The sequence below is a fragment of the Marmota marmota genome, unplaced genomic scaffold (assembly GCF_001458135.2).
Source record: "Marmota marmota marmota unplaced genomic scaffold, marMar, whole genome shotgun sequence".
NCBI lineage: Eukaryota > Metazoa > Chordata > Mammalia > Rodentia > Sciuridae > Marmota > Marmota marmota.
In genome coordinates this window covers 16,086,645-16,158,733 of record NW_026000222.1, presented here as the reverse complement: position 1 = coordinate 16,158,733, position 72,089 = coordinate 16,086,645, and the positions used below count along the sequence as shown (strand labels likewise).

General features: G+C 42.2%; 1 protein-coding gene across 6 annotated transcripts; it reads left to right on the top strand.

The window, feature by feature from the left end:
* Positions 1–16,474: 16,474 nt before the first annotated feature.
* On the top strand, positions 16,475–58,102 carry Zfp90 (ZFP90 zinc finger protein). 6 transcript variants are annotated; one of them, XM_048792340.1, is made up of 6 exons: positions 16,477–16,689; positions 16,956–17,022; positions 23,882–24,008; positions 24,348–24,443; positions 32,638–32,704; positions 57,294–58,102. In XM_048792340.1, exons 2-5 carry the CDS (start codon positions 16,990–16,992, stop codon positions 32,646–32,648), a joined length of 267 nt encoding a protein of 88 aa, XP_048648297.1. In that variant the 5' UTR covers positions 16,477–16,689; positions 16,956–16,989; the 3' UTR covers positions 32,649–32,704; positions 57,294–58,102. The 6 variants fall into 6 exon arrangements, with proteins under 6 accessions (XP_015351646.1, XP_048648296.1, XP_048648297.1 ...); XM_048792341.1 differs by lacking the exon at positions 57,294–58,102 and adding an exon at positions 37,482–37,827; XM_015496160.2 differs by lacking the exons at positions 32,638–32,704; positions 57,294–58,102 and adding an exon at positions 28,786–32,606 and having other exon boundaries at positions 16,475–16,632.
* The last annotated feature ends 13,987 nt before the right edge of the window (positions 58,103–72,089 follow it).

Below are 72,089 nucleotides of genomic sequence, written 5' to 3'. Positions count from 1 at the left end.
CCAGAGTTATAGTAAAAGACAAAATGCAAGACCCCTGCTTCAGTACCAGTGCACCACCAGCTGCATCTGATTCCTACCAGTTGTCTCCCCTAACTATCAGATAGATATGGCTGGGCTGGCAAAAATCCCTGAGAATTCATTCTCTCCCTACAGCAAAGAGCAGCCATGTATCTGTACCAGGGTCAGACTTTTAGGCCAGACTCCCCATTTTTCTCCATCTGCTTCAGACTAAGCAGACTAAGTCTGTTTTCTGTTGGTATAACAGAATACCTGAGACTGTGTATTTGTAAAGAATAAAGGTTTATTCAACTCATGGTTCCGGAGGCTTGGCTGTCCAAGGTTGAGGGACTACATCTGGTGAAGGCCTTGCTTGTGGGGACTCTGCAGAGTCCCAAGGCAGCACAGGGCATCACATGGCAAGGGTTTGTTGATTAGGTTCTAAGGTGACTCCACGATGGTTGTCTTGTCAGTGACCATCTCTTGTCCATCTGACACATACAAGGGTCAGAGCCAAACAAACTTTTACAGTGGGCCCACTCTTGAAATAACTTATTAACTCATAAATCCTACTAATCTAGGAATGGATTAGTCCATTGATAAGGCAGAGCCCTAATCATCTCTTAAAGGCCCCACCTGGTCCCATATCTTAATATCATAGCACAAGGAAGCAAAATAACAAGAAGGAGGATGGGGGCACAAACCAGGGCCTGTGGGCTTCTTGGGGTCACCTTGTATTCTTGGAGTACCCATAAGTAAGTGGCATTAAGAAATTTAAAGCTGGGTGTGGTGGCACACACCTGTAATCACAGCACTTGGGAGGCTGAGGCAGGAGGATCAAAACTTCAAAGCAATTTAGTAAGGCCCTCAGCAACTTAGGGAGACCCTGTCTCAAAATAAAAAATAAAAAGAGTTGGGGATGTGGCTCAGTGGTTAAGCACCCCTGAGTTCAATCCATGGTACCAAAAAGAAAAAAGAAAGAAGAGGAAAAAAATAAGAAATATCAAGGACAAAGGGAGATAATGAGGAATGGTGATGGAGATCTGGGGGAGAGCTGCTGAAGTCCATCAACCTCACTGGCACCCTCACTACCCATCCCCCACTCTACTCCAGGCCTGATTTTTCCTGTAACCTTGACTTTGCCACTTACCCCCGTGTACCCTTGGGTCTCTTTCTTAATTTCTGATCTTTATATGTGGGACAGGGAGAACAAAAGCCCTTCCCTCCCAGGGTTGTTGTGAAAATTGAATGAGGTAAGTATTCGAGAACATAAACTACTTGGGGAAATAAGAATAATAAATCCTCTGACCTAGATGCAATTGGAGATCATAGAAAATCTAGATGAGTGTAGGCTGAAGATATGATCTTATGCTAGAAAGATGAATATGTCTTGAGTTGACACAGAATAGAGTGCATTGCATTAAAGAAAAAATTAAAGGAGATCATGTATGCGTAACTCCATAAATATGACTCATAAAATATAGCCATAAAGCAATTTATCTTTGTCTCTCTTTGTCCTTTAAACTCACCCTACAGAGCTACTTTCCCCCTTGCTTCTTGATGCAATTTAAACCAATTGCCCCTTAAGATCCCTCTTCACCCTCCCCATCCCCTGCAGGCAGCGATCTCTAGCACTTTTTGCTCTGCAGGAAGTTTCTTGATTGGGTTCTGAGGTGACTCCATGCTGGCAATCTCATGTCCATGGCCACCTCTTGTCCACCTGAGACAAACTCATCCTTTGCCCTCATGATCTTGGCATGGAGGCAGATACCAAAGTGGCTACCCTCCTTGCTGTACCACAGAATCCCCTGTCCCCTGCCATTGAGATCCTTTGGCCTGAGTCACCCTGGTGCACTGTGTTCCTGAAGCCCCAAAGGACATAGGTTGACCTTCCCAAGTGGTCCCACAAAAGCCTCTTTCCCTAAGCTTGAGGTGGGAGGCAAGCTGTCCTCACCTTCACCCTGGGGAGGGGGGATACACAGCACAACTCTTCAAATATGCCCACAGAGCCCAATGTGCTGCACATGCCCAGTAAATACAGCCGCGCCAGTCTTTTGGTCCTCCTGGTGCCCAGGCAGAGAGGAACTGTGACTGCTGGACCTTGAATACCCCTGTCCCAAACAGTCCCTAAGTCAGTCAAAGTCCCCACGTGACATAGCTAATGAGAGACTGCTCATGGAAAATTATGCTTTTCTGGTCTTTTCCAATAGCCTCCAGGAAGAATAAAGTTCTCTATGTGCGATCTAATGCTGGGTACACAAAATCTGACTATTTCAATAACTTAAGAAAATGACAAAGAAAGCACGCACACACACAGAAGTAACTTTTCAAAATCTGAGATGGCTCTCCGACCTTAAGGGTTCGTGGAAAGAGAGAAAGCCACTGGAATTCTTTATTCTTACATAGGGGACATACAAGGAGAGGTTCCATGGAACATTCTATCCCCCAAAGAGCAAAGGGGTAGTATTACAAAGGAACAGGTGAGTGTAACTCAGCCCCAGCAGCTGACGCCTACTGCTGGAGCCACGCCCTGTTATCTGAGCTGGGGTAATGCCCAAGTTACTGCGACTTGGCGCTACCTGGCCAGACTGAACGCAATAATTGTTCAGAGCCTCGTGCATCAGGACTTAAAGGCTCCTACATCCAGGGCAGCTCCCAACAATCAAACCTCATGACAGAAGAATTATGAGGTCCTTTTGTCGGTGTGACTTAAAAGGGTCCCAGAAGTGCCAGGTCTGAAGGCAAAATGAAAACTGCTTCTGAAAGCAGAGGGTCGGGGGGCTGGAGAGAATGGGGTGATGGGAATGTAAAGGAAATCAATAAGAGCTGCCTGGGAGAAAAACCTGGGGTCCAAAGGTAGCCCAGAATTCCTGTCCTCTTGGGGAGAAGTCTGGGTTCTGTTCTCAGAGTGGCCCAGGAGGAGACAGATGGTATGAGCAGGGAAATCAGTGCCCTAGGAAAGTCCACATTGGCAAGCCTCTCTCTGATGATTAAATGGCAGCAGATAAATTTAACTAAACGTGAGTAATGGGGACACAAAGGGGAAGTGAAGAGAAATAGAATATTTTAGCAACATAAGGAAATGAGAAGAAAATGACTTTGCAACAAAATGTCAAACTTCTGTGCCTGGAGGAGATGTAATCTGGTCATTGCAGGCTCAGGAGAGCGGGGGAGTCTGTGGTTATTCCAAGCAAATTCTTATTCACTTTAATTTAATAACATATGACCAAATACCTTTGGGACAGTGTCAGGAGACAGATCTAGAAGTCAGAGAGTACTGTCCCTGCTAACTGGGGTGTTTCTTGTTTGTTGTTTTGCAAGGAGCATCTGTACCTATATCCATGTGTCTATCCATTCATCCATCCATTCAAGGAATGAATGTTAAAAGCCAAAAGATTAAGAAAAGACACAGATTATCCTTAGACAGACTGCAAGAGATCCTGGATGGCTGGGGAGACAGACAAGGGAGCAAAAAGTTATAATGTAGGGCTACATCAGGCCTAACACTCGATGGTTTATAGAATGGACACACCATTAAAAATGTAATTCTGGGAAGGCACCATAAAGGGACAAATATCAAACTGGGTCCTGAAGGATGAAAATTTCAACAGTTAGGCAAGTAAGTCAAGAGCAGTCAGGGAGAAGGGACTCTAAGTGACAAGATAGAAGGAAACACCAGTAACAAGGGGATGCTTGTTATAATCATGGGGGCTGGGGAAGATTGGCCAGGGAAAGATGAGAGGAGGCAAAGAGCAGATTGGTGGAGCTCTGATGAGGAAAAACACCCCCAAGAAGGCAGACCCCAAGGAGACTCCATCTAATACCCATCGTCAGCCCAAAGGCCTATTTATCTTTCAAGCCTCAACTCCGGCACCACTTCTTCCAGGAAGATTTGCTTCCTGACTCAGGCTAGTGGGTCCCCCTCCCTCTTTGTGGTGGTCCCAGTCTACCTGCAGCGATATATTAGATTGGCTGGTCTTCATACCTGTCCATCTCCCAACTGAAGCTATTGTTGTGGTGTGAACTGATAAATACAATCAATAAGAGTGTAAATTATAGTTTATAGATTAGTAAAAAATATAGATTATAGATATAAGATTTTGATAAGTGAGATAAGACAATTATAAAGCCAAAACTGTCATAGGCAGGCCTAAGCCTCCATTTTGCTGCCTCCTATAAAAAACAGTTACAAGAGCTGTTTCTGAGAAACTGAAATGAAAACTGTTTTCTTATAAAAATTGTTTTTCTGTACTATGAACCCCACAAATTGTGCCCTACTCAGGATGCAGCGGTGGTCGTAGTGAGCTACATCCTGGGTTTGAGTGCCCTTCTGGATCTACATGACTTTGAAGTAGATTTTCGCCCCCCTGACCCCTGCCCAAATTCAGGATGCGACTGTCTGGCACCTGCTTGAACCCAGGACTATGGTCAACTGAACTGCAAAGCTAAGGCTTTTTTAGCTTCTGTTTATCTCTTGCTTGCTGACTGGAAAATTCCAGCTTGCCTAGAGCCCACAGGTCCCACTTATTAATGTTTTAATTTCTATAATTGGCTAGCTTACGTGACAATAAGCAAGTCACTGAGTGGTGGTTTTTGTTCTTATATTTCTTATATTCTCTTTCGATGGACCAGGAAGCTGCTGTCCTCCCACAGAGCTTGAGTCTCTGTGGTGGGTGACAGTCCCTGGCCAGGTAAATAAAGCTCTCTTTTGATTCGAAATTTGGACTTAGAGCGCTTTCTGGAGCGACTCCCCAAGACACTATGACACCCAGCTCTAATGATGATCCCCTGCCCACACACAAATAGACCCCTGGATTTGGCCACTGTGTCCTATGGTATCTTAGGGAATACCACCCCAAGGATGAATAAGGTTCATCCAGAGAAGTGGCTCTGGAAGCTAAAATCTGGATCAAGGGTTGCTAGGAAGGGTGTTTTATTCCATAAGACATCGGATTTTTGTGCTTTATAGAGGGACTCTGGAAGTGACTTGGGTGACAGCCCTTCTTAAGTCCCCAGGACCCTGGATGGAAGGGGTGGATACTTAGGGTTACTGGGCCTGGGTGACAAAGCCAGAGGAACCTAGCCCGGGGTAGAGAAGCCAGAATAGCTGAGAGGTGAGACGGGAGAGCTCGAAGCTAAGGCTCAGGGCAGTGGCAAATGGAACAGAGACCCCGTAAGTCAGCCACCTCTTTGCATAGAGCTGTGAGTGTAACACTCTAGGGGGAAGGACAGAGCAGCGGGTTCCTCGGATGTCCGCTAGAGGGAAACCTAGGCTACATCAGCTGGAGGGTCGCCATGGAAACAGCAGAACTGATGCTGCCTTAGAGCTGGACAAAGGCGCAAAGGTGAGGAGAACGCCCCAGGCTCGCTGAAAGGACTGTGGCTGTCAGTTCCAGGCAGGCCGTGAGTCCAGAACAAGGCCCAGGCAGAGGCAAAGGACCCAAATGACCTTCACCTTCGTGTTTCCTCACCTCCTTAGAGGTCACACCTTCACCAACTGAGTGAGGCCTAGCAGTTGTGGAAGAAAAATAAAATGAGATTTTGAATCAGCTAAATCAACTCCTTCATTATGCAGATGAAATGGAAACTCAGAAAGGGAAAGACACGTGTTGAAACCATACAGCAGCAAGAAAAGAAAGGGAATAAGCCTTGTAAATGATCAAAGCCCATTTTGAAGTAACGCTCAACCATAATATATAATGTTTATATGAATGCTTATTTGTTTTATATGTTTCTGTGATAAAGAATTGTTATGTATTTGTAAAAAAAAAAATCTAAACCCAGCCTAGCAATGTGTTTTGTTTCTAATGACAGTTTTTAGATTTTTTAAAAAATTTTTAGTTGTCGATGGAACTTTAATTTTTTATATGTGGTGCTGAGAATTGTACCCAGTGCCTTACACATGCAAGGCAAGTACTCTACTACTGAGCTACAACCCCAGCCCCTGTTTTTGAATTTAAATTGATTTAATTGTCAGCTTTCACTTAATAAGAGTTTATAACATGATGCTATAATGTAACTTAAGAAGCTCCTTTGCTGATAACCTTAATCTCTCTTCCTGTACCATATCCTTCTTCCTCCCCCAACTAGTGACCTTTACCTATCTGTGCTCTTATTTCCTCTATAAAACGAAGGTGTGGGCCTAACTGCTCTCAAAATTCATTACTCTTTATAATAAAGGAAAGCCTTCATTTCATAAACTCAGCCCACATTTACAGGGCACACTAGTGGGTAAAATCCTTTTGGAATTGGAGCCTGCTTGTTTCTGTACTGGGGTCCTGGCAGGCTCAGCCTCAGGACAAGTTCTCCTGGGTCCCTTGGGTTCATATATCTGGTTGTAATATAGGATAATATTATCCACAACCAAAAACTACCTAAATTAGAATATTCACAAATTCATTCATTTGAAAGTTTATTTTTAAACTCAGATACAATAACCAGGCAGTGGCACATACTTTGGAGACTAAGGTGGAAGAATCACTTGAGCCCACAAGTTCAAGCAAGACTAACCTGGGGTTGGGACTGTGGCTCAGCGGTAGAGCACTTGCCTCATATGTGCAAGGCCCTGGGTTCGATCCTCAGCACCACGTAAAAATAAGTAAATAAAAAAAAAGGTATTGTGTCCAACTACAACTAAAAAATAAATATTAAAAAAAAAAAGACTAACCTGGGCAACATAGTTAGACCCTGTCTCAAAAATAAAAAATAAACAAAATCCCAGTTAATTCAATAATTATAACATGAAAATAATCTTGTTGAATTTCAAGTCTCTCGTTCTTTCTCTGCTTTTCTTTTTTGTCCCCAACCAGAGTCCTTTGCTTGGCTGCAACTGAGATGTCATTTGCATGTTAGAGGGCCTGGTGAGATCAATTTCCATACACAACCAACCATATTCAGGGTCATTGAAAATACTTGTCTTCGGGGTTCCAGAGGTATATAGAGAAAGCCTTCCTTGGATAAATACTGTTCATGACTCCAAACCCACTTGGAGAACCTGAGATAAAGCAGACCAGACCACAGGGTCAAGACAAAGATGGAATACTAGGGTGCTCCTGAGACCCATCCTATCAACTGACATACAAAGAGATCTGATAAACCAAGGGGCAAGAGACTGACTCAGGAAGGCCTCCCTGGGAGAGACAAGTGGCTCAGTTAGAACCCAAAGTGAGCTTCTGATCTCTGGCCCTTGTTATCTGCAGGGACTGCATTGACCCTGAGGTGACACCACCTGGCTGGACCTGAGTTACCACAGCTGGGATGGAGCAAGGGTGTTCAGAGCCCTTCAGCTTGGCCCAGAAAAACACGAGAAAAGTTTTGTGAGGCTATCTGGGGCAGCAGGGATCCAGAAAGCCTAGGCTAATTAGCTATAAATTTTGTTGAACTGAAAAATATTTTCTGGGACTTTAGGAGCTTTTGGAGAAATACAGTTGAATTCAAGGGTGGATGGCAGGGTTATAGTGGTCAGGAAACTTTCAAAAAGCAAACTTTCTCCAATGCAATTTTGGAGGTCTGTGACAAGGTCAGAAGCTTGCTACTCAGTGGGTCTGGGAGTCTGAATGTTCATTTTTTTTTCCCCAGTATCTACTCCATTCATATATCCAACTAAGGGACTTTCATTAGACTAAACTAACGACAAACTGTAGTACTGTTTTCAAACAACACAATTGCACTCGATGAAATAGAATAGTACTCAGCAATAAAAAAGGAATCAACTATTGAGACACACAATGACTTGGATGATTTCCAGGGCATTATTCTGAGTGGGAAAAAACTTCAATCTCTAAAGTTCACATATTGTATGATTTCATTTATTTAACATTTGAAAAATGGCAAAAATATACAGATAAATAGATCAATGGTTGTCATGGATCAGAGAAGGGGGCAGGGAAGGTATCACTATAAAAGGGCCTGGAGGATGGGCTCCTGTTTATGTGTTGCCCTCAATTCTCACAAATCTGTTACAACCCAGGAGAAAATGCTCTTCTTTCCTAGTATTTACATAAAACATTCCAGAAAAAAAGATCTAATTGGTCTACTTTGAGTCATATGGGAGGCTATGATTGTCATTTCACCAGAACTTCCCAGAAGAAGGGAAAATACCTTCCTCCAAAGGAGGGATTGCTGTTGTACAGATGAGGAATGGGATGTTGAGCAGAGGTAGGGGGAAAAAGATGGCCATTATAACATATAAAATAGGTAAATATATATGTTAATTAATGAAACCTGATCCTGGAATCTATTTGGAATGAATGAATAATTCACTAGTATAGTTTAAGATTTCATCATGGTGGTCCCCACACCCGGTGTCACAATCATCAGATTGGTCTCAGGGCCAGCTAGGCTCTTGAGTGAAGACTGATAGGTGGTCCACAGAGGTCATGAGAGCCATGAAGAAGAACTGTGCTAAGCCTACAGGGTCAGAGGCAGCCCAGAACGGCTCTCAAGGAGGGGTCATCAGGGACTCATCTATGACATGAAAGAGTGCACAACACAGGAGAGAGAAGCCACTTGGATCCTAGATCTGACACTTGATAGTTGAGTGACCTTGACATGATTCTTAAATCTTCTGAACCTGTTTCCTCACGTATAAAATGGGGATGAGAATCTCTATCTCATAGATTGTTAAATTCGGTTGAGATGATGTACATAAAATGCCAGGTCTATCCCTGGCAGACAGAAACTGCCAAATTCTCATTATTGTTATGCGAAAGATTTTAGAGCAGTAATGAATCGCAGTGGCCAACAGGGGACACTCGAGCCCAGCGGTCTGGAGACCCACGCTCTGGAGAGGCTCGTCAAAATAGATGCTAGAGGTAGAATACGGAAGGGCTGAGACTCGCTCCCCGGGGTCCACGTGGGGTGGACTCGCAGTTCGGCTTCAGAGCAGGCAAAGGAGTGCCAAAGTGTGGGAGGCCAACCTTACCCGTGACTGAGTTACACTCCCCAGCTGGGTGCTGAGGCGCTCAGTCACAGAAATGGGTGTGTCTTGCTACAGCCCCATGGGTGAAGCTATGCTCACCTGTTCCTTTGTAATATAACCCCTTGCCCTGTTTAGGATAGAATCTTCCATGGAAGTGCCTTTTGTATGTCCCCTCCTCTTACTGTGCCCTTGGGTGTGGCCTACCCAGGTGTCAGTCAACCTACTGACAGTGGACATCATGAAGATAGACTCAGCCCCCTGAAACCTGACCCCTTGCCTCATTTAAATAGCTTCTCCTCAATAAAAGGGGTCAGGGCGTGCTCTCTCTCTCTCTCTCTCTCTCTCTTTCTGCGGACCCTTAAGGTCAGAGGAGCCGTCACAGCAACCCCAAAGAAAAAGGTATTTGTGTCTCTTGTGGTTATTTCGTGCAGCCCAGTTAGCCCAGTTTAACTAGAGTGACTCCTGAGCCTTTTAGTCGTGAGAACAGAAACCCGGCACCAAAGCTATGAGGCCCCCAGTCAATGGCCTACTGGTGCCTTTCTGGACCCGGGTTCCCTGTGGCTCCAGGAATTGCATTTTCTCTGGTGTTAACAGGATCAGATTTGAGCGGGTTACGTACGCCATTGCATCTCCTCTCATGGGTTTTCATGGAAACCGGAGGATGGGACGTTTTTATGAACGTTTTAAGTGACTGTAACTTGGATGTTCTTATGTTAGGGAGGAGGCCTCAGCCAGAAGCAGGGCCCACTGCGCATTGCAGGCCGAGCGTGGAATTGAAGGTCCAATTCTCGTGGGTGTTAAAGATAGAGCAGGCGGGGGTGGGGCTGGGGCTCAGTGGTAGAGCGCTTGCCTGGCATGTGTGAGGCACTGGGTTCGATTCTCAGCACCACATATAAATAAATAAACAAAATAAAGGTCCATCGAATATATATATATATCATGCGATAAGGAAGGAATTGGACAAGGTTCCACTGAATCTTATTGTCCTCCTTACCCCAGGAGAAGTGTGGCCTCTTGTCCACCAGGGCTGGGGCGGGGAGGGGGGGGTGGTGAAGAAGCTTTTCAGAGCACCACTATAGGGACCTGGAGGTCTCCGCCCGCGTCTCTGGCGGTTCCCCCGCCCGCCTAGCCTGGACTGTTCGGGGAAGAGGATCGTTTCATAGGTTGTTAAACTCGGATGAAAAAATGTACTTAAAAAGACTGGCCTGGCTCTGGCATTCGCATTATTGTTATGAGAGTAGATCACAGCGTCCGGCAGGACGCCCGAAGCCGTTGTCATAGAGACGGCGCAGCTAAGTGTGTGGCTTTTGATTGGCTGCGAGCTCGTTTAGCGCCCCGCTCACACCCGCCCCGTGGATTTGGGCTAGTAAGGTTGATCCTCCGGGAGGAAACCGGGCGCTGGGCTGTGGGCGCTTACAGAGCCCTGCACTTGAGAAAACTGTCCAAACGAATTCTGGCTGGTTTCTACCCCTATCCGCCAGCCGCAGGGCCGCGCTTCCCCCAGACGCCCTCTCCCGCCCATCAGAGCCTGGACAGCCAGCCGAGCGGAGGGCCTGCCTGGAACGGGACTCACTGCGGGCTGTCCTCTCTTTCCTCAAGCTTGGCTCTTGTTCAGGGCCCAGATCCCGCAGGGGCCTAGCGCCAGAACAGCCATCTGTGAACCACACCCCCGACTCACACCCCCACTTCTGGTGCCCGGGGCTGAGTGTGATGGTCTGGCCTCCGGGGCGAGGGGTGGCTTGGGGAGCGTGTAGTTGTGGTTTAGGGTGCCATTTCGGAACTGGGAGGAGAAGCCTGTGAATCCCCCTGAGGATGTGCGACCATATGTGTGTTCATCGGTGCAGAAAGCCAAGCCAACCACCAGAGCACTAAGAATGAGGGACCTCAGCCTCTAAAACTTCCCCTTGGTCCATCTCCCACTAAGACCTCGGGTTTTAAAAATATTATTTGAAACGGTCAATTTGAAGGGTTTTTTTTTTTCGATTTTATATTTTTAAAAAAAACGAATAAAAAGTACCTTTCACATCATTTTATTCTTTTATTGCTACTGAGTGCTAAAAGCTTGTGCACACTCAGCTCCAATCCCTCAGGTCACCCTCAGGTCTCACCAGGTTCTTTCTGAACCCTGACTTTATGTTAAGGCCCCTGGGAGGTGCTCTGGCTCCCAGACATGGCCTTAAATGAGGGCTGTGGTCCTGCCAGTGCCCAGGGAGAGAGCTTTGGTCCTTGGGGTCCAGAAAGAGGCAGTGGCTTTGCCCTGCATCTTCCAGCCCAGTAAGAATGAGGCAGGGTCTGGAGGGAGGACTCTGCACAGGGTCACGTTGTTCTGTACCAGGATGTAACTGGGAGCCAACTGATGGAAGGATGTGGCCCCATAGGGTAGATCCTGAGTGCCCCATGTTAGTACAGTCCCTACCTCTACTTCCTAAGAAGAGAAGGGTGAAAGTAGCATTTAGCAGCCACAAACCATCAGGGAATCTGTGTCCTTGGTGTAGCAATTAGCCCTGAAGCTCAGTGCAAACATAAAGTTAGATACCATCAGGGTCAGAAAAGATGAAGAGAAGACAGTACTTGAAAGACATTGAGTGCCCCAGGTTCTGGTTGAGGATGGTTTTGGATTATGGAGTCTGCAAACAACATGGACCCTTTCCACTGTCTTTAATTGACAGTGCTCCATACTCCCGATGCCCTCTTACCTTCCTGGCCACTGCATCTCAGCTTCTAGACTATTGAGTGCCAATTTTTCTTCCCCTCATCCAGTCCCTTAGCTTTGTCATCTGTATTCTGTCAATTCCCAAATTTTCATCTTCTCTGAACTCCAGGCTTATATATTGAAACGGTCAATTTGAACTCCCAGTGGAATTTGTCCACTTAGAATCCAACATGGCCAAAACACAGCTCTTAATTCCACATATGCCTTACCCCAAATAAACCTGTTCTCCCTTAGTTTTTCCCATCTCAGTAAGTGACACAATTATCCTCCTCATGCAACTGGCTGCAAAACTGAGGTTATGCATCTTTTTACCCTCCCTGCAGCCCACAGTAAGTGAAGAAATGGAACGTTGCCCAAACCCCTGAATTCCCCATGGGCTGCTTCTTGTTCAGACTCTTCTCCCTCTCCCCAGAGGAAACCTGGTTTGCCTTTTATGATAAACATTTCCTTGGTTTTCTTTATAAATTTTCTAAAGAGTATGCATCTCATAACTTTATATGTAAATGTTGCCTGTTTTTTTTAACTTCATGTACACAAAATCATTCTATTTTAACTTCTTGCATTTCCTTCACTCAATACTATGTTTGTGAGATTCATCATGCTTAGAATGGAGCTCTAGTTCATTCATTTCCTGCCTTCCTTTCATTATATTTGGTGTTTGAACACATCACAACTTACTTATTACTAGTATCAATCTATGTCTTTAAATACCCAAATACAGTCCTTAAACTCAGATTTCATAAGGCATGGTAGCACATGTAATTCCAGTGATAAGAGAGGCTAAGAAAGGAGGCTCACAAGTTCGAGGCCAGTCTTGGCATCTTAGTGAGATCCTGTCTCAAAGAGTAAAGACTACCGGGTGTGGGCCGGGGATGTAGCTCAGTGGTAGAGTGCTTGCTTAGCAAGTATGGGACCTTGAGTTCAATTCCCAGGACCTCAGAAAAGGAGTAGTTGAGGATGTAGCTTAGTAGTAAAGCACCCCTGGGTTCAATTCCTAGTACCCCTTCAAAAAATTAAACTCAGATTGCATTGATTCTATATCATATTTTGGGTCATAATGACCATAATTTAAGCAAAAATTCATAAATTGTCACGATAAACCCAGAGTCATATGATGTTGGGCTGATGTCAAGCCCTAATATTTTTTAAAATAAATGACAGAAAAATGCATTACAATTCATATTACACATATAGAACACAGTTTTTCATACCTCTGGCTGTATATAAAGTATGTTTATACCATTTGTGTCTTCATATATGTACTTTGATAATGATGTCCATCACATTCCACCATCATTTCTAACCCCATGCCCCCTCCCTTCTCCTCCCACCCCTAAGCTTTAATATTGATAGGGCTATATTTCTGGAGGTACTACAAGGAAGTCTGTTTCTTTTTTCAACTTCTTGGCTTCCCACCCTCTTCCTCCATCCTCAAAGTCAACAACATTATATCTCTTTGATCATTTTTCCATAGTCACATCTCCCTCTGACCACAGCCAAAAAAGAAGTTCTCCACCTTTAAGGATCTATGTGATTAGATTGATCCATCTGGATAATCCAGAATACCTTTTCCATTTCAAGATGATAAATTTAATTGCATCTGCAAAGTCCCTTTAGCCATGTTAGGAAACATATTCACAGGTTCTGGGAATTTGGACATAGACTGGTGGGAGTGGGGGGGCATTATCCTGCCCACTGCAGGATCCAATCAGACCAGACAGCCTGAGTTAGAGATTTTATGAAGTAAGAAGCCCAGTGCTGGAGGCAGTGGGCATGATATTGCTCTGGGTGCTGATGCATATATAGATGTAATTATACTTGCAATGTGTGGGTGCATAATAGAGTTTCCAGGTTTCAAAATAAAGCACAAAAGAGGTGGAACAGATTTGGGAAGGAATGCCTGAGAAGGGCATTCAAGAGGTATCTGCCAAGAGGTTGGAAAAATGGGTCTGAAATGATGTTATCTTCTAAATTGTTCAGAGCAGATCTTGGCCATTCTCTAAAATGTGTATTTACTTCTAGTGAAAATTATTTTAGGAATCAGCGAGGCTTTACTGAACATCTTCTGCATTGTGTGTGTTTGCTTGCTATTGCTGTTCATTGCCTTTCATTGTGAAAAATATTTGCATTTTTTTTGGGGGGGGGTGTTTGTTTATGCTTTGTTTTCCCCTTGAGGTGAAATCCTCATAATGTAAAATTTAACATACGCACATTAGAAAATTTATAATAAAAAAGACAGTAATAAATGTGGGTGGGGTTGTGAAGAAAGTGGAAGTTTCATACCCTGCTGGTGAAAATGTAAAATGGTGCAGCCACGTTGGAAAACAGATTTGCAGTTCTTTAAAATGCTAAACATAGAGTTGCCAAATATTGAGCAATTCCACTTCTTGGTACCTCCCAAGAGCAATGAAAACATATGCCTCCACAAAATGTGTACACAAATATTCACAATAGCATTGCAATTATGAATACATTAAAAAAACAAAAGTGTAAACATCCCAAATGCCCACCAACTGATGAACAAATGTGGTATATTCATACGATCAAATACTATTCAGCAATAAAAGGAGTGAAGTATTGATAGATGAAGGATTTGGACAGTGATAACCCCCAGGACAGGGAAATGACAACCCCAACAAACTGTCGGATCTGGAGGAAGAAGGAGGAGGAAGGCAATCATTAATCCTCTCCTAGTAAATCCTCTCCCAGTAGCAATGGGCTCTGGGAGGAAAAAAAGCAAACTTTCATTCTTTCCCGGGTTCATCCCTTCCTGGGTTCATTCCCAGGATCTCCACCAAAAGCAACCATGTTGGGAAGGCCCAGCAACAATGGGTAAATGGACCCAACAACAATGGGTCCTGAAGGGAGGAGGCAGATACTAAAATGCTGGATGCTAGACTTTCACCCTTTCCAATTGCCAATGAGTCCTGGAAGAGAAAAGTAAATAGTGAATCTGTGGGTAACAATGGGTCCCAGAGAAAGAAGGTCTACAGTGAATTCTGGATGAGTTCTGAGCTTTCATCCCATTTACTGAGTTGCTGAGCCACACTGATAGAAATGGAAGTACATTTGTTCCTAAGGAAACCCTTGGATACCACCTGACTTAGGAATTCTGGCTCTGGATTCTGGCTGCACTTCAACCTCTTCCAATCTCCCCAGTTCTTTCTCATACCCAGTTAATTCCACAGGCTCCTACAGTTTGTGGGCTGTGCTACCCAAAGCCCTGTGGGCCCAAGTCCAATTTTTTTCTAGCATCCACTTACTACCCAATCAATGGAAATTCAGGCTGCCCGCCTTACACTCAGCATTGCTCTCTAATTCCCTTTCCCTTGTAATTTATAAAAACCTCCTCTCCTGGGTAATGTCAGTATTTGAGTGCTTCTCTTTCTCAAGTTCATCTTGTGGTTGGGAATGAAACACCACATTCCATACTAGGAGGAGGACTTGCTGTTTGGAGGAATTCTTCCTTTTCTTTCCCATCCTAATCTTCTTAAATAGTGGGGAAAGAAGGGTGGCATTGGGGCAATGGTTAATAGCCACAGGGCAAATCAGCACTCTGTCTCCTATGTAAGACTTGATGCATCTAGCCCCAAATGTATCTCTTTAGAAAGATGCCCCAAATGTATCTCTTTAGAATACAAAGAACTTAATATTCCACTCTGGGTCCTGAGACAATAGGAAAAGGTCTTCTTATCCCCTCACAGTAATAAGCAACTCCACTGTTTTGCTAATCCAGTGGTTCCCATCACTCAAGGTTAAATCCACACTCTTTTTTTTTATCATGACTCCCCAAAACCTGATGGAGCCCCAGCCTACCTGCTTTCCTAACTTCTCCACCCACTCTCCCATCCCTCACTTTGTTACAGCTGCTTTAGGCAACTGTTTCTAAAACAAATCAAACTTGTTTCCACCTGAGGACTTTTGCACCAGGGGTCCCTTCGGCCTGGTATTCTTTTCTCTCTGTAATTGCCTCCTTAAATCCAAGTTACTAAATTATTGATTTAGGTCACCCCAGACCATTCTAATTCATATTTCTGAATTACTAATTCAGAACATTATACTGCTAATTCCAGAGCATATATTCAGGGAGTAATGGAAGAAAGCATAATTCTTTAATGCACACACTCTCGATAAAGTAATATAACATCAGGAACACGTAGGTATAATCATTTTCTACTTTGTATGTGATGCTCCAAAGAATTCCAGTTTAGGTCTAGGAAATTGAGACTGACTTTTATGATATATGAAGTAATTATATAAACCCATTGGCTGCATCTAAAAGTCTACCTATCTTTGTGTTAAAATTTTACACTATTTAAGGCTTATCCCAAGCAGAAAATCCTGAGTAATAGGAGATCAAATAATAAAGTTAACACGGTAGTAGCAGTTTGCTTATGCCATCGATCAGGAGGTCGTGGATTTATCTGAAATTTCCTTTTCCTCTCCTTTAATATCATTAAATAGTATCTTAGTTATAGATGTAGTCTGGGGGTCAGGATGTCCAAACTTTGGTAGTGACCCATGGGTGAAGATGGCATCGAAGCATCAACGTTCCCCAGGCTCTAACTTGGCCTCACTTTCTCCCGAAATTATCTTGTGTTTTACGTTTTTATTGTCTGCCTCAACCGCAGGCGCCAGAGCTGTATCCCGCCACTAGATAGGCTCAGTCACTAAAAAGACACACCAACATTCAATTCACACTGCGCGGCCCGCTCGCCCTCACTGCGGTCCCCACCAGGGGGCGCGGAGTCTTAGGGGCGGCCTCTGAGGGGCCCGCGTGCGAGGCCCTCTGGGAAGTGTAGTTCACGTGCCCGCCACGGCTCTGGGGGTGCGGGAGCGAGGCTCCGGGTGCGCAGGCGCACTTCTGGCTCTACCTCGCCGCTGCGGCCATTGTCCAGCCCAGTTGCGGCGGAGGCCGCTTTGGGTAGCTAACCCTTCTGCAGAAAAGACCTGAAGAGAACAGAGCCTGCGGCGGTGGTCGAGGGCCGACCTGAGGCCCTGGGTAGGCCTGAGGTCACAAGTCCTGAGCCCCCTGGAGGCGCTGATTCGGAGTGCGCGGGTCGGCGCCACACTTCTCACGGGTTTGAGGGGTGTCAATTGGGCCTCGCCCACCATCCTGCGGGTGTGACTGGGCGTGGCTGGAGGGGGTTGTCCGAGAAGCCGCCAAGCCCCAATTTGGGGGAGGAGGGGCGGCTGGCCCTGACGGGATCCGCCCTCCTCCCCACCCTCCCGGCCGAAGTGGCTGGGAGCGCGGGCAGAGGCGGCGCGGGCAGGGTGGGGATCCTGGTTGCAGCCTGGTGAGTGCGCGCTGTCCTCTCTCCGCAGCCGCTGTCCAGGAGCCCGCCCCGCAGAGGCAGAAATGGCCCCCAGGCCTCCGATGGCCGCGCCCCAGGTGAGCCGCTGGTTCCGAACCTCCCGGGGCATCCCATCCAGCGGTGCTCTGGGGCGCTTTTGGAACAGTCATTGTTCTAAAGACTCCCATTCCTGGCTCGATTGCCGCTCCGAGCCCCAGGCACGCAAAGTCCCAGGATGTCCAGAGCCCGTGGGGAGAAATTCCCAAAAGTCTGGCGGCACTGTGGGTTAGAGGAGACCACGGTGGTGCAATCCTGTGAGAGGAGTTAAGGTTAAATGTGTTGGGAAGTCCCGAGTACTGTGCTAGTTCTTTGAACTCTGTTAATGAGGAATGGAGAGGGTGGGGTGACAAGATAGGAGATTGTAGAAGAGGAAGTGACAGTGAGTGAAAAGAGAAGAACCCCTTCTGATCCAGAAGCTCATCAGGGGGCCAAAGAAACCTGATGAAAATATGCCTAGGAAGAGGTTGGTGATGGGGCTTTCTTGGGCAAGACCAAAAACAACAAAAGAAAACAAAAACCACCAGAGTTAACCAGCCCCGGGATTTTTTGTGGCCTTTTCTGCTTTAACAAAGGTCTGATAGTGCACACACGCATCTCCAGATGTCAAAGCCTTTGCTTTAATTAATATGAGGCTGATTTGTGAACTCATTTGTTCTTGTGACAGAGTGCATTTTCTAGAAACATCACAACTCAAGAGTATCCATTAATTTACATAGAGTATATTGGTGAAAAATATATCCAGATTTTATCTGGTTCTTTTAGTCCATACTCTTTAGAATTAAGGAAAAATTGTAAATTATTGTTGGTGTATGAGACAATCAAGATCAATCCAGTAAAAAGTACCAACTACTAATGTCCTTTAAAAGCCATTTACAAAAAAAGAAAAAAGAAAGAAAAGCTTACCGTAAATTAAGCACACGAAGTATGCTTAAATACACCTGTGTTCTTTTACTGCTTGTTATAATTTTGTTTTATAAGCCTTATGGAGTAAGACAGGTGACAGTACTAGAAATAGTTATTTATTTAGTTTGAGTAATCATTGTTATCACCTTTTCAGTGTTTCCTCTGTAGGCTGAGAATTAGGATGGCTTAATATTTCATCTGGGGGATGGCTCTTTCTGAAGGAGTGTTGCTCCCCCCCCCTTTTTTTTTTTTAGAAACCTAAATGTTTATTGCATGTACTAAGAAGGGAAGTTGGAACATTAAGGATAGAGACTACACTCAAGGCTTTTAATATGACAGTCTTAATGAATCAAATACACCATGAAATAATAGATTATCATGAAATAAATAAGCCAACTACTAATTTAAAAGTGAGTAACAACAATTAAGGAAGAACTAATTTCATAGTAACAGTTATTCCTGCCAAAGAGCATTTTCATCTTTAAGAAAACAAGTGGTTATTAAATTGGAATGGGTGTCTATTAAGCATTGTTAATATAAATTATATATTTTAGGAATAGCAGATTATCTTCCAATTACAGATTCTCTTTCTTATTTTCAGACACTACTCAACCTACAAGTGACAAATTATCAATATTGTAGGAGGGCTTTTTAGGGGGTGACAGTGGCTATGTGTTCTAAGCAGTGAATTTTAAGCCCTCTTTAAACTTTACTTTTAGAGCTATACTTCCTAAGCACTCTGGCTAGCGATATTTTCCTGGAATTTTTGATGGTCTCTTGAGTTATCTAACTCAGTCTGCAGGTGATGACTGGAGATGAGGGACAGGAAAGAACAGAACACTGGCCCTAAGTGGGGCTTTTTAGGCAGAACTTTCCTTTATCAGTGGTTTTCCTTCTTTGAGCATGGTCCTCAGGGGAATGCAAAGATGAGTGGGGGTAGAGTCTCACACAGAAGTATAGCACAAGAGAGGTGGAGTTCCCTGTTGTTGCAGAGGTCCAGAGACTGCTGTGAATTCAGGGAGGAGATAAGAAGTTCTGCCTGTGGAAAGGAATCAGTGGAGATGCCACCTATGAATAGAAATGGAGTCTAAGCAGGTGAAAATAAGGGGGGTAAGAGTAGAGCTGACTGACTTTGTGTGTTAGGGGAGTTGAGAGGTAAGACCTGTGACAACAGATGTGGGCTGCAGGCAGCAAGTGGATACTAAGGAGCTTGTACTTTTTTATTTTTGGCCTTATAACCCATTCACTCATTTATTTATTCATTCAACAGATAAATCATTGAGCCCCTATTATATGTCTGGGCACTTGTCTAGGCAGTTGGGATACTTCAATTAATACAATTATAAAGGACTTTGTTCTTATGGACCTTATATTCTAGAAAGAGAAGAGAGTTGGAAGAATTCAGTAACTAAGTACATTTTATAGTATTCTAGAATAGTTTCACAGAAAAAAAGAGAAAGGTAAGAGGGAAGGTAGGGGACTTGTGATAGGGGTACAGATTTTGGGGGGGGGGGAGTACTGGGGATTGAACTTGTGTGGTTTACCACTGACCTATATCTCCAGCCCTTTTATTTCTTATTTTGACACAGGCTCTTGCAGAGTTGCTGAGGGTCTTGCTAAATTGCTAAGGCTGGCCTTGAATTTGTGATCTTCCTGCCTCCACCTCCCAAGTGGTAGGATTACAGGCAAGCACTATCATGCCCAGTAGGGGTACAATTTTAAATAGCAAGGCTAAGGTAAACCTTATCCTTCCTGAAACGACATCTGAGCAGATTTAAAGGAGGTGAGGGAATTAAGGATGCAGACATCTGGGGGAAGAGTGCAGTGGTTAGAGGGAACAGCCTAATGCAGGATGTGTCTGGTTTATTCAAGGAGCAGCTAGGAGACCAGTATAGCTGGAACTGATTTTAGGCAGGGAGCTAGTATAACTTTAAATATTGCCATGACTGATGAGTCATAGGAGAAAGTTTGAAAGTTGGAGCTCCTTTAGAGAGGTGTTTTGGTAGGTGTATTGACAAATAGCCAAAGTGTCTCCACCTGAAGTAGGAGTGAATGGGAGCAGAGATGGAAACAGTGGGATGCTCTTAGAATTAGTAGCCTCTAGGATTGTGAGTAGCTTTATCAGTGTAAACACTCTGCATCCGTGTTCTCCTTCTTTATATATATATATATATACATATATATATATACACACACACATATATACATACATACTACATTTTCAGTTAGGGAAAATAAAAAGGTGTTTTCCATTCACCAAAACAGTAAGAAATGATTGAGAGTTCTAACTTAATGGGGAGGGGCCAAAGACTGGTCTCTGCTGACTCAAGATTCTAACAGCTCTGTGGTTAGATCATCTAGTTGACCAGACCCAGGAAAACGTGGTCTATGTCACCCAAATTCAAGACAAGATGCTCCAGGGCCATCAGGGGAAGCCAAGTCACTTCTTGATCAGGTTAGGATGATTTCTGGTCAAGAATGTTAGAGCTCCTTCTATTCCTTTCCCAGCTTCCTTCTGAGCTAAGAAGTGGAGCTGGTCTTTAAGCCTTAGGTCAAATATACCTTCTCTTCCCTCTGTGCATTCCTAGAAGAACTAGCTATGCATGCCTATGATGTTACTGTTCTTACATAGTATAGAGTGGTGTGTTTCCCCCATCAGTTTCAGGCTTTGAGCCCTTGAAGGGCAGGGCCATCTGACTCCTCCTTTCTATTGCTTACTTCAGAGTAATCTTGAGGTAGGTGGGTATAATGAGTGAACATTCAGAACAACTAACCCCCCAGTGGCAGTTTTATACTTTCTGCATTGTGGTTTTGATTTGCAACTTTCTAATGATTAATGAAGTTGAGCATCTTTTCATATACTCATTGGCCATTTGCATACCTTCTTTGGAAAAAATGCTTATTCAAGCTTTTTTCTTGTGTGTGCGTGTGTGTGTGTGTGTGTGTGTGTTTGTGTGTGTGTGTGTGGTGCTGGGGATTGAACCCAGGACTTGGCACATGGTGGGAAAGTGCTTTAGTTATGAGCTACATCCTCAGTCCTTTTTGAGTCAGCATCTCCATAAAGTTGCCCAGGCTGGCTTCGAATGTGATCCTTCTACTTCAGCCTCTCAAATAGCTGGGATTGCAGCTCTCCTTTGCTCATTTTTTTTTTTCAGTTGGATTGTTTGGTTTTTTTGTTGAGTGTTAGGTGTTCTCTGTACATTCTGGATATTAATTTCAATACAATGGTGTTTTAATAGAAAAAGAGGCATTTGTGATCCCTCTTCTTTAGTGCCTCTGTATTAATGATTTGATGAATTTCCTTCTTTTCTCTCTATTCATGTTTTTTCCTTTAAACATTTCAATTATTACATTTAAATTTTTATTTCAGCCAGATGCAGTGGCTCATGCCTGTAATTCTAGAAGCTAGGGAAGCTGAGACAGGAGGATTATAAATTCTCAGCAACTTAGTGAGGCCCTATGCAATTTAATGAGAGCCTGTCTCAAGAAAAACGGTGTGTGGGGAGCCAGGCACGGTGGTACATGCCTGTAATCCCAGCCGCAGGGGATGCTGAGGCAGGATGATCAGGAGTTCAAAGCTAGTCTCAGCATGGTGAGGCACTGAGCAACTCAGTGAGACCCTGTCTCTAAATAAAATACAAAAAAGGGCTGGGGATGTGACTCAGTGGTTGAGTGCCCCTGAGTTCAATCCGTAGTACCAAAAAAAAAAAAAAATGGTGTGGAGGGAGGCTGGGAATGTGGTGTAGTAAGTGCCCCTGGGTTCAATTCCTGCTACCAAAAAAGAATAAAATAAAAATTTATATCATTTTTATGAGGATTTATCTTTTTCTATCAGTGTTAATAGCAGTATTATATTGTTTTGCATGAATGTACTAAAAGTTACATAGCCATTTCTTTTTTTAAAAAATAGTTTTAGTTACACATGGACACAATATTTTTTAGTTATACATGGACACAGTATCTTTATTTATTTTTTTATGTGGTGCTGAAGATCAAACCCAGTGTTCTGCCACTGAGCCACAACCCCAGCCCTAGAAATTTCTTTTAAGACATTTAAATTGTTTCTCCATTTTTTTACTATTATAAATAATACCGGATAATCCCATTTGATTATAGTAGATAATTCTTTCAAAATACCATTGGAAAAATTTTCATCTGTATTCTTTAGTGAAATAGCTCTCAGAGAAAGGGATCTCTGCCAGATTTTAGAGTCATGCTTAACTTAACCTTCATTTGTAGAAACATTCTGATAGCTTTTTTTTTTGGTATTGGCAGTTTAACCCAGGGGCACTTTATCACTGAGCTACATTTCCAGCCCTTTATATCTTTTTTATTTTTAGACAGGGTCTCACTGATTTGCTGAGCCTTGCTAAATTGCTGAGACTGGCTTTGAACTTGCTATCCTCCTGCCTCAGCCTACCAAGACACTGGGATTACAGGCATGCACCACCATGCCCAGTCACCTAAGGAACTTTTAAAAATGCTTGTCAGGGCCTCGGGCAATTTAGATAAAAGTTTCCCAGGTAATTCTATTCACTCTCAAAATGCTTGTGGTGGTGATTCTGAAATGAAGTCTGAGAAATTCTTGAGGGAGAAAAATTTGAGTAGATGGCGATAATTCTGAAGTGGAGAAGTGGACTAAAGGCTGGAGGAAGACATGGAGGTTGGAAGTTCTGGAAAAGCTCCACATAGGAAGGGAAAATTGAACTTGTTCTAGAATGATGTCTGGGAATTTTTGCCATATAGCTGAGGGAAGAAAGTACACTGTGATCAGAATGGGATGTACAAAGGCAAGGTGACACAAAAGAGAATATATTAGGGCAGAGTCCATGTGGTAGAAATATGAGGTGTTATGGCAGGAGGGCAAAGTCTGAGAAAGACGAATCAGTAGTCTGGAAAAGGGTGAACTGAAGCAGAGATCTAGAATAATCTATAACAACATTGTCCCAAAGAAATAGGAGCTATATCTGTGTAGTTATTTTAATTTACTAGTTTTCAAAATGTGAAAAATAGCAGATAAAATTAATTTTAGTAATACATATATTTAACCCAATATATCCAGAATATTATCATTTCTTTATTAATATTTTAAAATTACTAAGGAGGTATTTTACTTTTTTGGTACTAAATCTTTGAAATCTTTTGTGTATTTTATACTCAACAAATAAGCTTGATGTAGTTAAGGACAGCAAGATCAGGATAACTACAGCCTAGTGCATGATAGCAGAGCTTAGATTTTATTTTTAATATAGTGGATACTATTGATTTTAGGCAGTGAAGGGCCAGGGGTTGTGATTCAGTGGTAGAACATTTGCCTAGCATGCATGAGGCACTGGGTTTGATCCCCAGCACCACATAAAAATAAATAAATATAATAAAGGTATTGTGATTTTAGGCAGTGAAACATCTATACTACAGAGTGCTGAAATGGTTCAAAGTAATAAGGTGAAATTATATATACTAGTATGAAAAGATCTTCAAGATACATAGTCAAATGTAAAAGGCAGGTTGCAGAATAATATGAAAGTCATGAAACATAACTTCTGTATGTATGTGTAAAATATGGACAAGAGACTTGTAAATGTATATACCAAACTGTTAAGAGCGATTGCTTCTGGAAAGCAAAATGGGATGGATTAGTTGTGGGGGTGAAAGAGGGCTGTCATTTTTCACTTGCCACTGTATTTGAATTTTTGTAACAGCAGAAGTAATTGGGCCTCAAGGTATCGGTGATTCTATAAACAGCCTTAGTTTGGAAGGAAAACAGGAAGATAGCTAAGTAGGGATATAGGGTTACAAGACAAATTGCCCCTCATGACTTTCTTGACAGATATACTAGATTCTTTGTAGGGTTATATAATTGACTAGCATATATAACCCAACACTGCAAACACATGATTACTGCTTCTGATAAATCCCACCATATGTTCCCAGTATTGCCATGGGAACATTTGTAGGGTTGATCCCTAGTTGAACAGGAATGTGATCTTGTAGGAATCAGTGACATTCAAAGATGTGGCTGTGGACTTCACCCGTGAAGAATGGCACCATGTGGACCCTGCTCAGAGGAACTTATATAGGGATGTGATGCTGGAGAACTACAACCACCTGGTTTCTCTTGGTAAGAATCACTTCCCTTGGTGTCCCTCCTGTTGGTGGGTCTTTCCTTTCTCAGTTGCTAAGGGTGTGGTGCTCATAGTCTAGGTAACTATGAGCAGGGTGTCCAGGGATTAGAGCTTATTTATGTCTTTAGGACTCACCTTTCTAGGATTTTGAGCCTTCTCTTAGGTGAAAAGTCTTTATTTGCAGAAACGGAAATAGGCACTTTGATTGCATGACTCCTTAAGTTGCACCTTTTTTTTCCTTCAGAGTTCCTGAGGATCAAGGACTAGTACTGATTATAGGAGGGTTCTTTGTCCTTGCACAAACACCCAAATCTTGTGTATTTACCCATGAGCAGGGTATCAAGTTTCCAAGCCAGAAGTGATCTTCAAATTGGAGCAAGGAGAAGAGCCATGGATATCAGAGGGAGAAATCCAAAGGCCTTTCTATTCAGGTAAATGAGTGAGAATTCTACTTGTGCAGACAGTGGCACAAGCTTAGGGAGGGGGCACCATCAGCAAGCTTAGGAACCTCTTAGACCTGCAGAGGAAGCTGAAGCCATCTTCTGAGTGACATCTATGCATGTCTGTCTTCTCCAATGATACCTCTCCTGAAAGTAGGTCTTAAGAGAAAATGGTACCCCTTTTTCTTCTCTTAAAGTAGCCTTTTACCCTAGCTCAGAAATACTATCTCTGCCTATCCTGCATCTGCCTGCTAGATTATATTTTCCTTGGGTATTCTCAGACTACCTTCATTATGTAGCAATCCTTTTTCTTACTCATTCAGACATGAATTGAACTTCCATATCTCTTCCTTATTTTGTCTTGTTGCTTTCACTGTTGGATGCTATGGACTTGTAGGAAATACCTCAGCCTTGATTTTTTCTTTATAACCTGCTTCTAGACACCTTTCCCTGGCCACATTCCTGAAACACCTGTCTTAGGAGCAACACTATCTTGCTTCCATCCTGTATTTATGCTGGTTGGATTCATTGCCTCCCTCTATATCCCTCTAGTACGTCCTTTCCCAGTCTCCTGGCTTGTGTGTGGGGCGGGGTTCTGGGTTTTAAGTCTGTGGTAGTCAGCTTTCTGTTACTGTAATGAAATGCCTGGGGTGATTGACTTAAGGAGAAAAGGTTTATTTTGGCTCACAGGTTTACAGGTTCCACTCATGATCAATTAGCCCTGTTGCTTTGGGTCTGTGGCAAGGCATCACATCATGACAGGAGTGTTTGGCCAAGTGGAATCACTCACTTCATCAGCCAGGAAGCAAAAGAGAAAGAGGAGAAGGCTAGGATCCCATGATCCCCTTCAAGGGCCTTTACCCAGTGACCTAAAGAATTCCCATTGGTCCCATCTCATAAAGATTCTATCACCTCCCAATAGCTCTACCCTGGGGACCAAGCCTTTAATACATGGGCCTTTGGAGGACACATAACATCCATACTGTAACAGGGTCTTTTGTTTTTGCCCCAAGTGAAGCCACTTAGGAATCTTCAGCCTTCTCTGCTTTCTTTCTCTGTGACCTTTCTAAAAAGTTGCCTGCCTTTGTGATAGTTGCAGCTCTTTATTCTATGCTCTGGACCCAGAAATCCTCCTTACTTGTACCCTGGTCATTTTTTTCCTTCTGACAGGACCTTCAGTTGGAAGTCTCATGGAGCTCATATTATCTTTTATGATCTTTCATCCCCAGTCAGCACATTTTGCTACCTTGCCCATTATTCATTTCTGCCTTTGCCTCTTAGAAACCACTGGGTTTTCTGATCCCTTAGGCCAGACACAATAATCAGTTTTTTTTTTTTTTTCTTTCAACCCAGGTTATTTTCCTCTTTTGTGAAGCATCTTCGATTTTCCTGTCTCTTAACTTCCACTGGTGGCATCCTAAATTATGCCTTGGGCTAAGATAGTATACTATAATTCACAGGTAGAATTTCTCACTGTCTTTTCTTTTTATAATCCATGTTGAATTGTTAAAACAATGGCTTTATCAAGATATAATTCCCATACTGTAAGAGTAACCTTTTCAAAGCATATAAGTCAGTGTTTTTGTGTGTGTGTGCATGTTTCAGAGAGCTGTGTAAACACCACTACTGTGTTGTACACTATATTATGCAAAAAGTTAGAATGTGCTCATCACCCTCAAAAAACTCATCACTCCAGAAACCCAGTAGCAACTCACAGCCCACTCTCCACTCCTCCCAGCCCCTGGAAGCCATTGATCTGCTTTCTGTCTATGCTGGACATTTTGTATAAATAGATTTATATAATATATGACTGGCTTCTTTAACTTGGTACAGTGTTTTCAAGGTTGATGCATGCTGCAGCCCATATAAATACTTCATTTCTTTTTATGCTGAGTTATTTCATTGTATGAATATGCCACATTTTGTTTAACTGTTCATCAGTTCATCGACCATATTGGTTTTTAATATATTATCTTCATAAATCTTTCACCTCTGACAAAACTTTCCTTTTATTTACTGTACTCATTATGAGGAAACAGAAGTTCCTTTAATTTTTTTATTAAATTATTTTTTATTCTAATTTGTTACACATGATGGCAGAATGCAGTTCATCTCATATACACATATAGAGCACAATTTTTCAAGACACTGATTGTAAACAAAGTATATTTCACACCATTCGAGTCCTCACACGTCCTCATACATGTCTATCTCATCACATCGTCTTTCCTACCCCCATGCCCCCTCTCTTCCCCTCTCTCCCCTTTGCCCTATCTAAAGTTCCTCCATTCCTCCCATGCTCCCCCCCTCCATCACCATTATGAGTCAGCATCCTCATACTGAAGAAAACATTCAGCCTTTGGTTTTGGGGGATTGGGTTACTTCACTTAGCATTATATTCTCCAACTCCATCCATTTATCTGCAAATGCCATGATTTAATTCTCTTTTAATGCTGAGTAATGTTCCATTGTGTATATATACCAAAGTTTCCTGAAGTTCCCTCAATTTAAAAGTTCCCTATAATATCTTCTAGAATTACCTTTCTGTTCCTACTAAAACAAACTCCCCTTAGTTTGAAATGAATAATGGGCAAAGTAGCAATTCCCCTTATAAATAGTATATGCTTTCCCTCATTAGGGAGTATGTTCTACCTCCCCAAAGCCATCTATTCTTTGAGTTCAGATTCAAATAAAACCTGATATACATTAATATATTTATTTCTTCCTTGGTCACAAATACAAGTTCTGTCCTCTCCACTATACAAACTCAGATTTATTTATATTTCTGTATATACTGTCTATTTGATTGACTATTATAGAATCTGGCTAGGGAGAAAACTTTCTCTTTCCTTAATTTCAATAAGCTTTCTTGAATGCCCCACTGATAAGGATTCTAAAAAAATACAAAGCATTCTCAGGCCTTAAGAATTTAGAATTGATTCTTGAAGGGTAAGGAATTTGAGGTTTAGCGGCTCTTAGTTGTTGTTTTTTCCCTTCTCAACATTTCATTTTGAAAAGTGTAAAATATATTGAAAAAAAAAGTACAGTGAACACAATATACCTACTACCAGAATTATCACATTCGTTGTCCTTTACAATTTTTTATTGTAAAGGACAACGAAATCTTTTTTCACATATCTGTTCATCTATCTATCAGTCCACTTTTTGATGCACTTCCAAGGAAGTTGCAGGCATGAGTACAATTCATCACTATATACTTCAGCATGCATATCATTAACTAGAGTTTTTTTTTTTTTAAGAAAATGTTACATACAATGAAATGTTTACCTCTTTTATGTACCATCCACATGGTTTTGACAGATGTATTCACCAAATTTCCATTTGTAAGGGCAGAAAGCTTCCTTTCCTTAGTTTTAAAAGCTTGCTTTTTTTAGAACCTAGAAATTAATTAATTCTCTGTTATTGGTATTCTGAAGTAAAAACAGACTTAGAGATTCATTTATATAGCCAACCAAAAAAAAGAAAAAAAAAAACTTTTTGGTCAAGAGAGGTGATTAATATAGAATCAGAGCTCTACACTAAAAGTGTAGCCCTAGTGTTAAGGACAAAGATGATTTGCTGCTGTGCAGTGGTGCATGCCTGTAATCCCAGCAGCTCAAGAAGCTGAGGCAGGAGTTTTGTGAGTTTTAAGCCAGCCTCAGCAACTTAGCAAGGTCCTAACCAACTAACTCAGGGAGGCCCTGTCTCTAAATAAAATATAAAAAAGGGCTGGGGATATTGCTCAGTGGTTAAGGCCCCTGGGCCCAATCTCTGGTACCAAAAAAAAAAAAAAAAAAAATTGCCTCTTGAAATTCTACTTTTTCTCAGTTTGTAGATTATAATTCTTGATCTTCAAGTATGTCATATATTCATTGACTGAAGATTTTTCTCTGCACTACTTGGAGACCTAGAACTTCAGAGGTGACTTGAAAAGAACTATGAAATGAATGTAGTAGGAAGGTGGATTTTGTGGTTGTTTGTAAAATGGACAGGAAACATGTAAAGCATACAGGATCCTACAAGATGGACTATGATCCTATTACATTTATATCTATGCCTACACTCATACTCACTTTTTCCTTTGTTCATTAACAAGCCCACCTATATGGGCTTTCCTAATTCACTATAGTCTTACCACACATTCTACATCTATAGTCTTCACTATCACCTCTCCTAACTCTTCCCTTCCTCATTTTGGGTCTTCACAGACTATAAGACTGTTTTCAAAACACAATCATGTATAATTTATCTCTTTCATTTCCTCATTTCTATTACAGTGGTTGGTTTTAACAGGAAGAATTAGGGGAACTTTTGCACTTTGCATTTCTTTCAGACTGGAAGACCAGGCCTGAAGCCAAATCATCAAATCTGCAGCAGGGTATATCTGAAGTATTCCACAGCACAGATGATTTCTCACATGCCACAATAGAAGACCCCTGGGATATTAGTAGCCAGTTAGAGGGGCATCAGGAAAACTGGAGGAGACATCTGGGGCCAGAAGCATCTACCCAGAAGAAAATCCCACCAGAGGGAAGTTTTGCACAAAATAAATCTGGTGAAGACTCTAGATTGAACACAGACCTGGTTCCACAACTGAACAGTCCTTCAAGCATAAGGCCTAGTGAATGTGAAACACTTGGAAGCAATCTGGGACATAATGGAGAGTTGCTTAATCAGAACAATATCCTTGCAAAAAAGAAACCCTATAAATGTAATAAATGTAGAAAAGCCTTTATTCACAGATCATCACTTACTAAACATGAGAAAACTCATAAAGGAGAAGATAATTTCCCCAATGGTACAGGTCAGGGAATTTATCCTGGAAAGAAACACCATGAATGTACTGACTGTGGGAAAACTTTCCTCTGGAAGACACAGCTTATTGAGCATCATAGAATTCACACTGGGGAAAAACCCTTTGAGTGCAATGTGTGTGGAAAGGCCTTCAGGCATAGTTCATCCCTAGGTCAGCACGAGAATGCTCATACTGGAGAGAAACCCTATCAGTGTAGTCTCTGTGGGAAGGCCTTCCAGCGCAGTTCCTCCCTTGTTCAACACCAGAGAATTCACACTGGAGAAAAGCCTTATCGCTGTAATCTCTGTGGGAGGTCCTTTAGGCATGGTACATCCCTCACTCAACATGAGGTCACTCATAGTGGGGAGAAACCTTTCCAGTGTAAAGAATGTGGGAAAGCCTTTAGTCGATGTTCTTCCCTTGTCCAGCATGAGAGGACTCATACTGGAGAGAAACCCTTTGAATGTAGTATATGTGGGAGGGCTTTTGGTCAGAGCCCATCCCTTTATAAGCATATGAGGATTCATAAGAGAGGCAAACCTTACCAAAGCAATAACTATAGTGTAGATTTCAAGCACAACTTATCTCTTACTCAAGATGAAAATCTACTGGCTGAAGTGAAATCCTACCATTGTAATGACTGTGGAGAAGACTTCAGTCACATTACAGACTTTACTGACCATCAGAGGATCCATACTGCTGAGAATCCCTATGACTGTGAGCAGGCCTTTAGTCAACAATCTGTTTCCCATCCTGGAGAGAAACCTTATCAGTGTAATGTGTGTGGGAAAGCTTTTAAAAGAAGTACAAGTTTCATAGAGCATCACAGAATTCATACTGGAGAGAAGCCCTATGAGTGTAATGAATGTGGAGAAGCCTTCAGTCGACGCTCATCACTTACCCAACATGAGAGAACCCACACTGGAGAGAAACCCTATGAATGTATTGACTGTGGAAAAGCCTTCAGTCAGAGTTCATCTCTTATTCAGCATGAGAGAACTCATACTGGAGAGAAACCATATGAATGTAATGAATGTGGGCGGGCCTTCCGAAAGAAAACCAATCTGCATGATCATCAGAGAATTCATACTGGAGAAAAACCATATGCTTGTAAGGAATGTGGGAAAAACTTCAGTCGAAGCTCAGCTCTTACAAAGCACCAGAGAATTCATACACGAAATAAACTGTAGGAACCCTATACTTAGGAATATATAGAAAGCTTTAGCTAAAATACTGTTCCAATTCAGTATTCAAGGATTTTTATTGGAGAGAAAGTTCAAGAATGTAATTTGTGTGTGTGTGTGTGTGTGTGTGTGTGTGTGTTTGTATGTTGTGTGTGGAGAAAATTTAGCACTAGACAGAATTTTATACAATAAATTAAAAGCTACATTCTCATATGTGATTAGAGGTGTTTGTAAAAATTACAAACAACATATATAGCCATTTGGAAATTATATTCCTTCACATTGGACTTTATAAAGCTTTTAATATGAGTATTCAGATCACCAACTTTGACAGCTTGACATGTAACTTCCACTGTTTACAGCCTTTAAAAAAACAAAAACACCCACAAAAACTGCTACACTAATGACAAAAACTTATTTTAAACATTGCTTGACAGTTGCTCTCAACTGCAATTGTTACATGAAATTCTCTGTGGAAACCAGTTCCACCTCCAAGAATTTACCACTTAAAGAATTAGGTAATTAGCCCAACCACTTCATTGTACAGATGAAGAGGACTGAAAGCCAAAGATTTGAGGTGGTTTGTGCATTATAGGATGGTACATCCTATAATGACAAAGCTTACTGGAGAATGGAGGTTTCCTGAGTCTTTGGCTCCATAGCATTGCTACTATGAAAGGGTATTCTGGAATTCAGAAGGCTTTAAAATAAATTTTAAAATAGATACCCATGGGTTGGTTGGGCACTTTGAAATTTCTAAAATCATAAGAGACAGCAAAGTATGCAAATTTGTTTCAAACTTACAAACATTGTAAGCTTACAAGCCAAAATGTTAACAGAAACTAGATAGTTGAATTATGGGTAACTTTTCCTTTTCCTGGTTATATTATACTTTCAGCTAACATGCCAGTTTTATGGAACTAGCAAGTCCTTTTATTGTACTTTTCATTGCACTCCCATGAAAAAAATCCTGCCCCGAGTTTCCTGTAGCAGATCAATGGGAAAACACCACCAAACTTGCAGATTTTTTTCCAAATTAATTTTACACTGCAGAAGTCCAGTTAACCAGTTACCTGTTGCCATAAATTCTGTCTTTTGACTCAGAGAAACAGCATGCTTTGGCTCATTGTGTGCAAAAGAATATTTTGCCATTACAAAAAAAAAATTGGCTTGTTTTAGCTGCATGGTGTTTCTCCATCTGAAAAGCTTGAGCTAAATATTAATCTCCCACTCTGACCCTTAATGGCCCCAAGTGCCTCCCCTAAGTTATCTGAAAAGAATTTCCAGAACCTTCATTGGTTAACATCGGTAGTGAAGACAAATTTGAATGCAACTGTGGACATCGATCCCTTCACGCAAGAGTCATTCCCCTGCAAGACAAGCAAGTTTCCCAGCCCTGATTATGATTCTCAGGGAGGGGTGAAATGAGTGGTGATGATGGTGAACCCTTCATACTTTATTCTCTGTGTGCCAGACGGCAGGAGTCAACACCCTTCTCTCATCCTCAATGAGGTAGCTCTTAAACAGTCTTCATTTTTTTTTTTTTCAGGGATAAATAAGCATGAGTGTTGAAATGTGGTATGTGAAGCCCAATGAGTGTGTCACCTATGAATCAAGATGCATAGGACATTCCATAGTAAATCTGCCTTTTCTAGATGTTAGCCCTTCAAAGAAACCTTTTTCTGTGACACTTGTTGCTTAGCACACACAATGTCAAAGCCATGCTTGTGTTGACACATAGTTTGATGATGGGTAATTCAGTCAGGTCCTCTCTGACCATGTGGTTAGGATGCCTGTCAGAAACTGTGCTGAGGGATAAGGGGTCCCTATATTGGACTGCTTGGAGGGAATCCCATGAATTGTAACCAATTGAGTGCTGCTTCACTGTTACTGAAGTTTATAAAAACTCAGTTCCAGAAGACCCAGAGGGAGACCACTAGTTTATGTGTGGAACAAGTCTAAATCTAAAGTTGATTCTCCATCGATTCTCAGCACATCTTCATTTACTCCCTAGGGAGGAAGCCAAGGACAGATGAGTGACTAATTGAGCAGAGGGCTTTCCTAATACAAGCAGTCATGCATGGTACACTTATGAATATCCAGTCTTTTAGGGCTACGTGAAATGCATCCTGTAACATGATTGTATTCTTTCAATAAATTGCCTTCTGAGTTGAATGGGAGTCAGTTTGTCTTTTTCAATTTTCAGAACTTGGCTAAGATAAAGGATGCCACATCAAGAAGAAGGGATTAACTGCTAAACTCTTCACAGCCAGGTAAGTTAATAGTAGCTATCATTTATTTATGTTTAGTGTGTGAAAGATATTGTGCTTAGTGCTTCACTTCCATCATTTCATTTAATCCTCACAACTCCTGGTTGGAGATGCTGTGGCAGCCCTTGTCTTTGCCCAGTGTTTTCTTTTCTTCTCTTGTAACAATCCCTCCTCAATGACCACAGGAACACAAGTCAGTGTGTCCCCAGAGCTCAGTGATATTTCTAGGGTCAGGCATGTGACCTAAATCAGGGATTAATATGCATGAGGATATTTAGTCCTGATTTTTAGGGGCAAATCAATCAGAATCCTTTGCTAGAATTTTTTCAAAGTTAAACTTTCAAGGCAACTTTTTTTTTTTTTTTTTTAGTGGTGGTAGGGGGTGAGCTGGGGATTGAACCCAGGGGTGCTTTACTACTGAACTATTCCCTCCCCTTTTAATTTTTTGAGACAGGGTTTTGCTAAGTTGCTGAGGGCCCTACTGAATTGCTGAAGCTGGCCTCAAACTTGCAATCCTCTTGCCTCAGCCTCCTGAGGTAGGCATGTGCCACTATGCCTGGCTCAAGGAAACTGTTTTTGAATATCTAGGCTGTAAAGGTGAAGGCCTAGAGCTTCCTAAAGTCTGATTTTTGTTATTAGTGATGGGAGGTCTCCTGTAGTAGCAGAAGATGAAGCTGACATCCAAGTATTCTTGTTTCTGTTCCCTGAGGTCCCTTGGACCTAGTTCAATTCCTGAAGCTCTCTGGAATTCCATGAGCTCCCCACTATCAGTCCAACAGTTCCTCCTTTTTTCCTAATTTTTTGTGTTTCTGTTGCTTGCATTAAATAAACCGAATACATGTATTATACCCTTGTTAAATAAATAACTTACCTACAGTTGTACTGCCCAAGACAGATTCAGGCTATAAATCCAAGATTTTCTGACTCCACCAGTATAGCTCTTATCCTCAAACTCTGATGTCTCCAGAGCCGTGTTACATTCAGGAAGTACATGTAATACATTTGGGGATGAATGGATGAAAGGATATGATGACAGGTTAGGTTGGAGGCTGAGCAAAGACAAAGTGGCAAAGGACTCTGGAATATTTTTCTTGACTATTCAATAAATAAAATTTCCTAACTATATCCTTAATATATCAGTTATTTACATTTGCCTATATGATAGATAAAATCTTGTATTATGTTTTTAAAATGTTTACCATAAATGTTTTTCATGTTGATGCAGTGTCTTGATCTTTTTAAGTCCCTTATTTGAGTTGATTTTGGTATTGATTTTTAAAATAATGACATGGAACATTTTTATGTTTTAAAGCACCCTACTTTTTTTTTCTTACTATATCCAGAATGAGATCAAATAAAATATCCAGAATGGTATTACAGAGTCAGCATGCATAGACTAGTATGCCAGTTGTTATGAGATTCAGACAAAAATAAGCTGCATGCAACAGTATTCAGTGCAGGATGAATAGTCTCAAAATTTGAAGAGAGCCAGGAGAAAACCAGTCTCCACTCCTGTGTGTTTGTGGAAGGGCCCAAGGCAAGCATTATATCTGCCAGAGTATCTAACACACCTTATGAAAGGTAAAAAAATACTTTTGAATTTATCAGGTAGTGATGCTCAGTTCTTTACAGTGACAATGGGCTTTTAGAAAATTGGTTAATTACTCATCTGTAAAAATGCAAATGTCACTTCAGGAAAGTTTTTGCTAACTACATCCTATATCAACGAAATTAATCTCCCTTCATTAAATTTTCATAGTTACTGTAAATGTCCTTTATGTTACCACAATTTATGTTGGTGATTACTTGGTTTTTTTTCTCATACTAGATTGTGAGTCCCAATAGGGAGGCTCTTTTTGTTCTGCTTATCACAATGCCAGTCATATAGTTGGCACTTAATATAGTCTTGTAAAGTGAGCACTTGAGTAGGGAAAGACAAAGCAGATTTGCTCATAAATAAAAAGATGCCCAACCTTGAAATCAGAAGGTTGAAAGGTAAAAATGTGACATTATTTCATAGTAGTTAGGCTGGCAAAAATTTAGGAATCTAGCGGGGAAAATTGAGAACTCTTATTAATCTTTGTTGAGAGGGAAGGTAATCTGGTATAATCATTTTGGGGAGTAATTTGGGAATATCTAGTAAGATTGAAGCTAGGCATACTTCATGATCCAAGAATTCCACTTGTAGGTACATACCCTATGCTAGAAATTCTCCTGTTAGCACAAAGAAACATTCATAAGGGTATTCACAGCAGCAATGTTTGAAACAGTAAAAATGTGGGCACCTACATTTGGAACCATATCAATAGATTCATGTGTGGTATATCCTTATTATTCAAAACAGTATTTAAATGAAGGAACCAAAACATCTGGCAAAAAGTAAAAAATCTAGCTCTGCCTATTCCACTCTTGTACCCATGCAGCCAAATGGAGAAAAACAAAACCATGATGTTAGTCCCACTTAAATTTCTTGTCTGCCAATCTCCAGCATTTGTTTCCCTAGTCTAATCATCATCCCCCTCTCAGGTGCCATTTTGTGGGGTGGGGGAGGTGGGGATTGAACCCAGGGCCTTGTGTATGCAAGGCAACACTCAACCAACTGAGCTATTTCCCCAGCCCTCAGGTGCCATTTTATACCTTCTCTCTACTCAAACCTCTAACACTTAGCCCCACTCCTCCCTCAGCTGATGACCCTGTTTCCTAGTTAACTGAGGAAAAAAAAGCAATCAAAAGAGAACTCCTTGATTTTCTGAGTTTGGCAAGAACTGATCAAAAATAAATAAATGAAAAATAAAAAATAAGTAAAAGGAAAAAGTGAAGGAAAAGTGGAGGGGATGGGGACTGAGATGGAATAAATCAAATTCCATACATGTATGATTTTGTCCAAATAAACACACCTACTATGTATAACATAATGCTCTAAAAAAATGTGAAAAAAGAACTTGTGTGTGCATCTTGTCCTTGTGCTCTTCCTTCCTTATCCTCTAGTGGACTTCATTCTTTTATTGAGACCAACTCTTCTAGTGTATTAGACCCATCCTTAAATGACAACATAATTCCTACAATTGCTCTTTTTCCTGCATCTTAAAAGCTTCTTTTCTACTAAGTGTTGTCCATCAGCATAATAATGTGTATTTTTTTCCTCAGATACACATGGTATACTCTCCATCTCCTTCCACTTACCCACTACTCCATTTCTTCCTTCACTTAATAGCAGTTTTCCTCAATAGAGATATGGAAAGCTCATTGTTTCCAATTCTTCCAATCTTTCTTGCATCCACTACCATCAGTTCTTTGTTTCTCCTCTTGTTAAATGTCACAGTGATCCCCACGTGGCAAAATGCGGTAGTATTTTTTTGGTCTGCTTGACTTTTCAACATCATTTGCCTCATTTTTGACATATGTTTTCACTTGGCTTCCAGGTGATACTTACCTAGATTTCCTTATAATTTATTGGCAATTACCTCTCACAAATTATCTTTCCTTGCTCTAGATGTGGGAATTCCTTTAGGGCTTAGTCTTTGGATCTGTTTTCTTTTTCTACAGTCACCACCTTGGGACTCTGAACCTGTCTCATGGCATAAAAATCTATTTTATGACAACTTCAAATTTTATGTCTCCATCCTATGATTCTATATTCACAATAACCAACTGCTTACTTTGTATTTCCACTTAAATGTCCTAACATGCCTCAAATTTGATATGTCTAAAGATAAACCCAATCTCCCCCTTTTCCCCTATAAGCATGTTCTTCACTCAGTCTTTCCAAATGAGAAAAGGCAACTCCCATCTCTCGAGTTCCTCAGGCCCTAAACCAGGTAACCACTGTTGATTGATTTTTGTTCACACCCCACAGCCAAGCAATAGTAACGCCTGACTGCTAATTTTCTGGATTTTAAAAAATGGCCATTTCTCTTTCTCTACTGATACCACCATAGTCCAAGTAATCATCAACATCTCTGGCCCAGATTTTTGCAACAGCCCTCAAATTTGTCTGTGATTTCATCCCTACCTCTTTGTGTTCACAGTTTAGCAGCCAGAACCATATTGTAAAAATCTAAGATCTGCTCAGAGGCCTCTAATAGCTCCCCATTTCACTCAATAAATCTAAATGAAAGCCTCACTCAACACTACCTGCTGCCTGATGTCATCTGTCTCTGTCTTCTCATCACTCCCTTCTTGGTAGCACTGCCCCACTGGCTCCCTAAAGTAACCTACACAGGCCCAGCCAACTTCTACTTCAGAACTTTCACATTGGCTCTTTCTCCTCCCCTTTAGATCTTTGCTCAAGAGAGAGAGAGAGAGATAATTTTTTAATATTTATTTTTTAGTTTTCAGTGGACACAACATCTTTTATTTTTATGTGGTGCTGAGGATCGAACCCAGTGCCCCGCGCATGCCAGGCGAGCACGCTACAGCTTAAGCCACATCCCCAGCCCTTTGCTCAAGTATTTTATCAGCAAAGAGCCCTTCCTTGACTACCAAAGTCCAAATGTTTTCGCTGATATGCAGATGCTAATTCACAATAAGGGGAGGGGAAAAAATAGAGGTACTTTGGATTAGGCAGAGGGGAGTGAAGTGAGGCTAGGGGGTATACGGGAAGGATAGGAGAATGAAATGGACATTATTACCCTATGTACATATATGATTACACAACTGGTGTGATTCTAAATCAGTACAACCAGAAGAATAAGTAATAGTCCACTTATATGTGATGTGTCAAAATGCATTCTACTGTCATGTCCTTCCCCCACCCCTCTCTCTTTTTGCTGCCATGAAGGGAGCAGCTTTCCTCTGTTGAGTCTTTCAAACACCATGTGCTGCCTCATCCTGGGCCCACTGCAATGGAGTCAGCCTTCTAAGGACTGAAACCTCTGAAACTGTGAGACCCATATAAACTTCTCCTTCAAGTTATTTTTGTTGCATGTTTTGATCACAGCAATGAAAAGGTTAACTAAAACAGGGGCTTTATTAGCAACTCCAAGCTAAGAGAAAAATTCTCACCAAAGTCCTATAACAATTATTAATTTTGAACCTGGACATTAAAATTCAGCTAATTGCAGTTTTTTCCTTTTATTTGTTCTAATTGTGTCCATGTATGACCAAAGCAATTTTTAAAAATTAAAGAAGGCTGGGGATGTATCTCAGTAGTTAAGTGTACCTGGGTTCAATCCCTAGTTTAAAAAAAAAAAATCAAAAGATGGATCTGGGTGGGACTCTCTGGAAACTTCCCAGGGACCTCCATTAAAACTGGAGGGTGGGAGAGGCACACCTCTCTGAGAAGACTCACTCTCTTCCTTTCTTCCTTGATAGTGTCCCCTTTTCCTATCCCTTCTAATAAACTCATGCCTGGTACTATGTGTGACTAGCTTAAAATGCTTCAGGTTTGATTGCAAGAACTCATGGTCACAGAATCCCCAGTCTCTTTGGCTCCAGGGGTGGAACTTGTTCTGTAACAGTTCCCCTGTATTCTAAAGGGTCCCATAAGGACTGGGAACACTATCCCACAGGACTTGATGAAATATATTAAGATTCTCACAACCTCTTGATTCTGGGCCCCTTTATATACGGAACCATATATCAAGGGTTTGATCCAGAGGAGAGGGCCTCCTGCTCCTGAAATGAGGACTCTTCCCCTCTCTCTTGGGGCTGAGAAACTAGAGCACCCAGAATGACTGTAGATATTGGGAGTATCTCCATCCCCAGCAAAACCTCGGGCCCATTTCAGGAATGCCATCTGGAGTTCTGAGAGCTTTACGTGTATCCCCTGAGTGTATATGGGGGACAGGTTGCCAAGGGAATAAACAGACTGGTGCCCAAAAGCATGTGGAGATTTCAGAAGGGAGGGGGTTACTGCTGGCAGCAGAGTGTAAAGTCCTCTGAGGGACCACATTTGAATTGTACCTGAAAAGAAAGGATAGATCCATTCCATCAGCTTTCTTTGCTGTCAGAGATCACAAGATAGAATTTCAGTGGTTTCTGGATTGGCCATATAATTGACTGTCGGAACCAATATCCTATAATTCTCACACCTGTGCTGCACTCCTAACCAGGGGGAACAAACCAAAGGGAAATCTCAAACTGTTCTTGAAACGCCAAAACATGGTAGTCACCCTGTGCCTGGAACTCCCCAAAAGGAGGAAGGAGGGCAGCAGCAATAGGGTTGGGTCCCAGTGGCTGCTTAGTCAAAATAGGGGATAACTCACCTGGAGAGGGATTGGAGGCAAGAATTTTTTGGCGACAAAGGCCATCTTGCTGTGAATGAACACATGAGGCAGGAGTGGCGTCAGGGCAAGCCAAGGGCCTCAGGCAGAACAGGACTATCATAGCCAAATAGAGGTACAGGGTTCTGCCCTGCCTTTCCTCTTAGATTTCCCTTGCCCAGCACACTGTCTAGGAGAAGTGCAGGGTGGAGAGTGGACACAGGCCAGCATGTAGGGATCTAAGACTAAAGAGACTTTAGCGTTTTAAAATGGCTGGACTGAGGGTTTTGTTCGTTTCCTCGGTGCTGGGAATTAAATCCAGGGACACTCTTCCACTGAGCTACATCCCTAGCCCCCTAGCCCTTTTTCTTTTTCATTTTGACACAAGGTCTCACTAAGTCTGGCCTTGAACTTGCCATCCTCTAGCCTCATCCTCCCGAGTCGGTAGGATTACAGCCGTGAGCCAAGGCTCGGGTTTCGGACTGTTTTAATAACCGGAAGCAAGCACAAAATTGTTTTTGCACAGGTTAAGGGATCTAAACTGGGAATTTAATAGCGTAACATGAAACGCCCATTTAACGATGACACACAGGTTAGAAAGGTTTTCGACACCTATTTAAGATTAATTACAGGAAGACCCGCTGTACCCTTTAAAGAGGCGTCCAAAGGAAGCATTTCACGAGCTGCAGTAAGGAGTACTCTCCCACTAGGTGCGCCGCAGACGCGTCCCAGGGGAGCAGCCCACACCTGGCTCGCATTAAGCGGAAAGCGTTGGCCGGGGCGCACTTCCGCTTCCGGGTCTCACGCACTCCGGGTCGCGCTCAGCGGTGGTCTGCGCAGGCGTGTGGGAAGTCGTCCAGCTCCGCGGTGGAGAGTCAGCTCTAGTGTAGCCTGGTGACCTTCGACCTGTTCTGTGTTGAGCCAGGTCACCGTTCTGTGGCTGCCGCAAGCCACCTGTGCCCCATCTCCGGGACACGCTAGGTCGGGCCCCTGTCCAGCTCCCCCACGCTCTTTGCGCGATGCCTTAATATGGCCCAATAAATTGAGCCCCGTGGAATTGTCTAGGTAAACGGATGAACTCTAGATCAGCGTGGCTTTCCCTGTGGAAATCTTGAGTTTCTATTGTCGGAAACAGCGTCATAAAGAACAGACACCCCCAGGCGTGGTGGTGCACCACTGTAATACCATCTTAAATGTAAAGCTGAGGCAGAAGGATCACAGCAAGTTGGAAGCCAGCCTCAGTAAGTTAACGAGATCCTGTGAAAGGGCGGAGGGAGAAAGAAAGAGAAAGAAGAAAATCAAAGGCAAATAAAATCTTAAAACACATAAGCTGGTGTGGTTCTGCACATCTGAAATCCCAATGGCTAGGGAGGCTGAGGCAGGAGGATCGCGAGTTCAAAGCCAGCCTCAGCAAAGGTGCTAAGCAACTCAGTGAGAACCTGTCTCCAAATAAAATACAAAATAGGGCTGGGATGTGGCTCAGTGGTGAGTGCCCCTGAGTTTAATCCCCAGTACAAATATATATATATATATAAAATCAATTAAGTTTTTAAAGAAATAACAGCTCACCTAGGGAGGTTGAGACAGGACAATCGCAGGTTTGAGGCCAGCCTCAGCAACTTAGTGAAGACCTATCTCAAAAAATAAAATGAAATGAAAGGACCAGGTATGTAGCTCAGGTTAAAGTGTCCCTGGGGCGGGGGTTGTGGCTCAGTGGTACAGCGCTTGCCTAGCATGTGTGAGGCACTGGGTTCAATTCTCAGCACCACATATAAATAAATAAAGGTCCATCAACAACTAATAAAATATATTTTTAAAAAGTGCCCCTAGATTCAATCCCCATATCAAAACAAACATAAAAACAGCTAACTTCCCTGCAGCAATCATGGAAGACATGTGAATGACGAAGTAATTGTACTTGAAAGTATCTGCAAATCTTGAATTTCATGCATTGCAAAAATCAGGGTTGGGAACACAATGAGTCCTTTTAATATAACTGAAAACAGGAATTTCACCATGAGCAGAACCTAATGAAAGGAAACTCCACAAGGCTTTATTTCTTATAGGCAAATGATCCCAGATGAATGGTCAAAGACACAAGAAAAAACAAAACTGAAATAGTAAAATATGGATAAATGTAAATGTTAACTGTACAAAGCAACAATGTTATTTGTATGTCTCTCAACATATGTAGAGTTAAAATTCAAGACAATGATACTTTCACTTCTGGATGTGACAAAGTAGCTTTACTAAGCACTCTTTTTAGAACTACCTCCAAGAAGAGCTGGATAAACTACAAAATACATGTATGAGTGCACTGGAGGTTGCCAGAGTAGTTAGGAATTAAGAAGCCAAGATGTCAGAGGGAAAGGGAAACTCACTAAGGTCTGCCTGACATTCTGAGTACTCCCTGTTCTAGAGCAGGTAAGTTGATGGTTCTGGCCATTAGTTGAAAGAGTTGACAGAGGTCAACAGATAAAAAGCAAAGGCAAGAAGAGCTTTCAGTACTCTTAAGGGCTGGGGAAACAAAAATTAAAGTTCTGAACACATTGCCCTGCTCAGCCTGGGAACATTTTTGATAAACATGCTGGTCTATCAACAAGGACACTGGGACTTCAACCTAGGAACCAGAAGACAAACTTAAAGGGAAACCTGAGTGAGATCAGCAAGAATAACAATCTCCAGATGTTCTCTGCAGCATAAAAACAATGACAACACTAGCAAAAATGGTCAGAATCAGCTTTTTCAGAACTCTAGAAATTAAAAGTCTTGTAGCAGTCTAGGGAGCGTTTATTCAAGTAAAATAGCTGCTTTGCAGTAAGAACAGTAATTTTGTGACCATTTAACATGCCCTATTACCATTTCCATCTCCCCAGATCCTTGGTAACCTTGAAAACCAACAGCCTGACAAATACTAGAATGGGGAGAACAAGGTTTTGGAGTGTCTTTAAAACACTATTCCCAGAAAATTGTCATTATTTGAACTGCATGGTGATTTCTGGCAAGGCTTCACTCACAAAACCTGCCTTTCTTTGACCTGACTTGGAGCTTGCTTGTGCAAATATCCTCCCCCACCCCCAGGGTGTCTGTTGAAAATTATCATGTCAGTGGCTTAATGTTGTGGCTACCTGAGACAGTAGGAAACAGTCATTACAAACAAAGGCTAAACAAAAAGTTTAACAAGAAAAGCTGGGAATGAGATGGCCATAGGGAACTTCGCAAAGCTCCACCATATTCCTGGGCATCAAGAAGGCTATATATGGGCTGGGGTTGTGGCTCAGTGACAGAGCATTCGCCTAGCATGTATGAGGTACTGGGTTCAATTCTCAGCACCACATAAAAATAAATAAAATAAAGTCCATCAACAACTAAGAAATATATATATTTTTTTAAAAAAGAAGGCTATACTTGTGCATATGTAGGGCTGTGTGGCATCTCTAAGCCTGTGTAAATGCTCAGGGAAGACTCAGAAAGGCCCCAGCTCTCACTTCTGACTGAGCTTGGAGATCTAGGCAAGCAGGAGTGAAGCTAAAGCGAGTTGTAAATTGTCTGGTTGAGTGTTTAAGGTGTGCCCACAACATACAGAAGAGTCCCTTGCCCTTTGGCAAAAAAAATATAAGACACAGTGGTTTTAGGCATTTAAGGAACTCTCTGTCTAATCATTGTCTGACCACCAGAGTAGCTAACTGAGCAGAGATTTTATTGGCCATATGACAAAGAGAACAAACTTTGCAGAATAAGTTCAGAAGAGTCACAAAATAATCAGCAGCAAAAATGAGAGTGAGCAACAACAAACAACCTTAGGGAGGGGAGGCGAGCCTGGGGACCTGATTCTGGTGGGGCCAACCTCACTGACTCAAGGACCCAGCAATTCAACAGGACAACAATGATGAGCCTACCAAGAAGATCGTGCAGCCCTGGGTCCTTTGCGTGGGACAAGAGAGTCTAATTAGCCACAGCCCCTTCCTCCTCAAGGCATGGCACTGGGGTTTTTGTTTTATTTTGTCTTGGGGAGGCGATTCCTAGCACCATACTCCACCACTGAGGTCCTCAGGGGTCAGTAGGGAACCAGGTATAGGCCTTCGTGTCACAAGTTTTACCATCAAAAGTTGGAGACCCAGGAGTACAGAAAAAGAGGGATAGGAAATAAAATGTCAGAGGTGTGGGAAAAAAGATGGAGGATAGGGAACCAAGAGAAGAATGGGAAGGGATGGTGATAGGAGGAGAAGGCAGGAGGTTATGAGTAGAAGTCTGAAAAACTGCCCCAGGAAATCCCTCCTGGGAACTCAAAGGGTAGTAAGTTTAGGGGGGTTCTGTACAAATTACAGGAACCATTTCCTCCATGCTTACCCCTTCATACCCCCAGCCAGGCCAAATCAGCTGTTAAGAGGGACATTTTTGGTCCTTTCCCACTCTCTATTCATTTTTTAATTTCACCCACAAACCCCTTTGAGAAGATCAAGAGACCAACCCCAATATTGCCCAACCCATCTGAACACTACCTACCATCTTTTTTCTCTGACTTGTTAAGGAGAGATGTTGGGTGGAAAATTCCATCCTCATATCAGGCATTCACCTCACTCATTAAAACAGAATCCTTGGGCTGGGGCTATAGCTCAGTGGGAGAGCCCTCGCCTACTAAATCCTACCCCTGAGTTAGATCCCTAGCAGTGTGCTAAAAAAATAAAATAAAATAATTTAAAAATAAAAAATTCTTTCTGTCATTTCTCAGACACAACTCAATGTTATGGTTAGAGAAATATAAATTTATTTTTTAAATATCCCTGAATTCATCAGACATTTGGTCGTTGTCTAGCACTGTGGTTCCCAAATTAAAGCATGCATCGGAATCACCTAGCATGTGTGAGGCTCTGGGTTCGATTCTCAGCACCACACAAAAATAAAATAAAGATATTGTGTCCAACTGAAAAATAAATAAATAAAAAAAGTTCCCACATGATGCTGATCCTGCTAATTGTCAAAAATCCAACTACTTAGCTGGGTGCAGTGGCGAGCACTCGTAATCACAGCTATTCAGAAGGCTGAGGCAGGAGGATTTCAAGTTCCAGGCCAGTCTGGGCAACTTATTTGCTCACACTCTCAACCAATTTTTCTATCTATATCCTTTCTTCAAACATGTCTAGACAATATTTCATAGAGAATATAGATGAAAGTATTATCAAGGATAATATAGAAATGATAAAACCTTGTGTTGTTTTTCTAAATTTTTTTTTGTGCATGTATTTTGTTTGACTAATGCTATAGTCTGTATTTTAAATGTCCCTCAAAGGCCCATATATTAAAGCCTCAGTCTTAGCCCGTGGCAGAACATTTAGGATGTAGAACCTACTGGAAGGAAGTCAGATCACTGTAGTATGCCTTTGAAGGGAGCACTGGGACCCTGGTCCCTTTCTCTCTCTTTGCTTCCTAGTTTCAATGAAGTGAACAGGCCTCCTTTGCCATACTCCTTCCATAATATACTGTGCTAGCCCAGGACTCAGCAACCATGCTGAAACAATGAGCCAAAATAACTTCTCTTCCCTATAAGTTGATTATCTCAAGTATTTTGTCACAGTAACAGAAAGTTAACACAACTATGTAAGCTGAAAAGAAATAAAAATATGTGTTGGAGTGGTAGGGAGAGGAAGGTAGGATGGAGCCCCACTGGTGCTGGTACTGAGTGCCCAGAGCTGGGGATAAGTGCAGTCACCTTAACACAGCACAAGTGTGCTCCTGGGCAGCTGCTTTTCCCTGGCGATTCTCCCAGGTAAGGAAGGATTGAGTCTCTGACACTGGTCTAGAGGGCCTAAGTGTGAGGCCTTCCAAAGAAACCAGATGCAGCTGCAGAGGACCAAGGGATGAAAGGGAAGGAATGCCCTGGCCAGAGAACAGTAGCTGGAACCTAGCAGGGTGAAGGGAACTGAGCACCCTGTGCTGCCACAACCTGGGAAGCCCCCCGACCACCACACAAGCCTAGAGGCTTGGAGCAGCAGAGTTGGTTGTTGGTGGCAGTTAAGTGGCATTTCCTTAAAAGTCAGATACAATTATGAGATTTATTTTCTTAGGTGTAGGAATTTTACTACATGTCTATAAAATTATTCCTTTTCAAGTTTCTCAAGAGAATAGCAGCCCTCATTTTTCTTCAAAGTATATATATTCAGCCAAGCCTTAAATCAGGACTTACTGTTAGGTGCAGGACAGGCTGAGTAAACTGTCTGCAGGCCATACCAAACAAAGTTAGCTGCAGGATGACCTGGCCACTCAAACCCTCTGTCTGGTTCTTTATCAACTATTTGCTTCAAGCCCAAACACCCAAGCCCCCGCTCAAGGCTGAACACTCAACCCCCTGCTCAAGGCCGAACACATAACCCCCCTTGTGCCAACAAGGCAGCTTGCAGACCCAGAGACCTCATTAGATTTGGGCTATAAAAACTCTCTCCTAAAAAGATTAACATTAAACAGGGACAAGAGGTCGGAGGGAAAGGGAGAGAGAAGGGAAATTGCATGGAAATGGAAGGAGACCCTCATTGTTATACAAAATTACATATAAGAGGATGTGAGGGGAAAGGGAAAAAAATAAGGGAGAGAAATGAATTACAGTAGATGGGGTAGAGAGAGAAGATGGGAGGGGAGGGGAGGGGGGGATAGTAGAGGATAGGAAAGATAGCAGAATACAACAGTCTCTAGTATGGCAATATGTAAAAACGTGGATGTGTAACCGATGTGATTCTGCGGTCTGTATACGGGGTAAAAATGGGAGTTCATAACCCACTTGAATCAAATGTATGAAATATGATATGTCAAGAGCTTTGTAATGTTTTGAACAACCAATAAAAAAACAAAAACAAACAAACAAAAACTTGGCCCCTCTCTCTCTTGCACGCTCTCTCTCTCTCTCTCTCTCTCTTTCACTCTCTCTTCTCTTTCTCTCTTTTCTCCTCTGTTGCACTGCTATAATAAAGATCTCTTGGTTGCTCTGAGTGTTGTGGTCATTTTTCTTTCACTTACCAGTGTGTTATACATCTGCTAACGGTTTGCAATGAAAATGCAGTGCAGTGAAAATTCACTAAGCTGTGTCTCCTTCCCTTCCCCAGAAGTGTTCATTTTTTGTGTTTGCTTTTTATTTTTGACTGATCTTAAGCCAATCTGTTCTTCTTGTAAAATATCTAATTTTCAGGAACATAGTTTTGTAAATACACTAGATCTGCTCTTTGCAAGTTATCTTTCCCCCTTTCTTTTGTTTTTTCAATTGAACATCATGTCCTGTCATCTTTCCCTCTCGCTGCACCCTCAGGCCCTCACACACTGGGTCGCATGCCTGGGTTCAGGGTCCAGCACCTCCTGGGTGCTCAGTAAACATTTACAAACAAAATAAATGAACAATTTCAAGGTTCCTCAATGCTTTCCAAGTCCTTGCTCTCAATACTCCTTGCTCTCTGAGTGACCTGATGTAAGGATAGAGTTAATATCTATAAAGTACTCGGCACGGTGCTCGGCTTATAGTAGGTCCTTTTAAAAATATGTGTATCTAAAGTGAGCGGGGTATGATCGCGAGGTGCCCTGGCCTACTGAGAGCTCTTCTGGACATAGTCGTTCAAGAGCTCGGGTTGCAGAGCCAGATTCACCTGCCGGCTGCGGCGCCGCGTGCGAGTCCCGTGGCCACGAGGGGGCGGTGGCGCGCCACAGAGAGCGCCCGCAACTCCGGCGCTCCGGATCCTCCCGCCTAGGCGAGCTTGTTGGGCTTCCTCTCCTTTTTTCTTTCCTTTCTCCCTTCCCGCCTTTAATTCTGGAATTCTGGAATGTCACCTCCTTCCTTTTCACCTGCTCTCAGCGGCCTCCATGCATGGATCTTGCACCAGAGAGGAAGAGATTTGGGGCACTTGGCAATAGCGAGGATGGGGGTCAGAGGCAGAAATAAAGACCCCCCCACAAAAAATATATATATGAACAAAAAGTTAAAAATAATAAATAAGGAGCCCTTCAATCCGTGGCGCCCCCAATATGGAGCCGCCCAGCAGCGCCTCAAGCAAAGCATTCGTTCTTTCTCACAACTTTTTATTTTGAAAAAAAAAAAAAATTGACGTTTTAAACTTGTACAATCAACAGGCACCTTTGTACTTTTTCATCTGGATTCACCTGTTGCCAATGTGTTTTACCAGAATATTTCACACTCGTTTTATTTGTATTACTTTGGCTAAACCATTTGAGCATTACACCCTGACTTCTCTTATGCAGTCATAATGCTATTACAGCACCTAAGAAACTCAACATTGATATAATGCTACTATCTCACAGTCACATATCCACATTTCCCCAATTGTCCCAATTACATCCTGTATAGTTGTGGTTTTGTTTTATTTGTGATCCAGCATCTGATCAATAATCACATCACATTTTTATAGCATTTTTGAAGGCAAGTTGTCTTGTAGAGGATTCCATAATCTGAATTTGTTTTGTCTTATTTCTTGGTACCAGGGATTGAACCCAGGGACACTTTACCACTGAGCTACATGCCCAGCCCTTTTTCTTTTTTATTTTGATAAGGTCTCGCTAAGTTGTCTGGCTGGCATTGAATTTGTGAATCTCCTGCTTCAACTTCTCAAGTAGCGATTTACAGGCATGTATCACCTGACTACTCTCTTATTCTTCATAATTATAATCAGGAAGACACTTTTGAGAAAAATATTATGTTGTCTGTTTCTCTGTTTCTCCCATAGAAATTGTCACCTTCTGACGTGTTATTGTGTTTACTGTTTGTCTCTTTCTGATGATTATGTAAACTCTGTGAGAACAGGGATTTTTCTCTGCTTTTATCCACTGCTGCATTTCTAACATGTCAAAGAAAACATGACACATTGTATTGGCACTTAATACATATTTATTGAATGAATGCATTTATCATCTATTATTGCATTGCAAATTACCACAAACATTTACTCTCTTTCTTGGGGCTCATGAATCTGGAGGTTGCTTAACTGGGTGATTCAGGCCGTTTGCTCTATGAGGCTGTGATCCAACTGTTGACCAGAGCTGTAGCTGTCTCTAGGCTCTCTGGAGCTGCAGAACCCGGTTCCAAGTTCATTCACATTTTGTTGACAGACCTCAGCTCCTCACTGGCTATTGGCTGTCACAAGGGATTCCCCACAAAGCTGCCTCACGTCACAACAGCTGGTTTTCCCTGAAGTGATGAGTGAGAGGAAAAGAAAGAGAGAAGACCCAAAACATAAGCCACAATCCTTTTATTACCTAATCACAAAAATGATATGTGTATATTGTTACAGAACAATGACCCCCAAGATGTCCATGTCCTACTCCCCAGAACCTGTGAATATGCTACTCTACACGAAAGGACTTGCAGGTGTGACTCAGGATTTTGAAATGGGAACAGTGTCATGAATTGCCCAGGTGGCCCAGTGTAACCAAAAGCATTCTTTTAAGGGGAAAAAAGGAAGAGCCCAGGACAGTCAGAGAATCTGGAGGTTGCTTAGCTGGGTGAGAGTCAGAGAGTCAGCCCAGGACAGACAGTCAACCCAGGACAGTCAGAGAACCAGCAGTTAAAAAGGGAGCTGTAGAGATGGGAATGGAGGTTGGAGTGACGCACTTTGAAGTAGGAGGAAGAGATCACGTGACAAGGAATGCAGGCAGCCACTAGAAGCCTGAACAGCCAAGATTTTCCCCAGGAGCCTCCCAAAGGAACACAACCCTGCTGGCACCTTAATTTCTGCTCAGTAGGACCCATTTAGATGTCTGGTCCCCAGAACAGCAAAATATTACATTTGTGTTGCCTTAAACCACTAAGATTGTGGTAATTTGTTACAGTAACAATAGGAAATGAATACACTATCACCTTTGTGATGTCATGTTAGTGAGGAGGGAGTCACTAAGTCCAGTCCACATTTCTAGAACGTGAATAACAGAGCACATGATTATTAGGGCCATTTCAGAAGGTGCCTATCAGTGAATTAATTATTATTAACCCCACTTTACAGGACTCAGAGGAGTGAAATAATGTACTTGAGATCATATAGCTAATAATGATAGAGCCACTTCCATCTGATAGAATAAATTCCAAACTCCTTTCATAAGTAGATACAAAGACCTACCGGATCCAGGTTCTACCTCATTCCCTAATCTTAAACATGCCAAGCCTATTCTGTTTCACCTGCTCCTTCCTCTCCACTGGGCTGCCACCACAACCTTCAGGTCTCAGTTCAAATGCAAGTCTTCCCTGACCACCACTAATAAATACAGTGACTTTCAGATGTTTACCATCTGATATCTGTTTTCACTTCTCCTGGTGTCTATTCCCACTCCTCCTATCACTTTTGAAGACAAGGGCTTTAACAGTTCTGTTCACAGCTATATCCCCACTACTGTACTAGCGCACAGTAGGTGTCCAATGAGTATTAACTGAATGAATGAATGGCTGCACAGGGAGATAACACAGTTACAAACAATTCAACTCACTTCTCTGGGTGTACTGAAATAACAATCCTTACCCGGAAGAGCTTATGAGAATTAAAAGATCAACAAGTCACCAGGCCTAAAGTAATATGATGTATTTTTAAAGAAATGAGAGTTTTGATTCTCTCATCATCAGCAGGCTAGACCTGGGGGCATTTGCAGGGCTCTGCATTCTGAGAGCCCTTTGTCTCCAGAGAGGGAAGAAGGCTGGCAGGAGGGTGGGCAACCCACCAGCACTGTTTGGGTAATAACTGACCATTTTCTTCCCAGACTGGTTCTGCTGGTCCCCACGCCCCTTCCCACAGGCAAAAACCTCCTCAGGACCTGATTTTGCAGGTCAACCATGAATTTAATGAGAATACGCCAGACAGAGAAAGCCAGCTCAGCTAGGGAGACTGGGCTTTTTTGTGATCTTGGACAAGGAACCCATTTTCTCTGTGTGTGTATGTGTGTGTGTGCGCGCACGTGCTTGTGTGTGTGTGTGTGTGTGTGTGTGTGTGTGTTGGGGACTGGAAATAACTTGGGTATAGTTCACAGCCTTTGTTTTTTGGTTGTTACTTTTTATAATACTGGGGATTGAACCCAGGGATATTCTACACTCTACACTGAGCTCCACCCCCACCTCTTTTTATTTTTTTGAGACAGGGTCTCTATTGCCCAAGCTGGCCTCGAAATTGTGATCTCCTGCCTTGGCCTCTAAGTAGCTGGAATGACAGGCATGTGCCACCTCACCGGGTTCACAGTCCACTCTTATAATTAGTTTGTGCCAGGCTCCTCCCTGGCTTCATATATTCACTCATTCATTCTTTTCTTTTTATCCTTATCTCTCCTTCCCATTTCCCTCCTCCTCCACTCTATTTAATGAAGACCTAGTTTGTATGCAGTTTTGTCAAATGCAAATTATTGGGTTTAAAAAATGTTTTTTAGTTGTAGTTGTACACAATACCTTTATTTTTATTTACTTTTATTCGGTGCTGAGAATCGAACCTAGCGCCTCGCACATGCTAGGCGGGCGCTTTATTGCTGAGCCACAACCCCAGTGCATGAAGTATTGTTTTGTATAAATGTATAAATGTGAGTCTTTTTTTTTTTTTTTTGGTACCAGGGATTGAACTAAGAGGCACTAAACCACTGAGCCACATCCCCAGCCCTTTTTTTAAATATATATTTTATTTAGATTCAGGGTCTTGCTGAGTTGCTTGGGGCCTCACTAAGTTGCTGAGGCTGGCTTTGAATTCGTAATCCTCCTGCCTTAGTCTCCCGAGCCACCGAGATTACAGGCATGTGCACTGCACCCAGCTGATTTTACTTTTTTAATTAAGAGGCATCTTGCTATAGATCAGATTCTGTCTCTTACTGCGGTAGCCAGCCTCCCAGATGCCCCCCACACGCTGGGTAGATCTCCTGGTAGTCAAATCTTTGAGTAGTCTCTTCTGTGATGGATTAAATGTTTATGTCCACAAAATTCAGAGCCCTAATCCCCAGTGTGATGCTGTTTGGAAGCGGAGCCTTTGGGAAGTGATTAGGTTTTAGAAGAGTTCATGGGGATAGGATCCAATGATGCAATTAGAGCCTTTAAAGGAAGAGATTCAAGGGTTCACTTTCCCCATGCATGCACCAGGGAGAGGCTGTGCGAGCACACAGTGAGATGGTGGCCTCCTACAGGCCAAGAAGCCTGAGAATGAAACCTACCTCACTGATTTTTGAACTTCCCAGTCTCCAAAACAGTAAGTCTCCAAAACACCCTGTCTATGAGATTTTGTTATGGCAGCCCAAGCAGGCTAAGACACCAGTCCTATAGTGAACACAGCTGATCCTAATCAACCTGTGGGCTATTGCAGGGATAGTGGTATGTGATTTTTCCAGGTCTAGGTGGTAAAAGACATCGTAATCTCCTGTTCTCTCTTGGATCAGCCACACTAGGGAAAGCCAGCTGCCATGTCACAAGGACACTCCAGCAGCCCTCTGGAGAGGTCTAAGAGGAAGTGAGGCCTCCCACCATCAGCAAGCACTTGGCAGCCACATAGGTGAATTCTCTAGCCTGAGACATTTTAACTACAACCTCTGATAGATGCCAGGCTAGAACCATCCAGTCAAGCCACTCCCGATTTCCTGACTCATAGAAACTAAATGAGAAATGTTTGTTTTTATTTTAAGTCATTGTATTTGGGGATAATGTGTTACAGGGCAACAAATAATAGATACATTTATTTTTTCATTCAGCTGTACAGCTTGTAGACCTATCCCAGTCTCTGCATGTTTGTGTAATTCAGGAATCAGCAGAGGTCTACTGTAAAGAGCTAGATAGCACATATTTTAGACTTTGCAGGCCACATGGTCTCTGTTGCAACAACAGAACATAAAAGCAGCTGCAGACAATAAAGGGAAGGAACATGTTAGTGTTCTAATATAATTTTGTGGGTGTTGAAATTTGAATTTCATATAATTTTCATGTGTCACAAAATAATTTTAGGATTCCCCACCCCTGACCATTTAAAAATGTAAAAATCATCCTCAGATCATGAGCCAAGTTGTGAAAAAACAGGGGGTGGGTCAAATTTAGCATACAGGCTTTAGTTGATTGATCGCTGACATATCTCATTGTTATGAGCAGCTACATAATCATTCCATAAAGTGCTTTTGCTGTATTTGCATAGCTATTCTCCTGTGAGGGGCATCCAGTTATCTGCCATCCTCCACTACCATAGACAATAGCTTCAGTGAACACTCTTGGCTGTGTGGGAAGGTTCTGGCATATGTGCCCCGGAGTGGAGATTGCTAGGTCTCATGGTATGGCACTACCCTCCCCAGTGTGTCATGGGAGCTCCTCCTTCCTCACACTCAACCAACACTTGGTGTTACCCAACTTCCTAATTTTTGCCAATCTTGTGAATTGATGTCTCCCTGTTTTAGTTTGTATTTCCTTAGTAACTAATGAATGTGGATATTGTTTTTGACTTTTTTTTTTTGGTTTTTTATTATCAGGGTTTGAACCCAGGGAGCCACAGCCCTTTTTTTTTTTTTTTTTTTTTGAGACAGGACCTCTCTACATTGCTGAGACTGACCTCAAATTTGCAATCCACCTGCCTCAGCCTCTCAAGCTGCTGGGATTACAGGCATGCACCATTACAGCCAGCTTGGATATCTTTTGGGTGCCTAACTCCTATAAACTATTTTTTAGTGATTTAAAGCCACTCAGTTTTCACACAACTTCATGAGCCAGTACTGTTGTGACCATTTCTCAGGTGAAGAAACTGAGGACAGAGGTGCCCAAAGTCACACAGATGACCGAGGGAATCAGTAAACCATAGCACGCCTGCTATTGTTACTTTTTTTAAAAAAAATATTTTTTAGTTGTCAATGGACCATTATTTTGTTTATTTATTTTTATGTGGTGCTAAGAATCGAACCCAGTGCCTCACACATGCTAGGCAAGCACTCGACCACTGAGCCACAACCCCAGCCCTGTTGTTACTTTTTAATAGTTCTGTTCAGGTATAATTCTCGTAGCACACCTGAAGTGTGCAATTCAGCAGGTGTTAGTATACTCTCAGTATACTAACATATAGTATAGTCATAGTATACTAACATATAGTATAGTCCTCTATCACCACAAGCAATTTCAGGACATTTTTATATTCCAAAGAAACCCTATATTCCTTAGTGATCACCCCCCAGTCACTAAGGAATATAGGGTTTCTCATCTACTTTATGTCTCTACAGACTTTCTAATTCTGGACATTCTTCACAAATGAAAGCTTACTATATATTGCCTCTTGACTGGCTTCTTTCATTAGTGTAATGTTTTCAAGGCTCATTCACTTTGTAGCATATATAAAATTTTTATTCCTTTTTATAGTTGAATAATAGTCCATTGTATGGATATACACCATTTGGTTTATCCATTCATCAATTAATGAACATTTGTGTTTTTCTTCTACTTTTTTGGCTATTCTGAATAGTGCTGTTATAAACTTTCATGTACCAATTTTTGCTTAGACGCATATTTTCATTTCTTTTAGGTATATACTTAGGAATGGAGTTGCTGGGTCAGATAGTAATTATGTTTAACATTTTGAGGCAATATCTGTTTTTATACATTCCAGGAGCTAAAAATGGTTTCTGCATTTTTAAATGGCTAGAAAAAAAAGTAGAAGAATAATGTATTGTAACACATAAAGATTACATAGAATTCAAATTCAGTTTACACAGAGTTCTGTGGCAGCTACTTTCATTCGTTTATACATTGTGTATGGATTTTTTTGTATTATAGTGACAACACTGAGCATTGTTAACTATATGCCTGCAATGCCTAAAATTCTGCTCTCTGGTTACTATGTGTTGGTGTTAATTTAGTGATTTGTTATTATTGTTGGGCTGGTAGGGGCAGCTTGGGTATGTGCTGACTACAGGGCAGATGGTAATCGGAGCCAGGTCACCAGCCCCTGTTGGCCATGTCCTTGCCTAGTGACCTATAGGAATGAGAACTCACACCTGGCCCCATTTTGTGGACTGAGAAACTGAGTCCTGTGGAGTCTGCTCAGGTTCATGCAAACTAGGGGAGGAGGGAGCAAGGGCTTAGCTTTCCTCTCTTCCTGGGCAGCTTCCTCCCATCCAGTTTCGAGAAGGCCTGGCTGTGAATAATTCATGGCTGGTGTTTGCCAAGCACTCCATCTTGTCAGAGCACTCTGGTCATCATTAATTAGTAAAAACCTGGCTTCGGCTGTCACCCAATAATACAAAAACAGAAATGGCTTTGATCTCTCACCCCTAAAACTAGAAGATTCCATCTCCATGTAAGACTCTGATCAGCAGATTTATCCTCCCCACCCATTGCCCCATCATCTCCTAAAGACCTAAACCCTACTATTTTAGCTATAAATTCTAGCTTTCTGCAGGAAAGAGGGCAGTCTCAGGGTTGGAGCCCCAGCCCTCATAGCTGGTATCCTCTGAGAAGTCACGTCCTCCCTCTGCCCTCATTTGTGCTTGTCTGGAAGGATAAATAATGATGTCTGTTTCTGGGGTTGTTATGAGGATTATTGCTGTGAGTTTTTACAAAAAGACTCTCAAAGGAACCCTCATATGTAGCTTTTGGGGATGTAAAATGGCTCAGCAGCTTTTAGAAACACAGCCTGACATTTCCCCCAAATGGTTAAACGCAGAGATGCCATATGATCCTGCAATTTCACTCCTGGGCACATACCCAAGAGCAATGAAAACATCCTCACAAAAACTTGTACACGAATGTTCACAACAATATAAACAACAGCCGATGAATGGATGAGTAAAATGTATGTAGATATTCAGTGGAATAGTGTTTGACTATAAAAAGGAATGAAGTACCGATACATGGACAATGTGGATGAATCTTGTAAACATTACACTAAGTGAAAGAAGCCAGACAGAAAGGGCCACATATTGTAGGAATCTGTTTACACGAAATGTCTAGATTAAACAAATCGTTGGCGACAGATAATAGGTTGAACCTCAGTAACTTAGCAAGGCCCTAAGCAACTTGGTGAGACCCTGTCTCAAAATAAAAAATAAAAAAGGGCTGGGGATGTGGCTCAATTGTGAAGCACCCCTGAGTTCAATCCCTGGTATCAAAAAGCAAAAAGAAACCATTGAAGAACTGAGGACATAACTCAGTTGGTAGAGTGCTTGCCTACCATGCACAAAGCCCTAGGTTCAATTCCCAGCACCACCAAAACATTGAATTGCATGCTTAAGTAGGTAAAGTTTATGATGTGTAAATCATACCTCATTAAAGGTGTTGTTATTTTATTTTTTATTGCAGTATTGAGCATTGAACCCAGGGGCATTCTACTGCTGAGCTACTCTCCAGCTCTTTTATATTTCTTTGAGACAGGGTCTCCTTAAGTTGGGAAGTTGGCCTTGAACTTGTGATTCTCCTGCCTCAGCCTCTAAAGCTCTTTTTTAAAAGTGCTTTGGGACTAGGGGTGTAGCTAGGTAGCAGAGTGCTTGCCTAGCATGCATGAAGCCCTTTGTTTGATCCCCAGCACCAACAAAAAAGAAGAAAAAGATTCTGAAGTTTCAATTGCTGAGTACAATGATATCATATGCATGATGGATGATCATATTCATAATGACCGAGCTGAATGTTCTGACCGGTGAGTTTAGGATCAAGCTTAAGACTTTTGACATCAGAGACACCTAGAGCTCTTGCTATGTATGACCGTGGGCAAATCATTAAACTCTTTGAGCTTCAGTTTAACTCATCTGTAGAATTGGTACAATAATCCCTGTCTCATAGGATTGCCGTGACAATTAAATAAATATTGTGGCAGTATGCTGAGCTTGTGGCTTGCCACCTAGATGCTCAGTACATGATGATATTATTTCCACATCTGACTCTTCTGGTCACCCCAGGGAGCAGATATTTTTAAAAACTCTCCAGGTGAGTGCTGTAATCAGGCAAATCTGAGAAGCAGGGCTGCTCCAACTTGAAGTCATTTGGCCTCTTATATATGTCCTTCCCCCAAGCCCTCTTAATTGTTTGCTGTTTCATGCTGACTGGCCTCTATTTGCAGAAGATCCCCTATTTAGAGGCCCATACTCTTAGCTTCAGTAATTACACACAGCCCTTGAGAGTTTGTCATTTCTTCATACTTTGATTCAGAGTAAGGATTGATAACATCAATAACAGCAGTCATGAGTATCCCTGCAGTGGGCCTCTGCAGGGGGTTCCTTTATGCCCTCACAGCAACCTTCTGAGTGGGATTGGTTGTCTCTGCTTTGCCTCAGAGAGTTTAAATAATTTGCCCAAGTCTTAGGAAGGTGAGCAGCAGGGTCAGAATTGAGACTTAGTTTTGTGTGACCCCCAAAGCCAGTGTCATAGATCTTGTACTGTACAGTATCCAGTAGTTATCACAGTATGAAGAAATCAGGGCTCAGAGACCTCAGGAGGCTTTTCAAAGATCACACGGAAGCTTCTGGACCAAGTTAAAGCTGCTGCTCTGATTTTTATCCTTCCAATCTAGGGCTTTCTCATGTTAATGCCCTACCCCAAACAAAACAAAACAAAGAGCAAGGAAATAACTAACAACTCCAACAACAGCAAAAGGATCACCTTTAGGATCACTTTAACATACTTTTTTTTTTTTTTAACTTATAGAAAATGTTCTCAATGACAAATAACAGGAGTTAATATTTATTGAGCATTTTCTTTGTGCCAAGTGTTATTTTAAACTCTATATTTTATTAATGCAATTAGACCCTAACAACAACAGATGACATGAGTGCTATTATCACAGAGGCAAGGAAGTCATGGACCCTCTATGGGGTTTGCATTAGGTCACTGACTAGACATTGTGAGATTCAGGACTCAGATCCCAGCAGAGCAGCTTTGAGACCTTGCTTTGGTCACTTGGCAGTGCTTGCTTTGAAGTGTGTCTACTGCAGTGTGGTTTATAATATAGAAAAAATGGAAAGAAAGCTACATGCCCAACCTCAGGGCACAGCCCAGATAAATAAATTATGGTGTGCCTTTTGAACAAATTATTCTGAAGCCATTAAATATCATGCTAGAAAGGATTCTTCAATGACACAAAAAAGTATTCACAACATTTCAGGTGAAAAAGCCAGATTCAAAAATAGTATTGCTTGTGTTATTAATCCATTTATAGAGCACAAAATTAGGCAAAACTAATGCCTGTTTTAAAAGTCAAGATAATGGTTACCCATGGGTGGGGGGTTTATGACTGGCAGGTGGCACAGGGAGGCTTATTGGGGAAGATTGTTTGTCCCTTATTCTGGGTCCTAGTAACACATGGGTTCAATATTGCTGATCTGATCATTTATGATCTGCTCACTTTTCTGTGTTTGTGTTAGAGTTCAATGAAAAGTTTAAAAATATGTTGCTACTATAATCTTAATTTATAAAATATGTATGTATATATTTGCAGAGAGAAGAAAGAATGGAGGAAAAACACACATCGAAGGACAATTACAAATAGCTGGTCTATATCATAAGTAATGTCAAGGTCAAAAAAGACTGAGAAACTCTTCCAATTTAAAGAAGGCTAAAGAGTTGTGATGACTAAGTGCCATACAGAATCCTGGATTAGATCCTGGACAGGGAAAAATATGTAAGCACAGCTGATTGATTGAAATATGGATTATAGATTAGATAATACTATTACAATGTTAAATGTCCTGAGTTTGCTAATTGTATTGTGGTCATATTGTGGTCATGTATGGAAATGTCTTTGTTCTTCAGGAAATAAACACTGATATGTTTAGGGTTTAAAGGGCATGATGTGTCCAATACAATCTCAAAAAGGTCAGAAAATCATTTATATATAGTATACAAATATTTAAATATTTATATGCAGAGAAAAAATTTATAAAGCAAATAGTGAATTGAACTGATTCTTGTGGATAAAAAATTTCTAGTCATTTCTCCTTCTCGATGGGAATTTCTTGTATTATCCTTGGAACTTTTCTATCAGTTTAAAATTATATCAAAATTACAAATTGCCCAAAGTGAAGAGGGGAAGACAGACACACAAACCTCTACTTTTTTAGAAGTAGTACTAAACTAAAATTGGAGAAAGATAAGTACTAATTTTCCAAATAACCTTTTGAAAAGTAATAAGGGAAGCCAGATGTGGTGGCATTCACCTGTAATCCCTCCCAGTTTGGGAGGCTGAGGCAGGAGTATTACAAATTCAAGGCCAGCCTCAGCAACTTAATGAGACTGTTATGGTTTAGATATGAGATGTCCCCCAAAAGCTCATGTATGAGACAATGCAAGAATGTTCACAGCTGATGGGCTGGGGATGTGGCTCAAGCGGTAGCACGCTCGCCTGGCATGGGTGCGCCCCTGGTTCGATCCTCAGCACCACATACAAACAAAGATGTTGTGTCTGCCGAAAACTAAAATGTAAATAAAATGTTTAAAAAAAAGAATGTTCACAGCTGAAATTATTAAATTATGATAACTGTTATTTAAATTAGTGGATTAATTAACTGATACAGATTAACTGGATTGTAACTGTAGGAAGTAGGTCACTGGGAGCATGCCTTTATGGTTTGTATTTCCTCCCTGGTGAGTGGAGCTTTCTCTGCTTCCTGGTTGCCACGCCCTGAACTGGTTTCCTCTGCCATGATGTTCTGCCTCACGTCAGGCCCAGAGTTTCAGAGTTGGCCTATCTCTGAAACTATGAGTCGAAATGAACTTTTCCTCCTTTAAATTGTTCTTGTGAGGTATTTTGGTCACAGCAATGCAAAGCTGAACAAAACAGAGACCCTGTCTCAAAATAAAAAGTAAAAAGGGGCTGGGGTTGTGGCTCAGTGGCAGAGAGCTTGCCTTGCATGTGTGAGGCACTAGGTTTGATCCTCAGCACCACATAAAAATGAATAAACAAAATAAAGATATTGTGTTCATGTATAACTAAAAAATTTTTTTAATTGAAGAAGATGAAACTTTTTTATTTTTTATTATTTATGGTTTTTGTAATTGCTCTTTTTAAAAAAATGTTTATTTTTTAGTTGTAGTTGGACACAATACCTTTATTTCACTTATTTATTTTTATATGGTGCTGAGGATCGAACCCAGGGTCTTGCACATGCGAGGCGAGTGCCCTACCGCTGAGCTACAACCCCAGCCCCCCAAAATTTTTATAAATAAAATAAAAAGTAAATAGAGCTGGGATTGTAGTTCATGGGCGAGCACCCCTGGGTTCAATCTCCAGTACCAAAACACAAAACAAAACAAAAAAACATAAAAGGGCCAGGGCATAGCTCAGTGGAAAAGCACTTGTATGAAGCTCTGGGTTCAATCCCCAGCACCCCACTACCACCACCACCAAAAAAAAAGGTAATAGAACAGTGGTACACTTTCTTTTTCTTTTCTTTCTTTTTTTTTTTTTTTTTTTTTTTTTTTTTTTTTTTTTGGTACCAGGGATTGAACTCAGGGGTACTCAACCACTGAGCCACATCCCCAGCCCCTATTTTGTATTTTATTTAAGGACAGGATCTCACTGAGTTGCTTAGCACCTTGCTTTTGCTGAGGCTCGCTTTGAACTCATGATCCTCCTGCCTCAGCCTCCCAAGCCACTAGGATTACAGGCATGTGCCATTGCACCCTGCTAGTGGTACACTTTTCTATGGAAGGAAATATACCAAGCATCACCTGTCCCCAGGTGATGTGGAGTCTGCTATTGACAGGATGTGACATATTGGACAGTTACTTATGTCCTCTGTGCCTGTTTTCTTATCTTTCCTGTGCAATGAATGAGACTAGAAATGCCTGCTTGCAGGGTCTTCCCAAGGGACAGCAGTGATAAACACTTGTGACAATGTTGGCACACACTGAGACTCATGTAAATATCAGCCAGTAGCATATCTGGTTGGTAAGATTGTGGGGAAAACACTCTATTTTTTGAACTCCATGAAGTGAACACAGAATATTCTTGTATATGGACAAAAAAAAATATGAAATAAAACTGTCAATAGCACTTTGGGGGAGGATTCAGGGAGATGTCTCCAGTGCTCTGCTTTCCCCTCCCTCTGTCTCTTTCCTCTTCCTCCCTCCTTCCCTCCCCCCAAACCCCTCCCCTCTGCTCACCAGATCACATTCCTCACTTCTATCCCCAAATAACTATAATTAAGCTCTTACTCTGTCATGGCCATTTCACGGTTCTGCGTCTGAAATCAGCTCCTCCTGGCTTGTCTCCCTTCTCCTCAACCTTGGGAAGCAGAGGTAGCGTTCTGCATAGCCCAGGATGTGCCACGAGATTTAAGAATGATATAATCTCCATTTGTTGACTATTCCCTCAGCGTGTGCCAGGCTTGGCTGCTTGTGCTCAGCTCCTTCTATATAATACCTTCTTGGTCCTCGCCGTGACCCCGTGAGGAAACCGAAGCTGGGGAGGTAGAGTAAGTCTCCCGAGGGCCTCCCAGGTAAGTGGTGGAGCTGTGATTTGAATCCACCTCGATCTGGCCTCAGTGCTGGGAGACAATCCTGCTTCCTCAACTGACAGGTATACTCTGAACTCCCCACACCCAGGCACCCAGGCTCTAGGGTCATTTGATATCAAAACTGGCCATCCTCACCCTCCCTATCTCCTTACCCTCCACAACATGATCTCCCCCTACCTAAAAGGAGGAGTCTATCTCCCCAGCCCTTTAATCTTGGCTGTCCTCACTTTAACCAATAGAATGCAGCAGAAGTGAGGGCGTGCCACATCTAGGGCTGATTAGCCAGGCCTGAGTGTGGCCATCCTCGACCTGCCTGCTTGACTGTTGATACAGGAGCCAAGGCAAGCTTAGCCAGCTGTGCTCGGATCTGCAGATCCAAAGACTCTCGAGCAATTGTCTTCAGCCACTGGTCTTGAGGGATGGCTGATTTTACAGCAATAGTTAATGATACTGCCCTTTATAGAAGAGACTAGGTGAAAGGTTGTTGGCAAGTCCCCCCTGATAGGAGGAAAGAACATTGGCCAAACCTCTATTTAGGGCTAGGGGTGTGGCTCAGTGGTAAATAGCTTGCCTAGCTGATGAGGTCCTGGGTTGGATCCCTGGAATGGCAAAAAAGATAAAATGAGTCTATTTGATGCTTGCTATATTTGCTGAGCATTTTTATTAAATCCTCATAACAACTTTATAAAGTAGGTACAGGGTGAGTATCCATTATGATAAATGCTTGGGGCCAGAAATATTTTGTATTCTTTCGGATTTTGGAATATTTAGATACACATAATGAGGTATCTTGGGGGTAGGAACCAAATCAAAACACAAAATTAATTTGTTTCATATACGCCTTATGCACAGACCCTTAGGCACCAATATTTTATGCAGCATTAGTACCCCTGCCTTTTTACTGCAACCCATCACATGAGATCAGGTGCAGAATGTACCCCATCCCCAAAAGTCGACCCTATGCTTCCTGGCAGATGGCGTGCTGCTCTGAGTACTTGGGTCTCTCTGCATCAGCAGCTTGTGCTTTCTGTGGCTGTGACTGTGCGGCCTGATTGATTGACCAGGCTTAAAAGGTATGTTCTTGAATTTAAGATCTCAGGCTTCCAGTCCCCATAGGTCATCAACAAAGACCAAAAGGCCTGGCATGAACAGGATATTATTATTCACCCGAGAAGACATTATAAACCACAAGAGCACAAGCCCAGTAGGCAGGACTGACCACCCAGCTCACTCAGCACACTGCGTCTTCATCCCTCCATCCAGGAGGATCCATAATTAAACCTGCAGCAGGCAAGAGGCAAACAAGGATTTTGTGCAAACTGGCATGGGGAAAGTGCTTTGAATGCAATTTAATTTCAAAATTCTAGAGCTCCCAAACTTGACATGCTGTGACAGACAGTTCATTTAGAGTCTGCCCCTATGTAGCCCTCACTAGGACCATCCCCTGGGGGAAAATGGCCCAAAGAGTATAATTGTTGTTCACTAGATAATGTCTAGGTTTGGGAAACTATGGTGCCAAAGATGCTATGTACTAAAGTTCCCATGTATGTTTTCGGTTAAGTGTATCATGGGAAGAGAGACAGAAAGAAAGAGGGAGGAAGGCAGAACATAGGACTGGCCTGGGTCATAAAGAATTCACAGACAGAACTAGTGACTGGCATTTGCCCATATTACAGGATTACCATGCTGTACAACTTCAGAGGACAGCACTCATACTGTATTTTATTCACAGAGATATACATTTTGATGGCCTATGAGACAAGCTGCTGGTCCTTTCATAATAAAATAAATACCAATTAAATCAGTAAGGTGCTGTTTTTCACATATTGGATTGTCAAAGTTCAGATTGTTGGTAAAATCCATAATCACCACCTCTACATCCAACTCACTCCAACCCCAGCAATTCTTCTTTTTTAAATTAATTAATTAATTAATTTGTTCTAATTTGTTATACATGACAGCAGAATGCATTTCAGTTGATGGTACACAAATGGAGCACAATTTTTCACTTCTCTGGTTGTACACAAAGTAGAGTCTCGCCATTTGTGTCTTCATACATTTACCTAGAGTAATCATGTCCATCTCATTCTACCATCTTTCCTACCCTCATGCCTCCTCCCTTCTCCACCCTCCCCTTTGCCCTATTCAAAGTTCCTCCATTCCTCTCATGCTCCCCCCCAACCCCCATTATGGATCAGCATCCACTTATCAGAGAAAATATTCGGCCTTTGGTTTTTTGGGATTGGCTTACTTCACTTAGCATAATATTCTCCAGCTCCATCCATTTACCTGCAAATGCCATGATTTTAATGCTGATTAATATTCCATTGTGTATGTACACCACATTTTCTTTATCCATTCATCTATTAAAGGACATCTAGGTTGGTTCCACAATTAGCTAATGTGAATTGTGCTGTTATAAACATTGATGTGGCTGTGTCACTGTAGTATACTAAGTCCTTTGGGTATAAACTGAGGAGTGGGATACCTGGGTGAAATGGTGGTTCCATTCCAAGTTTTCTAAGGAATCTCCATACTCCCAGCAATTCTTTGACTCCCTTGAGACCAGCAGCCCATGGATCCTATCACCCTTCCTTGTCTCTTACACTTATTCCCTCACTTCCCTCTTTTGGGTGCCTTAAATTCTATGTTACATCATTAAAGATCATTACGGTTCACTCCTCTATATGCATGCTCAGCTTCCTGGCCCCTCTGCTACACTCACCCAGACCAACATCTTCAGATCCAACTCTGCTACTCTGCACCTGCACCCGTGCCCCTGAACAGGCCTGGGGAAAATGCACAACCACATTGTTTGGTTTTAAATGCCTGCCCAGTCACATCAGGCGGACCCCCAGGGTAGCTTGGCAATCTCACTGCCTTTCTTAGACCATTCACTCTCCCACTCTCCCAGAAGATTATTTCACCCCTTCTTCTGACTCTTCCGATGTACACTCATCCTCCCCTGTGCTCACTCTCAGCTGATGATTTCATCAGAAGAGAACTTCCACAAGCTCCCACATCTGCCTGCACCTACCTCCTCCATCGTCCCCACACCCCACCTCGCTTCCTAGGACTGCTCCTTTGTTAAGACCAACCCCTCACATAGCACTAGATCCCAGCCCCTCCTTTCCACTCAGTCCATCGCTTCAATAATCCCTCCCTGCTTTCTCCTGCATTATCAGTCTCCTCCAGGCATTCATTTCTTTCCAGCAACCTTCAGAGTCCTGTAATTTATCAATGTTAAAAAAAAAAAAATGTTAAAAAACCATGGTGGCGCACGCCTGTCATGCCAGCAACTCTGGAGGCTGAGGCAAGAGGATCTCAAGTTTGAGGTCAGTCTCAGCAACTTAGTGAGGCCCTCAGCAATTTAGTGAGACCTTGCCACAAAATAAAATATAAAAAGGGATGGAGATGTGGCTTAGTAGTTAAGCTACCCAAATTCAATCCATGGTATGAAAAATAAAAAAAAATTGAAAAAAACTACATTGGGATGGATAGATGGGCATAAATATAAAAAAATCACGTATAAACTGAGCGCAGTGGCTCCTACCTTTAATCCCAGTGACTAGAGAGGCTGAGGCAGGAGGATTGCAAGTTCAAAAGCCAGCCTCAGCAACTTAGTGAGACCCTAAGCAACTAAATAAAATATATAAAAGGGCTGGGGATGTGGCTCAGTGGTTAAATGCCTCTAGGTTCAACAACAACAAAGTCAAGTATAATAAAATAGGAAACATAGAGAGGTAGGGTCTTTCTAAGTTGCAGAGGCTGCCTTCCAATTTGCAATTTTCCTGCCTCAGCCTCTGGAGTTGCTGGGATTACCGGCATGCACCACCATGCCAAACTCCTCCCATAAATTGATAAATGTTAACTCCATTCTTCCACTTGCTTAGGCCAAAAATCCTGGACTTATCCTTGACTCTCCTTCTTATATTTACATCTAGTGTGTCAGCAAATGATATATCATTACCTTTGAATCATATCCAGCGGGGAGTGGCGGTGCACACCTGTAATCCCAGCTATTGGAGAGGATGAAGCAAGAGGATCACTAACTTGAGGCCAGGCTTCGCAATTTATTGTGACCCTGTCTCAAAATAAAATAAAGAGGCTGGAGATGCAGCTCAGTGGTAGAGCACCTGCCTAGCATGTTCCAGGCCATGAGTTCCATCCCCAATCCTCATATTGCAAACAAATGAGCAAAACAAATTCAGATGTCCATACTTACCACCTCCACTGCTGCCAGCCTGGTCCAAGCCACCATCTTCTCTTGCCTGGAGTATTGCAGGAGTCTCCTCCCTGCTCTCTGTTTCCCTCCTTGCTCTTCTCCTCTACTTCTCCACCCAGCAGGCAAAGTGATCCTTTCAAAGTTTAAGTCAAATCGCATCATTCTTCTGGTCAAAATGCTGCAGGAACTCGACACTTCACTCCAAGTAGAGGTTAGGGTTCTAATAATGACCTACAAGACCCTGCCTGATTTGTCTCTAATCTTGCCTTTTGCTTCTTTCCCTTTGTCCAGCTGTTTCAGCCTCCACAGCCTTTTTCTTTCCTTGAACCACACAGGGTGCCCTCCTATGTCAAGGCTGGGCACTTGTCCTTCCCTTTGTATAAAGTACTCTTCCCCTATGACACCTATGTGACCTATATACCTATGTGACTTCTCCACATGTCTGTTCAGGTGTCACTTTATGAGATGGACCTCCTCTGATCATGGAGAGCACCATGCCCCAGCCCTGCCACATCCCAGCTCCGTTCATCCCTAGTCTCTGTACCCTGCTGCCGAACTCTCCATAGCGCTCGACACCATCGGACCCATAACGGTTTATCATTCATTTTCTCCCACTAGAAGCTTCACGGACAGAGCCTTCCTCTTGAAGTAGGGTAGAAGGAATAGAAAACAGGTAGAGACATAAAGGAACAATAGGAAATATAAAAGTTCCACTTGCTTTTCTAGGCCTGTCCCTCTCCAAGCCAATTTCTCTCCCAGGCCTGTCATTCCCAAATTTCTGGGAAATCTGTCCACCTACCTTGTGCACTGTTAATAAGTAGATTAAGTAAAGAGACATATGACATTTTAGGAAACCTATAATTTGGGGGACTTTCCAGCATTATCTATTGATCAGATAATGGAGACCGTGACAGCCTGAAGATCCTGAGAATGACCAGACCACCAGAACCCCTCTTGAGGTCACCGGGCTGATGTCATTACATACCTTCCCATACCCACCCCTCACCAAGTTTTCTTTAAAAGCAAAACCGGAAAACACATCTCTCACTCTGCAGAGAGACGAGATAGAGATAGCTGCCTGCATTCTCCCTTGAGAGTGTATTCCTTGCTTTCCTAAATAAACCTCTGTGCCTCTCCTTACAGAAGATGATTTTTTTTGGAGGGGGGCGCACCAGGGATTGAACTCAGGGGTGCTTAACCACTGAGCCACACCTCCAGCCTTTTTTTTTTTTTTTTTTAGACCAGGTCTCACTTTCAGTCTTGCTTACAGTCTCACTAAATTGTTGAGACTGGCTTCACAAATCACAGGTTTTGAACTGGCTTCAAAACCTGTGATTCTCCCACCTCAGCCTCTAAGCGACTGGGATTATAGGCATGTGCCACCATATCTAGCATAAAATTTTTTTGTATGGTAATGAAGATTGTACCACTCCTCTGAACTGCATCCTCAATCCTTTTTATTTTTTATTTTGAGTTAGGGTCTCATTAAATTTGCTCCTGGCACAGCCTCCCAAATTACTGAGATTATAGGCATCTGCCATCACCCCTGGCTTTGGGACCCTCTTCTGGAGATAATTTGCAAAATTTTTTTTCATGGTACCTGGGATTGAAGTCAGGGGCACTCAACCACAGAGCCTCATCCCCAGCCCTATTTTGTATTTTATTTAGAGACCGGGTCTCACTGAGTTGCTTAGGGCCTCGTTAAATTGCTGAGGCTGGCTTTGAACTCACAATCCTCCTGTCTCAGCCTCCAGAACTGCTGGGATTGCAGGCATGTGCCACTGCGCCCGGCTCATTTGAAAAGATTGCTAAAAAATTCTTCCAATCCCTGTATAAATATCTTTTTGCAGTGTGACACTGGTGCTCCTCCCATCACAATTGAGTATATTTCCATATCTCTTGAATCTGGGCTGGTCTTGTGATATGCTTTTATGTGGCAGAATTTACGTGGGAGTTTCAAGTCTTGTATTAGACAGAGTTCTCCAGAGAAACAGGACCTATAGGATAAATATGAAGAGATTTAATATGGAAGCCATCTCACAGGTTTATGGAGTCTCAGAAGCCCTTCGATATGCTGTCTGCAAGCCGCAGAACTAGAAAAGTCAATGATATGATTCGGTTTAACACCAAAGGCCTGAGAACTGGACAGGGGTGATAGGTCAGTAACTGGGTGGACACTGGTGTGAGTCCCAAGTCCCTGAAGCTGAAGGCCCCAGAACCAGGAGCTCCAATGCCAAGAACAGAAGAAAATACCGACCCAGCTCAGGAAGGGAAGAATTCTCCCCACCCCCACCCTTTTATTTTTTAAAATTTGGGTTCATCAGTGGATTAGATAATGCCCACATGTATTGGAGAGGATGATTTTCTTTGCATGGTATAGTGATTCAAACGTTAACATCTCCCAGAAACACCCTTAGAGACACCCCAGAAATAATGTTTGCCAGCTATCTGAGCATCTTTTAATACAGTTATGCAGACACACAAACTTACCAACACATACCTAAACCCCAAGAGACCTTTCAGTTTCCACCCTTGCCCTTTTTTTGGTGGTGGTGGGGGGGGGCGGGGATGTTGGTAACTGGGAGCTCAACCACTGAGCCACATCCCCAACCCTATTTTGTATTTTATTTAGAGACAAGGTCACACTGAGTTGCTTAGCGCCTCACTTTTGCTGAGGCTGGCTTCGAACTCCTGATCCTCCTGTCTCAGCCTCCCAAACTGCTGGGATTACAGGTTGCACCACCACACCTGGCTCTGCCCTTGCCCTTTTGAAGCTCGGTGGTAGAGTGCTTGCCTAGCATGCAGGAGGCCCTGGGCTCAACCCCAGCACTGCAAAAAAGAAGCAGCAGCCCAAGCCACCCTTCTGTAGACCCCAAGGAGAGAGGGGCCCAGCAAATAGAGCCTGCACCAACCACCAGACTTGTGAATGAGGGCAGTGCAGGGCATCCAGTCCTAGTCCTGCCACAAGATGGCTTCATGAGAGATCCAAGGTGAACCAACAGGAGAATCATCTAGCTGACTTCAATCTAAATTGCTGACCAAAGACCACAAGTAAATGAAATGGCTCTTTTAAGAAGTATGTTTTAAGCTGGGTATGGTGGCACATGCCTGTAATCCCAGTGAATCTGGAGGCTGAGGCAGGATTCCAAGTTTTAGACCAGCCTCAGCAACTTAGCAAGAACCTGTCTCAAAATTTTAAAATAAACAAATAAATAAATAAATAGGGCTGGGGATGTAGGTCAGTGGTAAAGTGTCCCTGGGTTCAATCCTCAATACAAAAAAAAAGAAAAAGAAAAAAGAAAGAACTTACAATATGCCTAACAAGTGTTGTTGATTATCTCTGCACAAGAAAATATGAAATTTCCTGAAATGAATTTGGTATATATGAAAAAAAATTGTGGAAATTTTCCTGAATTTGATGATCTAAACATTTTCCTATTTTTAATATAATTTTTTTGTTTTTAATATACCTAAAAAATGGAAAATTTGGGGCTGGGGTTGTGGTTCAGTGGTAAAGCGCTTGTCTTACATGTGTGGGCACTGGGTTCGATCCTCAGCACCACATAAAAATAAATAAACAAAATAAAGGTATTGTGTCCATCTACAAATAAAAAAAATTTAATGGGAAATTTACTCATTAATAATGAAAAACTTTTTAAAACTGTTAATAACACTTTTTCAACTATTCTGGAAAAGAGACAAATTATTTTTCTGTAGTTTTATAGAGAATATTTTAAAATCATTGCCATATGAAGAGATGACTGAAGAGTTTATAGTCAAAAATGCATTTAAAAAGTGTTAAAATGTCAAAACCATTAACTAATAAAAGTAATATTTTCTGCATTTTGTGATGTTTATGGATTTGTCAATTTTTTTTTAATTTTTAGTTTGTAGTAATTATTCTTACATTCTAGAGACTTAGATGAGTTTGTGTTTTTTGTCTTCCCCAAACTGTATATTGTCAAAATCCCATGAAACCTGGATCTGCCAGTGAACAAATGAACACAAGCTTTTTAAAATTAAAAAAAATAATAATTGTATATAGACACAATAGATTTTATTTATTTATGTGGTTCTGAGAAATCAAACAAAAGTCCTCACACATGCTAGGCAAGTGCTGTATTACTGAGCTACAAACTCAGCCCTGAACACAAATTTTGATCCACAAAAACATAAGGCAGGAAGAACCTCAGGGCCTCTACCTCAAAGGAGGCTGTGGGGGTAACATTGTCCACCCCCCAACACAACTGGGCATGCCCAGAGGGCAGGCAGATGAACACAAATATGAGACTTCTCATATGGAAATGTTCACCCAAATTGCTATTTGGGAGATTTCAGGGGCCCCACCTCCAGGAGGGACATTAGTTAGGGTGAGGGTGGGGGGCTAGGAGCAATCCCAACACCTTCATGTCTAGAGGAGGGGGGAAGGCTTGGGATGGGCTGGTCCAGCTGAGGCACCTGACCATATATTCATTCCACAAATAGCTACTGAACCTCCCGACTGTCTGCCAGGTACTGTGGTCAGGCTCTGGAACAAACCACAGGAAAATTCGTGCCCTCCTGTGTTGACAGGAGGTGTGGGTGGGAGTGGGAGGAGGGCAGAACAATAAACATAATAAAAAGTAAATTTTTTACTACTTGAGAAGGTGAGAAGTGCCAAGGTGAAAAACAGAACTGGGTGAGAGTGTTGGGACATGGTGTGTGACGGGTGAGGAGTGCAGCTTTCCACTGGGGGTCAGGGAGGGCCTCTAGGGGATAGTGCCCTTTAAGCCAAGGTTAAAGGACCCAGGCAGGGAGCCCTGTGGCTACCTGGGGGAGGTGAGGGGCCGGTAGGGCCAGACCCTGGATGGGAGCAGTCTCAAAGGGCTGAAAAGGTGGAAGTGAGGCAGAAGTAGGAGGTGAGACCTGAGACTGAGAGGCTCAGAGCTCACATGAGATGCTGAGGAGACTGGAAGACATAGGAGGGTTGGGGCAGAGCAGTGATGTGCTTTGGCTGTTGACGGGAGAACAGATGATGGGGACAAGGCAGGGAGACCAGCAAAGAGACTGTTGTCTAATGTAGGAGAAGATGACAGAGGCTTGCACCAGGGGTCAGATCCTAGATTCATCTCAAAGATGGAGCCAAGAGGACTTATTGGATTGGAATACGAGAGAAAGAAAAGAGAGGAGAGTGTCACCTCCAGGTTTGTGGCCTAAGCCGCTGAACTGATTGGCCATCACTGAGCTGGGAAGTCTGCTTTGGGGACAGATGAGGGCCAACTCTGGAATCACTGGGAGGACCTACAAGGGCCAGAGGAGGTTCCACCTTAAGGGGAACTGGACCCCAGCTCTGCTAAGGTCTGACTCAATCCAGGATGCAATAAACATTCCTTGAAGGCAGAGTGGGTGGTCCTTGCTCCACAATCCATTTCCCCCTCGTTCACATAGTTGCAGTTGGTGAGTGAACCCACTGCTGCCTTCATGAGCACATTTTTTTTTTCCAGTTGTTTCTTAAAGGGGAGGCTCTTGAGTCTTTTCAGCTATGGAAGGTTAAATTCGATTTAGGCCAAAATTATTTTAGAATAAGTCATGTTTGCTGTACCTGGTGGGACACACCCGTAATTCCAGCTCCTTGTAGAGTGCTTGCCTAGCATGCAGGAGGCCCTGGGCTCAACCCCAGCACTGGGAGGCTGACACAGGAAGATGAAAAGTTGGAGGCCAGCTTGGGCAACTTAGTGAGTGAGACTGTCTCAGTGGTAGAGTGCTTGCCCAGGAAGCCAGTATAAAGGGAGAGGGATGAACAAATAATGCTAATGTTTTGCGTAAAAACCAAATTGTGAGGATTGAAACCATCTGTCCACACAGAAACTTGTATGTGAATATTTATGGCAAAACCTGAAAGAGGGCTGGGGTTGTGGCTCAATGGTCAAGTGCTTGTCTTGCATGCGTGAGGCACTGTGTTTGATTCTCGGCACCACATATAGATAAATGAATAAAATAAAGGTCCATCAACAACTAAAAAATAAATAAACAACAACCAAAAAAAAAAAGCCTGAAAGCATTATTTGTAATAAATGCAGAAGCAAACCTGAAAATCTATCAATTGATGATAGATAAACAGAATATGGTATGTCCTTATAATGAAATATTATTTGATGTTAAAAAAATGAAGTGTGTGCTAAATCATGGATATATCCAGAAAACATAATTCATAGTGAAAGAAACCAGTGACAAAAACTATTGTTTTATTCCATTTATACAAAATATCAGGAATAGACAAATCTACAGATACAGAAAACAAATTGGTTGCATTGCTCTGGGGAGTTTGGAAGAAAACGAGAAGGGTCTATCGATATGGGGCTTCTTTTGGGGGGTGATGAAAGTGTTCTGAAATTGGTTATAGTGATGGCTGCACAAGTCTGTGAATATACAAAAATCATTTCATTGTACACTTAAAATTAGGGAGTTGTGTGGCAGATGGATTACATCTTAAACAAGGCTGTTATTTTTAAAAACTAGAAAATAATAAAAAAAAAAACGCATACCACAATTTCCCAAAGGGAACTGTGAGCATGTGTGAGCGTGTGAGCATGTGTCACAACTGACACTGAGACCAGTCAAACCACAAATGACTCCAACTAATCGCATTTGGCAATGCTCAATCATGCACTGGTCACACGCTGCTGCCAGTACTTAATACTGATCATAGGAGTTTATAGGCCATTTTATAAATGCCACGCTTGGGCAGACAGAGCTACTTACCCAGAGCACGGAAAGCAGTGGTTATGAGCTCAGGCTCTGCAGTGGGACAACCCTGGCTTTGAACCTCAGCTCTGCCTTATGACCACTTGGCAAGTTCACCTCTCTCTGCCGTAGTTTCCTCACATGTAGAACAGAGATAACACCTACCCCTAGGGGTGATGAAGGGAATAAATGAGATACTCTATGTAGAACACTTGAACCAGAGCCCAGAACTGGGAATGGATCAATGGTAGCCAGCATCATTGATAATAAGGCACACAAAGCACTGAACTCCGTGTCTGGCACACGGGAAGTGTAATAAGATGATAACCGTTACACTTTTCACAGGCAAAATGTATAAGAGACAGAATCAACTTTACAGACAAGGGTAAAGAATTTGAATTATGTTGCTGAAGAAAAAAAAAAGGTAACTTTAGAAGATTGCTATTTGCCCCCACCCCCAACTTGGCTTTCTACTTGTCCCTCTGTAGCAAATACCAACATAGCCTAAAGCACCAGGCTCTCCCCTGCAGCCTCTTGACCCCTCCCACCACATCATTAATGAGTAAATCCAAGCTTCCGGAGGCTTCTAGAACATTTCCAACTAAGAAACTGGGGTTTTTGACAAGGAGCCAAGACAGGAAATGACATTGCCCCTCCAAGGCATGAACCAAGACAGAACTAGAAATGGAACTCACAGTAGAAAATAATTGCAATTGGTTTTCCCAGGAATGCAAGAGCATTTCAACAGCAGGAAATCCATTCATGTCCCACATTGCGTTGCCTGTTTAAGGAGAAAAACAGAATCACCTCAATACCTGTAGGAAAGAGT

Coding starts and splice junctions, on each gene's coding strand:
- Zfp90 (XM_015496160.2), top strand. CDS start 16,990: ATGGCCCCCAGGCCTCCGATGGCCGCGCCCCAG. Junction 17,023..23,881: donor CTCCGATGGCCGCGCCCCAG/GTGAGCCGCTGG, acceptor GTGATCTTGTAG/GAATCAGTGACATTCAAAGA. Junction 24,009..24,347: donor CAACCACCTGGTTTCTCTTG/GTAAGAATCACT, acceptor ACCCATGAGCAG/GGTATCAAGTTTCCAAGCCA.